The sequence below is a fragment of the Armigeres subalbatus genome, chromosome 1, assembly GCF_024139115.2.
Source record: "Armigeres subalbatus isolate Guangzhou_Male chromosome 1, GZ_Asu_2, whole genome shotgun sequence".
Classification (NCBI taxonomy): domain Eukaryota; kingdom Metazoa; phylum Arthropoda; class Insecta; order Diptera; family Culicidae; genus Armigeres; species Armigeres subalbatus.
The window spans coordinates 171736914-171809002 of record NC_085139.1 but is presented as its reverse complement, the minus strand read 5'-3'; the positions used below and the strand labels follow the sequence as shown (position 1 = coordinate 171809002).

Sequence of the window (72089 nt, the reverse complement as noted above, 5' to 3'; positions counted from 1 at the left end):
TTCTAAGCTATACTAGTTTATTTTTATTTTGAACAATATTTTAACCTTGATTGGTGCACTTGAAATAAGATTGGAACCAGCCATATTGAGTGGTTTTCGTATTACATATCCGGTTTCTCTTTTAGATTTATTTGTGGTTCATTCAATCTACTTGTATCTAAACATAATGAGGAAATAGGAATATGTGTATCATACCTCATCTGAGTACAATGCCTTGCAAAAGTTGTTTGCTTAAAAATTATGCCCAATAATGTGAACCAAACATTACAATAAAAATTAATTGCAATTATATTTCAAGCCATGAATAAAAATTATATTGTATATAATAACATATTTGTACATATTGAGCTGAATTACTATAAACGTGTCTTTCTTACTAAACGTTCTGAAACAGAAAATAGATAATCAAGACACGTGAAATTCTTGCCATAATTTATAAATAAATGTTCATAGCGCCGTCATCGTAGATTTAGCAAATTCCCTTCTCTTTTCAAACAGCCACTGGCATTCGTGTTTCAACACTTGGAAAAGCGCTGCTTTGCTTGCGTTGAATATTTCATGAATCGGGCGGCTCCAACCGACTTTATCAGATAAGGTGCCACAATCTTCTGCTCTCTCGGTGCTATACTTTCATTCCTACGTATAGCTGCCTCACACCAGCCGGCGTTGCAGCATGGCTGAGAAGATGAATTTAAATGCATCGCTCGATTTCCTCACAACCCTGGGTTTCGACGGGGTGGCAATGTCACTTCCAAAATAGTAATATGTTTGTCGGGAGCATTAATTAGTGCTAAAATATTTGTCTTTCGAATTCACTAATTATTTCCCCAAAAAGGTAAGATACAAGAAGTCACGCAGTTCGAGTCTAGTGTTCGAGGCAGGTTGTCGCACAGTTTTGAATGAATGAGTATGCGCGGCACCTGAACGTAACCTGAATGATTGGTAAGACGCGAGTCATTCATTCAGCGTCCCCATGACATGCAACGAATGTGTGCGTTCGACTAGGCACATCAACATGAAATCGTTTCGACATGTTTTAACATTCAAGTGGTCAGGTAAAAAAAAAAAGATTAAACATAATAAATTTGGTTAAACTATATATATTTCATAGCGTTATTTGCCAAACTAACAACTGTAAAAAAAATATTTTCAAATTTAAGAAATTAAGAATGGGGTAAAAATAAACGATTGTGATTGAATATAAAACACTTAACATTGTTAAGATACACATAGCTTAGAAATAGGTGCAGTCGGCTATAGTTTCCCGCACTTTCAAAAGTGCATTACGATCGGCTGAGTGTTAATAGAGCTTGGGTACGGCTTCCCAACGTTCAAAATACAGAGTTGATTCAGCGGTTATATCCAGAGCCGACAAACGGCAAACCAGAACTGCCTAGTAAACTCATTATAAATTAATACACGCTTGTGTTTGGATCGTTCCAGTTGGTTGCGTCAACAATTTGGCCTGTATTGATTGGAGCGAATAGTACCAAATTAGTCGGTGAACTCATGCACCAATATGGGACGAAATTCAACCAGTTGTCGACTTGTGGTTCGTTAGTGGGTCGGTGTGATGGTTGGAATTCTAACGAAAAACGTTTGAACCACCTTTCGCGGAATGGAATTTATATTTGCTTTCAAAATCTAAACGCTTAACCAGGAAAGCCAGCCAATACGATCAGCATTTCATAATTGTCCAGTCCATTGGTGTACCGCGCACTGACACTTGTAATCTGGTGGGGAGACTCAAAGCATGGTTCTAAGTATACTGAATGGTAGATAGTTATGATATGAGCATATTTTAACGTATGAAAATCCGAAGAAAAAGGTTGAATGGCGAAAAAGCACCGGCAGATCGAAATAAGACATCGTGCAATTGACAGATAAACACCCAACTTAATCAACCGCCTTTCTCGCACTTAGCCAGAACACCAACTTTATGTAACACTAGTGAAGTTCGATGTACCATTTTTCCTATTTATTTATTTATCATCAGACTAAGGCCGGAGTGGCCTGTGCTGCACATAAAAGACTTCTCCATTCAGCTCGGTTCATGGCTGCACTTCGCCAACCACGCAGTCTGCGGAGGGTCCGCAAGTCGTCCTCCACCTGATCGATCCACCTTGCCCGCTGTGCACCTCGCCTTCTTGTTCCCGTCGGATCGTTGTCGAGAACCATTTTCACCGGATTACTGTCCGACATTCTGGCTACGTGCCCGGCCCACCGCAGTCTTCCGATTTTCGTGGTGTGAACGATGGATGGTTCTCCCAACAGCTGATGCAACTCGTGGTTCATTCGCCTCCTCCACGTACCGTCCGCCATCTGCACCCCACTATAGATGGTACGCAACACTTTCCTTTCGAAAACTCCCAGTGCGCGTTGGTCCTCCACGAGCATCGTCCAGGTCTCGTGTCCGTAGAGAACTACCGGTCTTATAAGCGTTTTGTAGATAGTCAGTTTGGTACGGCGGCGAACTCTATTCGATCGAAGCGTCTTGCGGAGTCAAAGTACGTACGATTTCCAGCCACTATGCGTCTCCGAATTTCTCTGCTGGTATCGTTATCGGCGGTCACCAGTGAGCCCAAGTACACGAATTCTTCAACCACCTCGATTTCGTCACCACCGATAGAAACTCGTGGTGGGTGGCTCACATTGACCTCTCTTGAGCCTCTTCCTATCATGTACTTCGTCTTCGACGTGTTGATGACTAGTCCAATCCGTTTAGCTTCGCTTTTCAGTCTGATGTAGGCTTCCTCCATCCTCTCAAAGTTACGTGCCATGATATCAATGTCGTCGGCGAAACCAAATAACTGGACGGACTTCGTGAAAATCGTACCACTCGTGTCAATCCCTGCCCTTCGTATTACTCCCTCCAAAGCGATGTTGAATAGCAGACACGAAAGACCATCACCTTGCTGTAACCCTCTACGGGTTTCGAAGGGACTCGAGAATGCCCCTGAAACTCGAACTACGCACATCACCCGATCCATCGTCGCCTTGATCAACCGTATCAGTTTTCGTTTTCGTGCATTAGCTGCCATAGCTGGTCCCGATCGATTGTATCATATGCGGCTTTGAAGTCGATAAATAGATGATGTGTGGGCACGTTGTATTCGCGGCATTTCTGCAATACCTGACGTATGACGAACACCTGGTCTGTGGTAGAGCGTTCACCCATAAATCCCGCCTGGTACTGCCCCACGAACTCTCTTGCAATTGGTGTTAGTCGACGGCATAAAATTTGGGAGAGTACCTTGTAGGCGGCGTTTAGCAATGTGATTGCGCGGTAGTTGCTACAATCCAGCTTATCGCCCTTTTTGTAGATGGGACACACGACACCTTCCATCCACTCCTGCGGCAGAACCTCATCCTCCCAAACCTTGGTAATCACCCAATGCAGCGCTCTAGCCAGTGCTTCACCACCGTGTTTAAACAGCTCTCCTGGTAGTTGGTCAACTCCAGGGGCTTTGTTGTTTTCAGCCGGCCGATCTCCTCCTGGATTTCCTGGAGATTCGGAGCCGGAAGTCGCATGTCCTGCGCGCGTGCTCCTAGGTTCATTACCATACCGCCACCGTTGTCTGCCATATCGCCATTCAGGTGCTCTTCGTAGTGCTGCCGCCACCTTTGGATCACCTCACGCTCGTTCGTAAGAAGGTTTCCGTTTATGTTACGTGAACGGTTCAACTTCTCATAGAACTTTCGTGCGTTATTAGCGCGGTACAGTTCCTCCGTCTCTTCACGGTCTCGATCTTCCTGCTGGCGCTTTTTCCTCCGGAAAATCGAGTTTTGTCTGTTCCGCGCCCGTTTGTATCGTGCCTCGTTCGCCCTCGTGCGGTGTTGCAGCAATCTCGCCCATGCTGCATTCTTCTCCTCAACTAACTGCTCACATTCGCCGTCATACCAGTCGTTTCTCTGATCCGGAGCCACCGTGCCTAGTGCAGCGGTTGCGGTGCTTCCAATGGCGGTTCGAATATTTCTCCAGCCATCTTCAAGAAACGCTGCGCCTAGCTGCTCTTTCTCTGGGAGTGCCACTTCCAGCAGCTGCGCGTAGTCTTGGGCTAGTCTACCGTCTTGTAGCCGCCCAATGTTTAGTCGCGGCGGACGATTCTGACGCGTGGTGTACACCGTCGAGAGTTTTGAGCACAGACATACTGCGACGAGGTAGTGGTCGGATTCAATATTCGCACTGCGGTAAGTGCGTACGTTCGTGATGTCGGAGAAGAATTTACCGTCGATTAGAACGTGGTCGATTTGGTTTTCTGTTACTTGATTAGGTGATTTCCATGTGGCCTTGTGGATATTCTTGCGGGGGAAGATAGTGCTTCGGACTACCATTCCGCGGGAGGCTGCAAAGTTTATGCATCGTTGGCCGTTGTCGTTCGATACGGTATGCAGACTATCCGTTCCGATGACCGGTCTATACATTTCCTCCTTTCCTACCTGAGCGTTCATGTCACCGATGACGATTTTGACGTCCCGCAGTGGGCATCCATCGTATGTCTGCTCCAGCTGCGCATAGAACGCTTCTTTCTCGTCGTCGGTTCTCCCTTCGTGTGGGCAGTGCACGTTGATGATGCTATAGTTGAAGAAACGGCCTTTTATCCTCAGCTTGCACATCCTTGCGTTGATTGGTTGCCACCCAATCACGCTTTGGCGCATCTTTCCCAGCACTATGAAGCCGGTTCCCAGCTCGTTGGTGGTGCCACAGCTTTGGTAGAAGGTAGCCGCTCGATGCCCGCTTTTCCACACTTTCTGTCCTGTCCAGCAGATTTCCTGCAGCGCTACGACATCGAAGTTACGGGGATGTAATTCATCGTAGATTATCCTATCGCAACCTGCGAAGCCTAGCGACTTGCAGTTCCATGTTCCAAGCTTCCAATCGTGATCCTTTATTCGTCGCCTAGGTCGTTGCCGATTGTATCGAGTCGTATTATCTTCTATGTCGTTCGTAATAGTTGTTTTTAAAGGCGGCTTATTGGGCCTGCGCAAACCTCCTGTCTCGTCGGAGGGCCGTCGTGTCAGGGCTGTTTAGCGTCCCACCTAACACCAGGACTTGGGCTTGTGCGCTTTGAGCGGCACACGGTTGCTTTGGCGGAGCCTACTTGCGGATACATGCAGCTTTTTATAGAGTTTTAACAGGGCCCACTGTCAAACCCCACCACATCCTAGGCAGGCGCCACAACTCGCAGATGGCCTGGGGAGGGATCGTCAAGCCCTTGGACATAGTCCCTGCTGCCCCCACCATTTTTCCTAATAACTTCTAAATATAATAAATAACTTTAATAGTGATCAACTAGGTCTTGCCCTCTGTCGAATGCAATTTGTTGCGAGAAAATCGGTTAAGGATTACTATATGAAAAGTTGTCTAATGTTTTTCTCAGCTTTTGTGCACACACATAAACGAACAGACAGGTCCTTGTTACGCTGGGATATGGATACTCTAAAGTAGTGCATAACTGTGTAAATCCGGTCATATCGCCAGACCCTGAGGCTGACAATATGATGTCGCAAAACCCCCAAGATGCAAGGGGACTATCCATACTTTGAGGCATTGCAGTGGAGTGTTAGAGTGATCATCCAAGTGTCCCGGGGGTAAATAAGGGTTGGTGCCCTAAAAGGGTTTGTAACGATTGTTTAGTGCACAAGGCGTATACTCTGAGATTGAGAGGTCGCTAACGCTGATAAAGTCCGGCCAAAGGCTCCTCACTAGGGCAGGTTTGAAAGTGGCTCTATCACTCGAACACACTGACTTCCTCTAAACGTGGAACAACAGGAAAAGCGAACTCGATGCGAACATGGAAAAACAATAACCTGCCAACAGACGGGTTTTTAAAGGAATTGACGCAGTCGGGAGATGCAGAATGTGACCAACAAATAGTACTTCCGATCAACTTAACGCACTCATTGGAGGAAGTCGTAGAAAATTGTAATGGTATTGACGAACTACCAAAAACTTCATCAAACGCACAGGCAACAGAACTACTTGTATACTGTCAGAACTTCAATCGTATGAAAAGTGCTATCAAAATGAACGAAATACATAAACAAATTTTGAGTTCCTCTTTCTCGGTTATTTTAGGAACTGAAACAAGTTGGTCAGAAAGCGTTAAAAGCGAGGAAGTGTTTGGTAGTGAGTATAATGTTTTTAGAGCTGACCGAGATCTCGTCTTGGCGCAAAGAATGTCTGGCGGAGGTGTTCTCATCGCAATCTCCTCAAAACATAATTCGAGCTCATTGGTTCTACCAAATTTAATGAATTTGAGCATGTGTGGGTAAAACGCATATTGATGGTGAAACTCACATTTTTGCAACAGTGTACTTTCCTCCAGATCAAGCAGAAAAATCCACACAAGAAAAGTACTCCCATAATGCCGATGAAATTATTTCCCATTTTCCTCCTGAATTCAAAGTTCACATTTACGGCGATTTCAACCAACGTAATGCAGACTTCATTCCAGATTCTGAGAATGAAAGTATTTTGCTGCCAGTTGTCGGTCAAAATGAGACTTTACAATTTATTTTGAAAAACTGCATGTTTAGGCTTGAATCAAATCAATCATGTGAAAAATCGACAAAATTGCTATTTGGACTTTTTATTCACAAACACTCTCGATGATTTCTGTGTAAATGAGTCTCTATCGCCGTTATGGAAAAATGAAGCATTTCACACAGCAATAGAATACTCTGTATTTGTGCATCGGAACCATGATCCTTATGGCTATGATTTCGAAAATATTCTCGATTATAAAAATGCAAATTTTGACAACATTAAACAAAAATTGAACAGAGCTAATTGGCAACAAATTTTACAAAATCAAACTGACATTGAATGTGCTGTTACAGACTTTTATGCAATTTTATTAGACATTGTTCGGAATGAAGTACCATTCGTGAGGAAACGTCGCAATTATAACTCAAAAACCCAATATGGTTCAACAAACAAATCAAAAATTTGAAAAACCGAAAGCAAATGGCTCATAAACTTTATAAACAATACACAAGTCAAGAAAATTTAGAAAACTATTTGAATATTTGCGATCAACTTAGTTTAGCCATGTCTTCGGCTCTTAAGGAGTATAATGCTAAAACCGAAAATGAAATCAAATCATGTCCAAAAAACTTTTCAAGTATGCCAAAACCAAGCTAAAATCCAGCAATTTTCCATCGAAAATGACTTTAGATGAAAATTAGGAGATAATGCTGATGAAATTTGTACTCTTTTGCAACCTTTTTCAAGAGACATATACCGAATTTTCCGAAAGTGATCGTGATTATGAATATTTTTCACATTTTCCTGACTATTTAAGCAGTGTTGGTGTAAACCAAATTAATGCAACGGAGATTTTGGCAGCTCTACAGAATTTAGATGTCTCAAAAGGATCCGGACCAGATGGAATTCCACCTATGTTTTTGAAAAAGTTGGCAAGCGAATTTACGACACCTTTATTTTGGTTATTCAAGTTATCTTTAGAAACCAGTAGCTTTCCAAAAGAATGGAAGAAGTCTTTTCTAATACCAATTTTTAAATCAGGGAAAAAATCTGATATTAGAAATTATCGTGGAGTGGCCATTATTTCATGTATTCCTAAACTTTTTGAATCAATCATCAATAGAAGGATGTTCAACCAAATAAAACATATAATAACAGATGCACAACACGGGTTCTTTAAAGGACGTTCGACTACAACCAATCTTTTAGAATTTGTAAATTACTCATTGAATGCTATGGACAAAGGTAGTCATGTTGAGGCGCTTTACACAGACTTTAGCAAAGCATTTGATAGACTCGATATTCCTATGATGATTTTCAAGCTTGAGAAATTGGGAATTGAGATGAGACTCCTTAAATGGATTAAATCGTATTTAACTGACCGCCAACAAATAGTACGATTTGAAGGGAAACAGTCGCTTCCAGTCAATGTAACATCTGGAGTTCCCCAAGGCTCGCATATAGGACCTCTTCTATTCATATTGTTTTGTAAACGATATATCACTCATTCTTAAGCATCTTAAAATCCTTATTTATGCGGACGATATGAAACTATTTATGGAAATCAAAAATACTGTTGACAATGACATCTACTTGAACGAAATACGCATATTTGATAACTGGTGTAACAAAAGCTTACTACAACTTAATGTCAAGAAATGTAATTTGATCACTTTCAGTAGAAAACGGAGCACACCATCGATAACTGTAACTCTAGGAAATCAACCAGTACAAAAATGTGAAAGGGTTAGAGATTTGGGTGTAATCTTAGATGCTAAGCTAACCTTTACTGACCACTACAACACTATTATCCATAGAGCAACAAATATGCTCAGTTTTATTAAAAGATTTAGTTATAACTTTCAAGATCCTTATACAATTAAAACTTTGTACGTTGCGTATGTCAGATCAATTATAGAATATTGTAGCATTGTATGGTCTCCGTATATGAAATCACATGATGATCGAATAGAATCAATTCAAAAGCAATTCCTTTTATATGCCTTACGCAAATTAGGGTGGACAACATTCCCACTTCCGTCGTACGAGGCGCGATGTATGCTTATAGATATCCAATCATTAAAAAGCGTCGTGAATTTGCCATGATCTCATTTGTGAATGATATTGTTTCGCACCGCATTGATTCCACCAAACTATTGTCTTGTTTAAATTTTTACACTCCTACTCGGCAATTGAGAAATCGAAACTTGTTTGCCACCTGTCATCATCGAACAAATTATGCAAAATTTAGTCCAATGAATCAAATGATGTCTGTTTACAATCAGTATTGTGAAGCAATTGATTTAGCCATGCCTCGTATGAGCCTAAGAAAATATTTTAGGAACATTAGTTACAATAGAACATAGTTATAAGTTTTTTAATGTAGTCTACATTATGTTTGACGAAATAAATAAAAGTTTGAAGGTCCAAAACGAACTGCTAAAGGTTTTACAGGATACAATTATTAGATAAAAATAATTGTTATTATTAGATACAAGTAATTGCAGGGCAGGGTAACTTAGATATTAGATACAAGTAATTGAAGGGGAGGGTAACTTAGAAACATAAATAATTTAACAGCTAGTTTTTAAATTTTACAATGTATCCATCTCAAGGCATGTTCTACGCAGAGCATTAGTGATTAATCATAGATTTAATCATGATTAATGAATAATGGGTTATTTAATCATTATTCATAAATCATAATCATACAAAAAATACGATTCAATCATTAATCACTAATCGTTAATCATATTTTTTTACATTTAATCATTAACCACTAATCATATTCTTGATTGTTTTTAGTTTGTTCATTAATCATCATTTTCAATCATTACATACATCGCTTTTATTCATTAATCTTTAATCATAATCATACAATTTTTATACCTTTTAATGACACAATTTGGTAAATAGGTTACTTGATCATTGATCACTTTGCATATCATTTAATTTGATTATTCATAATCATTATTCATTAATCATATCGATCGTTAATCATTAATCATACACCTATTGTGTCAACATTTAATCACGATCGGTATTTGTTAATCATATTCCAAACGTTTTAGGGAAGATCCATAAAGTACGTCACGCAAAAATTGACGATTTTCAACCCCCCCCCCCTCCCCCCTTCGTCACACTTTTTGTATTGAGACTCTAAAATGTTTGTATGAGTCGTCACGCTGCTCGGACCCCCCCCCCTTTGAACGTGACGTACTTTGTGGATGGCCCCTTATTCATCAATCATAATCGTTAATCATTGTCAAAAATTAATTTAATCGTTAATCATAATCATTAATCATTGTCAAAAATGAATTAATCATTAATCATAATCTTTAATCATAGAAATGACTGATTTAATCATAACAAATTTAATTATTCACTGGAAGCTTTATTCATTAACGCTCTGGTTCTACGTAACATTTACACTTGAAACTAATTTTGAGATCAAAATAACTTTCTATCTTTAACTAAATACTTGTGGTAACGTTGGGAGCCGTTGAGGATCGATGCCTGGTTCATGCAAAGCATGCAGGTTTTTACTCGCGGATCGGAAGGACCTGTATTAAAACCCTGGGCACCGGCTAGTCAGAGCTTGTGCTCTTCTGCCCACAGGGTCGGCACTATAGGAACAGTTCAAGAGCTCTTTCGTACTAACAATAATTGCTTAACACGATATTTACCATTAGACCATTTATTGTGTGACTTACAGAGGTGTGTTCGTGTAGGTAGTGTATTGGTTGGCCGGCCGGCTGATGAGGGCGATGCTCGGGTGATCGGGGTTGCCACATGTGCCTTGAGCTTGGCTTACTCGACGACGTATACGTGTCCGGTCGGTGGTATGACACTCGGACAATCGACTGCGGGTTTAGTGGAACTACGGATGTCGCCGGTCGCGCTAGTGAACTACTCGTAATCAAGCTCTGGGAGTTTTCACGTGGCCACTGGGGAAACTGCTGGGCGGGGGAACGTCGACCTAACCTCTCCGGGTTACTCGATACGAGGTCGCGTGGTCGAAAGGAACAGGTCCTCAGAAATTCCGGAAACCGGGAAACTTACGTTTCGCAGTGCGCTTTGGGATGGCACCAGTCAAAAGCACTTCAGCGTTGCACTTTGGGTCCTAACCGTCGAGTGGATAGCAGATAACGAGATTTTAGGGAACGACTGGCGTCGCAGAGGGAATGTTTTACCATACCTGATTCGAGATCGTAGGCGAATACAAAGGATTGCCGTTATCTGGATCTACTTCGATTACAATCAATTCGAATCACTGCACACTTTATAATTTTGATCTTGCGTAGCTTGTATCACTCTCGAAGTGTGGAGATGGAAGAAGTGTTTGGCTATTCAATCATCCATATTCTTCCCAAACTTCTCTTCCATCTAGCTGTCCCACTTTCACTGGTCATTTCTGCTTTATGTGGCAACCCGTTTTGCGGTTCACCGTGATCGAGGGGTATCGTGTGGTGTTGAATTGTTTTTACAAATTCTGTTTTAAATGTATCTAACTTTTTTTTATCGTTTATTTAAATTCAAGAGTGTGCACTGTGCATGCTTTAAGTTAATTTATTATTTTATTATTTTTTATTTAGTTAGGCTTTCCAGTTTTATTTATATTACCGAACTTAAGAATAACGCTAAGCTACTAGTTAATTGCATTTTTTTTACAAACAAAGTATTTTATGCTACAACGGTAACACTATCTACTACTCCCCCTTAAAAATTAATCAAAACATAGTTTTGATTTAATTTTTTCAGTTGTTCAGTTCATTGGTAATCATTCCAGGATTGAGTTGCACCTTTCGTGCTTTCGAATACAGACAAAAATCAACATATTTTGCGTGTTGCCAACAAATAGATCTCTCAAGTTAAATTGAGAACAAATGTTCACGCAATTACTTTCGCGACTTGGTTATATAGCCTTCTACTCTTCCAATATCCGAAACCATAATTTGTTTCGAGGAAGATTCGATTCTAATTCTGCAAAATAAGCATAAGTTCATTCTGATGATCTGAATTTTAAACATGGTTCTTGCTGAATCTGTTATTTGGATATTTTGTGATTAGGGCAATTGATTTAAGTAAACTTTTTTTTATGTATATATAGAACGGATTTGAAATTATCTAACAAAGTAGGGTAGGAAACGGGTACCGTCGTTACCTTGCCGTGCGAGTTGAAATTATTCATTTGCGGTCATATTTCCTTGATCGGTTGAATTTCTAGTTCGCAGCTACTTATACAGACATTAAACTATTGTAAACAAAAGGACCCTCCTCCTCCCCTCCTTAGCCGTGCGGTAAGACGCGCAGGCTACAAAGCAAGACCATGCTGATGGTGGCTGGGTTCGATTCCCGGTGCCGGTCTAGGCAATTTTCGAATTGGAAATTGTCTCGGCTTCCCTGGGCATAAAAGTATCATCGTGTTAGCCTCATGATATACGAATGCAAAAATGGTAACCTGGCTTAGAAACCTTGCAGTTAATAACTGTGGAAGTGCTTAATGAACACTAAGCTGCGAGGCGGCTCTGTCCCAGTGTGGGGATGTAATGCCAATAAGAAGAAGAAGAAGAAGAAGAAGAAGAAGAAGAACAAAAGGACATCCATTGTTGACAGAATGAGACGGAAACAGAATATCTTTGAATCATCAAACTCATCATCTCGCCTTAGCTAATTTGCTCTACCATAAAACAGCGATGATATCATCATTCTTACAAGAGACGCGTACGTAACAACATCTAAACTTCACGAAGCTCTGCAATCTAATTCTAATATTCTGCTCACGACTACAGACGAATTGAACGGAGAAGCTGTGATAGGATCAATGATCATCAGGAACCCCAGGTTTGAGATCAGCGGAGGAAAATATTCCTAGGTTTTTACCGTGTTCATCGAGAAGCTCGTACGAGCTCGTTCCTCGACGAGAAACAATTGGCGCACAACTGAAAACATATATAACTTTCAAGAGTTCTGGAGTTCTCTTTTTCGATAAGAGTGTGCAAATTAGGCTACGGCAAATTAAAGGGTTGAGTGTTGCATCGGTAATACGGGTGAATTAGCGGGGAAAAGTTCAAAAGTTCATGGAATCATTCTACTAGTGCGCGTACCCTTACAAAAGTGATCATTTTTGCGTGGTCTCACCAAATAGCGGTTCATTTCTTACGTTGCATAGTTTAACTTGATTGGTTATTGGGTCTTGATTCGACCAATCATTCCAACCAGTATGTTGTCCATTCGTGATACCACATTCGATTCAGGAAAACAATCCGGGACCACCAGTCGTCAGCATGAACTACTGCCACCAGCGGAGGCTAGCCATACCCGGTCGATGATGCAAATAGCGTAAGCCCACGAAGTGGTATCGATGGTACACCGTGGTCTTCGGTTGACCACTCCCGTAGTGAACGACGAAGCAGTCCTCGACGTGGATTGCGGAGGCTCGTACTCTTGCAGCTAGATCGGAAATTTTTACGGGCTTTGACGCTGGCGAAGCGCAGCTTGTTTCCACCTGCAAGACGGGGGGACGTTATCGGGCCGTCTTCGCGGACACTGAAGGGCAGTGTTGATATGACTCCCGGGCAGAAGCCATGAACAGAATAACAAAACATGATATGGACTTGATTGATATAAGAGAGAAGAGATAAAGAACAGGCAACAATATCAAAAATTTGCACTGAAATATCATTACACGTACTGTGTAATGGTTGTCATTGGAGAATATACAACTAACAAGCAGGTAAGGAAATACATGTAATTGTTCTGGGAATCCTGTTATTTTTATATAATGGTTTAATGATGTTTCATGATGCTTCTACAACTTATAAACAAGCTTCAGAACCTATAAATCACTCTATTGCTCTTTTAGACCTCCAATACCTGAACTCATGTATGGTACCGTAGATATTCTGGGAATGTTATGATATGTATATACTGGTGTAATGCTGTTCCATGGGGCTTCACCAACTGACACACAAGCACGGAAACCTATAAATCACTCTGTTGCCCTTGAAGACCTCCAATATCTGAACTCGTTTTGACGAAAGGGTTATTAGGCCGAATAGTACATTTGGCCGAATAAGACATTTAGCCGAATAGGTGATTTGAAAAGTGAGAAATGAGACGTCTCAATTCTCATTCCTCATTTCTCACTTCTTACTGTGAAAAGTGAGTGCCAAATGGGTAGTGAGACGTCTCACTACTCACTTCACGCTTCTCATTTTTGCAGTGAGAAGTGAGAAATGAGGAATGAGAGTTAAGACGTCTCTCTTCTCACTCCTAATTTCCCACTTTTCAAATGATCTATTCGGCCAAATGACCTATTCGGCCAAGTGTCTTATTCGGCCAAATTACCCTTTTGGCCAAACGATCCTTTCGGCCAAATGATCCTTTCGGTCAAATGACCCTTTTCGGTCAAATGACCCTTTCGACCAATTGACTCTTTCGGCCAAATGACCCTCTCGGCCAAATTACCTTTTCGGCCAATTGACCCTTTCAGTCAAATGACCCTTTCAGTCAAATGACCCTTCGGCCAAACGACCCTTTCCGGCAAACGACCCTTTCGGCCAAACGATACTTTCGGCCAAACGTCCCTTTCGACCAAATGACCTTTCGACCTAACGACCCTTTCGGCCAACGACCCTTTTGGCCAAACGACCTTTTCGGTCAAACAACCCTTTCGGCCAAACGACCCTTCGGCCAAATGACTTTCGGCCAAATGGCATTCGGCCCATGGGGTTGCTTCAACTAACACACAAGCTCAGGACCCTGTGAATCACTCTGTTGGTGTTGTAGACCTTTAATATTTGAACTCGAGAATAGTTTGCAGTACCGTAGCCATTCCTCGAATGTTGATTTTTTTTTATATACTGATGTATTGATGTTCCATGGATGAATAGTTTGGAGTACCATTGATGTTCTGGTAACACTGCGGTTTGATGAAAATAGTTTAATTATGTCTCAAGTACCATTGGCATTGTCAACTTCAAATCAAATTAGAATTGAGTCCCCGTAAAACGCTATGTTGTCGTCAAGATCTGAACTCAAGGAAAGTTTGGAAGCCCTAGAAGATCTTAAAAAAATATTTTTCTTCATATTTCTACTTTTTTATGGTTTGCATCCGTTTTTGAAGCACTATGTCGAAAATTTATGTTGCATTACGACGAAAAAAAGTCCGTATTGAATCGGTCAAATGCACTAAATTGAAGAATTTCAACGATATCACGTTCTTGGACAATTAAAATATCACTGTTCTGCACGCCTGCCGAGAAAATTCGTTTATTCATGCAATAAAAACGTTTTAGATAAGTCTCCAAGTAACGAGTGTTCGGAACAATAAATTCAAATAAAAATATTGTTGTCGCATATGTTTTTTGTATGATGATTTACATATTTCCATATACGAACTTATACGCTTGAATTGGTACTTAAAGTGAATATCTGTAGTGTCTGATTCACAGTATCAAAAACAGCTCAATAACTGAACAAAAAAATTATCATGCAGTTCCACCACGGCATATTTAGAAATGAAACTGCAAATGAACAACAAACTTTTAATGAGCAGCTAGAATAAAGCATCTACACTCGGCTAACTTCCTCACCCATCCAATTCCTATAGCAACTGGACGATGCATGCGCTTAACAACAGTCAGAAGCAATATGTTATGAAAGCATTTATCTACTAGGGGATGTCGGACAAGACGTATACAGTGCACAAAGATTATAAAACTATAAGCTGTTCGATCAAACACTGGTTTTTCCTATTCGTACTTATGCAGTCTTCTTTTTAAGTACAGTGGAAGCTGTTACAAAATAAATAAGTCGTGAATTATAGTTTTATCGCTTATGAAGCTAGAAACTGACATTGTTGAACACTGACGTTTTTCCTTCTTGTACACATAAAGGGTATTGGTTTCAGGGGGTCGGGTATAGTACATTGCATATGAGTCCCTTGCTGGATTTCGTGGGACAAATATGCGATTATGGGCGGAGTCATCTATAAAAAAATCAGTTCAGTGTTTGGAATTGTGGCGAGTGTGGAATTTGGATCAGTGCCTATATGCATGTAAATATGTGTGTCAAACAACTAACTAATTTATATGGCACTTGTTATTAACTTAACTAACTTAATTATTAACTTAACTATTAACAACAAAGCCCCTGGGGTTGACCAACTACCAGGAGAGCTATTTAAACACGGTGGTGAGGCACTGGCTAGAGCGCTGCACTGGGTCATTACCGAGATTTGGGAGGAGGAAGTTTTGCCGCAGGAGTGGATAGAAGGTGTCGTGTGTCCCATCTACAAAAAGGGCGATAAGCTGGATTGTAGCAACTACCGCGCAATCACATTGCTGAACGCCGCCTACAAGGTACTCTTCCAAATTGAATGCCGTCGACTAGCACCAATTGCAAGGGAGTTTGTGGGGCAGTACCAGGCGGGTTTTATGGGCGAACGCTCCACCACGGACCAGGTGTTCGCCATTCGACAAGTACTGCAGATATGCCGCGAATACAACGTGCCCACACATCATCTATTCATCGACTTCAAAGCCGCATATGATTCAATCGATCGGGACCAGCTATGGCAGCTAATGCACGAACACGGATTTCCGGATAAACTGACACGGTTGATCAAAGCGACGATGGATCGGGTGATGTGCGTAGTTTGAGTTTCAGGGGCATTCTCGAGTCCCTTCGAAACGCGCAGAGGGTTACGGCAAGGTGATGGTCTTTCGTGTTTGCTATTCAACATCGCTTTGGAAGGGGTAATACGAAGAGCAGGGATTAACACGAGTGGTACAATTTTCAATAAGTCCGTCCATCTATTTGTCTTCGCCGACGAAATAGATATTATGGCACGTAACTTTGAGAAGATGGAGGAAGCCTACATCAGACTGAAGAGGGAAGCTAAGAGGATCGGACTAGTCATAAACATGTCGAAGACGAAGTACATAATAGGAAGGGGTTCAAGAGAAGACAATGTGAGCCACCCACTTCGAGTTTTGTGGTGATGAAATCGAGGTGGTAGAAGAATTTGTGTACTTGGGTTCACTGGTGACTGCCAAAAATGATACCAGCAGAGAAATTCGGAGACGCATAGTGGCTGGAAATCGTACGTATTTTGGACTCCGCAAGACGCTCCGATCGAATAGAATTCGCCGCCGTACCAAACTGACAATCTACAAACACCCAGTAGACCAGTGGAGAATTTTTCGTTTCATGAAAAGTTCTCTCCTTACTTACATGTAATGAAGAAAAAATATGTGATCTAACCACCAGTATTATTGTTCACTTTTATTAAACATGATTTTTGTCTTGTCCAATGCTCAATTTTTCTTTTTATTTGTCGGATTTACTAAGAAAATTGAGTTAGATTTTTCTAGAACTCATGGTTTATTGCTGAATTGTTTCAAAATAAAGATTTTATCTCATTTGATCTCACAGAAGAAACTCACATAAATGAAGGTTAAGCTGATATTAGCTGATATCAAAATGATCCGCTTCAATAAACAGGGCGAAAGTTGCATTTTGCATCATCCTCACCAGCATATGATGCCATCCCTCGTGGTAGCTGTACTTAAAGCGAACCCAAACTGTGGGTGCACACCATGAATGAGCTGAAAAGTTATGAATGTTCATTAATATTTAATTTTCGTTTTTCGTTGAAGCGTTGCACTCTGCATTCGGTCGTTGCGTTTTGTTGCCAATTTACCGATTCGCTTTGCACTTTGTTTGGGCTTTTTTTCCTCTTATCGTTCACCCAGTTGTCTGCAGTGCCGGAATAGCGTAGCGGATTTGATTATGCGAAGCATGCTTCCTAATGAATAAACGATCGCGATACTAATCTGTCCATATTTTATGGCTTTTATAGCTGGTCATATTGAAATGCAACGTGTTGATTGACGAATTGGAATTCAGCGTTTGTATATGTAGACGGGCTGGAATATGTAGGTCAAAGCATATCGACAAACAATAAGTTAAATCAATTTACTAACTAAAGTAGGAGGGAAATACATGAATTAGTTTAATTGTTCTTACTTGTAGTTTAATCTTCCAATGCAAGTAAGTGAAGTAAAAAAAATTGCAAACCAGCAAAGATCGACCAAACGACAAATTCAGTTCCGTGATTTTTTTTTTCGTCGACATCAGATTTTTTTTTATTATTATTATTATTATCTTTTTAGTGTGGTTTTCGGCCCTGGGCCGGTTCACCTCGTACAGTTTTTTTTCTTTTATTCTGGTGATTGACATTTCGTTTCATTTTGTATTGGCATCCAAATGTTTTATATCGCATACCCTTATGTTAATGTCTTTCCAAAAATCCTGTAGTTTACGTCCAAATATTTTAAATTTGGTTATGCCTAGATCATATTTTTTGAACTATGTCAGCGATGATCTAATGCACAAGTTTTGGAGTTTCTTCTTCTATGGATTTCTTGGTGCAAAGTGTCAAAAATGCAATCCTATACCATTTTAAATACTAATATGTTTGTGCGTGAAGCGAATTCATCTGCGGTTATGTTAAGAACTTGATTATCAAATTTTATAAATTGCTCATTTTGTTAAAAGTAAAATTGATTACATCAGAATATATGAAGGTGTTCACATCACTTATCAGATGCGTTTGGTCCAAGTGCAAATGATATTACAATCATTGACTATTTCCCAAATGCGCTGCTACGTTACGTTCTTGCTCGTAAAGTATGTCGATTTGTTCGAAAACCAACCATGATTTTAACCACAAGCAGCCATCACGCTGGAAAATAGAGAACGAATGGAAAGCAAATCCCGTATGCGAATTGGAGAACTTTAACATAGGAATACAGCCAACCCATGTACGTAATGCTGCTGGATTGTGATGTTTGGCGGTAGATTGCGGGTCGTTTGAGCCACATCATGGAAATCACGGCAACCCCATGATTGGCTCTTTGTTTTTATTGGCCCGATAGTGCGAGTATTATTGTTATAGTCAGAGTTCGGAAAACAGTCGAATGAGCACGTTCAAAGGAATTTATTGCATTCAATAGAAGATGTTACAACTTAGTTTGTATACCGTATTGTGTCTCATTTTGTACAATTTGTTTTCTCAATAACACATTTCTTGAAGGTGCCATCTCAGCAAATAACATTCCTCAATAAAAAAACTGGAAAACCTTTGCTTTCGAAATCGGCTCCATATGGAAGATTTTTTAATCGTTTTAATTTTAAAATACATGTTTATTCTGACTGAAAGTCGAACAAATTCTTAAAATTGTTGAAATAAATCAATTTTATCAAGAATCCATTAGACGGTATTCAGTATGCCAAATAACAGATCCCGAAATCAAAGCATTTTTCGCGCTGAGCTCGAGTACTCAACACATATCATGTTCTGTACCATAACACTTGAAAACAAACATTGTCAATTGTTGTTGCCCCACATGCAGATATTCCATTGATTGTGAAAGTTCAACAGGAATGGTTTTCCCTGGTTCAACGTAGCTGGCTACTGATGTTGTTGACCACTGTGGTCATGACATCGCGTTGTACTTTGCGGTTGCGAAAGCTGATCCAAATGCGCCAAGCCACCTTCTCGTGTGTTGCCGCTCTTCTTGCGCTTGCCCGCACCAATCGATGGCGGAAAAATTGAACAACATACTTGCACCTGTCCGGTCCTTTCCACAAACTTCGGCAAACGATTTTCCTCCTGCTCTCTCGACCGCTCTAGGGGGTTATTCAATAATTATGTAGATGAAAAAATTACCCATTTTATTTATACATCGCGAGCATTACTGAACCTTTTTTTTTTTATTTAACAAAATTCTTCTTCATTCAACTCGGTTCATGGCTGCACGTCACCAGTCACGCAGTCTGCGGAGGGTCCGCCAATCTTTTTTCACATGTTCACTTACCATAGAACTTTCGTATGATATTTACACGGTACAGTTGCTCCGTTTCTTCATGGTATCGATCGTCCTGCTGATGCTGGTGCTTTTTCCTCCGGAGTGTGAATCCTCTAGAGCGCGAGATGGAACATGTTCAAATTCATCATCAAAACGATAAGTTAAAACCCATCTGAATGGCGCGGAGAGTACAGGCAGTGAAAGTCAAGGCAGCGGAGGAGATGACTACGTCAGTTCAGCGGACTGTGGAAGCCAACCAGCCCCCACCTTGAGGGAAGTTAAGGATGCCATTCAACAGCTAAAGACCAATAAAGCAGCTGGTAAGGACGGTATCGGAGCTGATCTCATCAAGCTCCTCGAACAGCTACCGGAGGAGTGGAAGGAAGCGGTTATATGCCCCTTCTACAAGAAAGGCGACAAGCTGGAGTGTGAGAACTTTCGAGCGATCACCATCCTTAATGCCGCCTACAAAGTGATATCCCAGATCATCTTCCGTTATCAAGCCGGCTTTGTTGACGGCCACTCGACAACGGACCAGATCTTTACTGTACGGCAAATCCTTCAAAAAATGCCGTGAATACCAGGTCCCAACTGTTCGTTGATTTCAAGGCGGCATACGACAGTATAGACCGCGTAGAGCTATGGAAAATTATGGACGAGAACAGCTTCCCTGGGAAGCTTACCAGACTGATCAAAGCAACGGTGGATGGTGTGCAAAACTGTGTGAAGATTTCGGGCGAACACTCCAGTTCGTTCGAATCGCGCCGGGGACTAAGACAAGGTGATGGACTTTCGTGCCTGTTGTTCAACATTGCGCTAGAAGGTGTCATGTGGAGAGCCGGGTGTAACAGCCGGGGTACGATTTTCAACAGATCCAGTCAATTTATTTGCTTCGCGGATGACATGGACATTGTCGGCCGAACATTTGCAAAGGTGGCAGAACTGTACACCCGCCTGAAACGTGAAGCAACAAAAGTTGGACTGGTGGTGAATACGTCAAAGACAAGGTACATGCTTGTGGGCGGAACAGAACGCGACAGGGCCCGCCTGGGAAGCAGTGTTACGATAGACGGGGATACCTTCGAGGTGGTCGAGGAATTCGTCTACCTCGGATCCTTGCTAACGGCTGACAACAACGTTAGTCGTGAAATACGAAGGCGCATTATCTGTGGAAGTCGGGCCTACTACGGGCTCCAGAAGAAACTGCGGTCGAAAAAGATTCGCCACCGCACCAAATGTGTCATGTACAAGACGCTAATAAGACCGGTTGTCCTCTACGGACATGAAACATGGACAATGCTCGAGGAGGACTTGCAAGCACTCGGAGTATTCGAGAGACGGGTGCTTAGGACCATCTTTGGCGGTGTGCAAGAAGACGGTGTGTGGCGGCGAAGAATGAACCATGAGCTCGCCCAACTCTACGGCGAACCCAGTATCCAGAAGGTAGCTAAAGCCGGAAGGGTACGATGGGCAGGACATGTTGCAAGAATGCCGGACAGCAACCCTGCGAAGATGGTGTTCGCTTCCGATCCGGCAGGTACGAGACGGCGTGGAGCGCAGCGACGAGATGGGCAGACCAGGTGCAGAACGACTTGGCGAGCGTGGGGCGTATCCGAGGATGGAGAGATGCGGCCTCGAACCGTGCATTGTGGCGTCAAATTGTTGATTCAGTGTTATCTGTTTAGATGTTAACTAAATAAATGAAATGAAGTTAAAACCCTAATCCTCATATACTTCAATTTTTGCATTGCTCCTCACTTACAAAACAACTTAACTCTCCAAGCATTTGTGGATGATTCAAATGTGTATGTATTGGCTTTGGGATAGTTCGTCGAATGACTGCCATTTGGTCGAATGAACGTTTAGTCTGAAGAACATTTAGTCAAATTGAAATTCAGTTGAGTTTTGAACAATTTGCGAGGTTTCAGCTTTTCAATCTGGATATTTTTAGAACAACCATTTAAGATCTGTCCCAACGTTTCGGCAAGATTTTGTTGCCTTCATCAGTTCTGTGTTGACAAATTAGTTGAATGTTGAAAGTAAATGTCAGCAAAATATGCCAGAGGGGAATGCCGTGAGTCAGGACGCTGCCAATCGAAAAATTGTAATTATTTTTATGTTGAAAAAAAAAAAACAAAAAGGTGTTCAAAATGATTATATTTCAACTATTTCTCAAACGATCTTGAACCGGTATTACATGAATGTGTTCAACAATTACACAATACAACCAATATTCCTACAGAAATTTCAGGTGCTCCAAATCGTTCTAAAGTTGTGATCAATTGATCTTCCAGGTCAACTACGCTCTGTATCACATCGACGTCAACCCATCAAGCCCATACATTCCTCTACCAGGTGATCTAAGTTCTTCAAACTGTTCCGGAGTTCAGATCAATTGGTCTACCAGATCAACTACACCGATGTCAAACCCTTTATATTTTCCTTGTGTCATACAGTATCAGTCCCCAACGGCGGATCTATCCTATTCTAATGGGGAGTCCCCCGGTGGGGGAAGCTCCCTCGATACCGACGACTCGTATCCGTGGAAGGCTATTACATTACCAATACTATGCTTTCACCTGGTCAGCATATTCATAGATCAGGAACAGTCCTTTCACACTTCAACGGGTTAACGGACGAGTGCCGAAGTCAGACCAAAGATTCCGGGTGAAGATAGCTTCCGGTTCAATGGTATTCCGACGACCTGAAGCCGATGCATTCGCGCGGCTGCTATAAATATATTTGACAGTAACTGCTTCCGACGCTCTCCGACGCTAAGCTAATTTCGGCGCTGTTCTTAACTTAGCAACCATTTTCACATTGTTTGTTTATTGCTATGAAAAAAGAAATGCCTCGAAAGAAATGTAGAAAATTATTTGTAACAAGCTTAAAAGCTTAAAACTTATTCTTCTTAACCTAAATGTAATACGCATGTTTATATTTCAGGTTCAAGCAATTATTCCAGGAAATACAAATTCCTGTCAGTGCTTTGTGGCCCCTGCGTCCGGTTAAGGGGAAGTTTAACTACATAACTATTCTCATCCAAGGTCCTAATGTAGCACAGAACAATTCATATTCAAATTTAAACGCGTTCAAGCACTCAGTTTGGAGTTCACTTCACAGCTCTTTTTTCTGTTTCTTTCGAAGTTGTGTTTTCTTATAGTTCATTCACCATTAATGCGTTTGTACCGCTGAAGGGTGGAATATCTGAAATATCACTAACCAACCCAACTCAGCGTTTTCGCCATGCCTGCGATTGATTGGACAATGAACATTACTAGCGCCTGAATCGATGTCCTTGAGCAAACACGAATTTTGTGGTAGATCGATATCTTTGCGGAAGGTGGGAGCGGTATTACAAATAAACACAAAACGTTCTGTCTAGATAAATTTTTCCTTGAGTTGATTAGTTTGCGCAAGCTTAAACGAGGTTGACAATGGCCCATTGATTTTTTGGGCATTTATACATATAGAAATGGAGAGTTTTGACTGACATCATCATCTGAATGCATTGTTAAAATGCGGCAAGCCGACGTGGAGCAGCATGGCTTTGCATTCGATCAGTTGACTATATTAAAGACTACTTGCTGCAATTCCCGATACGCAAATCAATGAACTTGGAAACCTGATTGATTAGGCTGGCGACTTTGAGTCCAGAATACGATAAATTCTAATGTTAACAATATGCACTATTGAAACAAACACAGGTTTTGTCACTCGGGTCATGACACTAAGGTTTTCCGATTTTATTACCTTACATAATTTACAATATATTCAGCTGTACATCGTGATTCTCCCAAATGGATTCCAAAGGTGACATTTTCAAAAATTATTTTCGAAGAAACCAGAACACAGAAATAAGTGGAGATGCTCGTCATATTTTAATGTAAATTCCTCGGAACTATGCGGATTTCAGTGCTTAAATGTGTTGAAATCTCAATTTCAGTTCTCCCCTGCATTTGTACATGCCTATTTTGAAAATCATCAGTAGGGTCCCAACGCGCGTACTAGAAATATTGTTGCCTATAATATAACGAAAAAAATGCACATTATTTGTTATATAAACCATAGTATTATTGAAGATTAAAAGCTTTTTACAACAAACGTTCTCCATTTTCCTCGAGTCGTTAAATTTTCCACAACAATAACAAACAATGCAAAATGGTTACTAAGCTACGACCAGCGTCGAGATTAGTTCAGCGTCGGAAACAGTTACTGTCAGATTTTATTATAGCAGCCGCCATTATGGCTAGCGTGGAAAGCTGGATTCAACTGTTTCCTGGCGGTGGACCTAGCCTACTCCGACTAGCCGAATTCTCATGCAGTGAGCCATTCGACTTCTTGCTAAACCGTTGAGCCATTCAGCTCCCGCCCTGGCCGCGAGCTACTCGAATATTTCTCGGCGGTGCATCAATACTACTCAGTGGAGTTCCCCGACGTAACTGACACCCCGTCTGAAAGGGTAACCGGACGACTACTGAGGTCGATCCAAAGATTCCGAGTAGAGATGGCTTCCGGTTCAATGGTGCCCTGATAACCCGAAGCCAATGCATTCGCACGCTACGGTCTGCTCAGCTGGTTCTCGGCGGTGGGCCTAGCCTGCTCCGATAACCGATTTTGGATGCCCTTGAACTATTCAGCTCCCACCTTATTCGTTGAAACATTTACATAGTTCTCACCTCGGTCACGATCGCGAACAACTCGGATAGTCCCTGACGGTGGATCTTCTCTACTCAGGCGAGAAGTTCACCGAAATCGGGAGCTCCTCCGAAACCGCCCGTGGTGTCACGTATTGTTGCTACGCGCTCACCACAAGCTAGCTACAGTTGCGTCGTTGGCGCTGGCATTCCCGTTTATTATCGAAATATATCTTCCGCAACGGTGTACTCATAGTCCGCTATCCACAATGGCGGCTTGCTGCTGCTCCGTGTGCTAACTTAGTTTTAGGATGTCGGCTATTCTGGTCGTCATTCTTGCGACCGCACTCCATTCGACGGTATTATCGGTGATAGTGTCCATTTTGCATGCCTCCAACATCGCACTGTACTTCGTTTCGAACAGGGGACATGTAAACAGGACGGTCTCAGTCGTTTCTGTCATGTCTGGGTTTTGCGGATAGGCGGGGGAAGCCGCATGTTCGAACATGTACAGCATGTACCACCTGAAGCATCGAATTCAACTAATAACGGAGTTATAGCGCTAGTTGCAGTAACTCAAACTAAATGATTGGGGTTTTGTTATCATTTAGTCTAAGTTACTAAAACTATAGCTATAGCCGTTACAAGTGAAATTCTAACAACGTACGATTAGGCAGAGTTGTAGAAAAAACCTTCACACTAGAAGTCCACCATGCAACACATTTTGAAATTCTGCTTTTGGAATGAGTTATTGACAAACTACTAAATGATTGAACGCAAATTACTAAATGATCGATAACATCCTTGCTTCCTTCACCACCAGTTTGATAGGCATCGTGCACGTACGCTGCCTCGAGAGGTACGGTGCGATACGCACTGATGACTTTCAGGCACATAAGCCTATGAGTACTCTCCAGCTTACGGGCGTTGTAGTTTGCACTCAACGCCGACACCCAGACTGGACCTCCGAACCATGCATATGCTGGACCATACCCTAGAGCTGTTTGCCATCATCCTCGATAGGGCCGCTATCGTCGTCTCCGCGCACTTGCAGGCAAAGTCGTCAAAGCTTTTGAAGCTCAACTTATCGTTGAGCATCACCCCCAATTTTTTTAGAGATCTCTTGGCGGGGATGTCGCTGCCGATGACTTTAATTGCCGCCTTCTGCACCGATCTCCGATTGTTGACGACTATGATCTCCGTTTTATGATGCGCCAACTGCGAACCATTCCTCAACAAGACTGATCGAATAGGCTGCAGTCAATTCGACCTTCTCGATGGGCTCTTCGTACACGATCGTGGTAATGTAATCGGCGAATCCCTCTAACTTGACTCCTGGCGAAATTTCGAAACTAAAAACACCATGGCACGCTCTTGGCGCATGTTCTGTTCAGAATGCATCTCTGCTGGTGGACCAACTTAGGTGGACGACTTAGTACACCTGGTTTAGGCATGATTGAATTGCAAATTACGCCCAAAGTCTTTATGGACATGTGTGGACTTGATTGGTTAACGTCTGTGTAATACAGATCGTAGTTGACCTGGTACTTCAATTGATCTGAACTCCGCAACATTTTGGAGAACTTAGAACAACTGGTTCAGGCATGATTGAATTGCAAGTTACACCAAAAAGCTCTATGGACATGTATGGGCTTCATGGGTTGACGTTGGTGAGTTAGAGAGCATATTTCACCTGGTAGATCATTTGATCTCATCTCCAGATCGATTTGAAGAACCTCATGAAATATTTTTGAACACATTTATGAAAAAGCCGGTTCAAGATCGTTGGAGAAATAGTTGATATATAATAATTTTGACCGCTGTTTTATTTTGTTTTCCAACATCGTGGACCCTTTCAAAGTCATCAAGGGATGTCAAAAATGTTTATGTGGTCTTTCCTTATGGAATGGTAGTGAACTATGCTAAGTTATATCTACACTGACAAAATTCCAATCATATCCATTAGGTGTGGCACACATAAATTTTGACTATAGCATTTTCTACATAATGGCTATGTGAATTCACATAGCATATATGTGGAAACACACATAACCCTCATTAACTAAAAACCTTTATGTGGATTCTCCTATAGCGGGTGGTTATTAACGCACGCATAAACATTATTTGTATATTTCTTTAGATTTTTGCCAATAAAAATGTGTGGATCTTTATTAGTGTAGTAAACGGAATTTAACAATTTTTCGATTGACAGCGTCCTGACTCACGGTATTCCAGGGAGAAACTGAGCACCCCTAGGAACGCAAAACACCAATATTACAAAACTACAGCGAACTCTCCCTTACTCGATATTGAAGGGGCCATCGAGTTAGGGAGGTATTGAGATAGGGAGCACATTTATATTTGGCAGAATGCCGTTTGATCGAATAGGCGAAATTTGTTTTCTTATTTTTGTTTCTTATTTGAGAACCGAGTAGTGAGAAATGAGATGCTCGAAATGAGTACAGAGTAGTGAGAAGTGAGTACTGGGAAACGAAAGTGAGTATTGAGTAGTGAGATGAGTGCAGTAACATGTGAGTTGTGGAAAATGAGAAGTGAGTTGTGACAAATGAATAGTGAGAAATGAGATGTATAGTTGTGAAGTGAGAAGTACGATGTGAGAAGGGAGACAAATAGAAGCATGTGTTGAGAAGTGAGAGTCGATAATTGCGTAGTGAGAAGGGAGTTGTTGAATAGTGAGAAGCAGTGTTGTAAAATGTCATTTGCATTCGTTTGTATAATTTTCCCAGAACTTTTTCCAGAAGGTAGCTATTAATTCATGATTTATGACAAACTTATAGCGCTTAAATGTGCCTACAACTTTGTCCAACAAGACATTGCTGTAAATATGTAATCTGAGGCGTGGGAGGCAAAATGTCATTCAAATGACATTATGTCAAATGACACGTGACATTTTGGGGAGTTTTCACTCTCCAGCCTCAGATGTTATGTTTAGGGCAATGTACCCTTGAAAAAAATATAGCCCTACTCAAGCGTTATGAGTACATCTAAAATTATGGAATAAATTTGGCTTCTAAGTAAAGTTACGAACAAATTAGTCAAATGACATGCAGATGACATTTTACAAGCCTGGTGAGAAGTGAGTGGAGAGATATAGGATAGAAGAATGAATATCGTTTATTACCTCTCGTATCTCGGTCCTTACTACTCTTACTACTCCCGTATCACAAATCACTTCTCACTCCTCATTTCTCAATACTCTCTACTTACTTCTTACTACTCTTTTCGCCAATCTCGCTTCTCACCACCATCTTCTCGTTCCTCACTTGGCACATCTCACTTCACATTTCTCATTAATAACTTCTTATATCTAACTTCTGACTTCTCATTTCGCACTTATCACTTTTTACTTTTTACTTCTAACTTTTTACTTTTCATTTATCACTACTACTTCGCATTTTGAATTTCTCAATTCTAACTTCCCAAGCAGCACGCGCAACATCTTTCAAATAGGTGTTTGTTCCTAATAAATTGCATTGAAGACACTGGCAATACATCGAGTCACATTAAAGCCACTTCCCAGTTTCAGAAAATCACAATGTTTTGATTTCTGATTTCTGACTTCTTGGGTGGTTTAAAATTCGATGTGTTTCATATCAGAAACAAAACCGATAAGTTGCAGAATTAATAACACTTCGGTTCATTGCTGTTACGACAATGTTTCTGATATGTTGCAAAACATTTCGAGCTCAGCTGAGCAGTATTTTATGTTTGTCAGTCCTCTGCATGTTCCGTATAAGGTACAATGAAGTTACAAATGACTTTGTTGTTTATGTAGTGCACTTGTAGCAGAATCTCCAAATAGAATTGTTGGTGTGATGGTTATAGTAGAAGGTTGCAGATCTCAAGGTCCATGGTTCGATTCCCGGTTGGTTTTTGTGTTTTTATTTTCATTGTAGCCGCAAGATGTTGCAAATAAACTCCACCTCTTGCGCTTTTTGTGTCACAAAGCCAAAGGAGCTCCAAATACGACGCGTTGTGCATAAGTCAGACCTTTAGTAAGTCACACCACAGTTGTTGTTACTCACTGAGAAACAAGAGGTGTTACTTGGGTTCTCACTTCTTACTTCGCACTATTCATTTCTCACTTCTCACTTCACACCTCTCACTTTCCATTTTTCAATTTTTCACTTCTCACTTATAACTTCTTATATCTCACTGCTTACTTCTCATTTCTCTTTCATCACTTTTCACTTCTCACTTCTTACTTTTCACTTCTCACTTCTTACTTAGAACTGTGTATTTCTTACTTCTCATTTCTCACGTCTCACTTCTCACTACTCACTTTTCACTTATTATTTCGCACTCCTCGCTAATCATTTCTTACTTCTCACATTACACTTTTTTATTCTTACTTAGAATTTTTTACTGCTCACTTCTAACTTTTCACTTCTTACTTTCTTATTTCACTTCTTACTATTTATTTCTCTGATTGTTTCTCACTTCTCAATTCTCATTTCTTACTTTTCACTTCTAACTTCTAACTATATCGTGCATGTGAACTGATTCTGCCAAGATCGAGTTAGCGAGGTAAAAATGCAATGAGAGATTACTTCGACTTAGAGATATCGACTTACGGAGGGAGCGCAGTATGCTTGATTCAAGGAACTTTTAATTTCATCAAGTAAGGGAAAATATCGAGTTAAAGAACATCGAGTTAGGGAGGGTTCACTGTATATGAGATGGTGAAACATCAATTAAAGAATTATGAAAATCGTTCAACGGCTTGATGAGATAAAGCGATTTAAATTTTAAGTTTCCATCAAATATGATCTCGGTATTTGGCATGTTAATAGCAAAATAAAAGGTCTTCTTCTGATTATTAATGGCAGTACATCCCCCACTGGGACATTTCCGCCTCAAAGCTTAGTGTTCATTAAGCACTTCCACAGCCAAGTTACCATTTTTGCATTTGTATATCGTATTATTATTACATGTCCACGGAGATAATTTTTATACGATTTGATCCCGGAAGAAGTTGCTCGGTTCCAGAAGGGGACTCGCCTAAGCCCCAAGCAGCTGATCTTGAGCCAACGGCCGCTTCCTGGGTGGGTACCAAAGACCTTCTTTTTTCCCGGATCCCAGGGAGGTATAATTTCGGATGTGGAGTCCTAGAACAAAAAAATATTAAATTTGGTCTTACTGTATTATTTATCGGTTTTCGTTGTTGTTGTTGTTTGTTTATTTGAGACATTTTACACCTTGCAGTGTATTCATGTCTTAAAAAATTCATATTTCACAATTCAAATATGCTATTACAATTAATTATTGATCTTATTTTTTCTTGATCTCGTATTGTAAACCTTCCAGTGATCATCAATCATACGATCAACATCTTCTTGCTCTTGAAAGTTCAAACAGGCCCGTCGTTTGTTTGGCTCGTACCAGTTGACAACCGCCTCTTCGCTGTGTTACCAGTTTCATCATCGCCTTCTTCGTTATTGTCGCTGTAGTCGTCGCTTTCGTTATCATCGTGTTTGTTTGCGTCTGCCTTCGAATGAACCCTTGCCGTCGGTCGCGATGGACCAGCAGCGTCAGCAGTATTCCCCCAAACACACGCGATGCGACAGTCACGACGCGATTCTATCGCTTGGCGACAGCGATTCTGTCGCCGTTGGTATGGAAGCATAAAATTTTTAATAGAAAATTGCTTGCAACGACCCAACGACAGAATCGCGGCGACTATTTGTCGCTGTCATGGCGATGAAATCACTTAGGTCTGGGGGAGCCTTTACTTTGATCGGCTTTCGTCTGAGCATTGGCTGGGTTTGGTGGTGTTGTTGCTTCGGCTTGTACTTCCACTGCCTTAGAGCAACTTCATTGCTTTGCGTTGTGTTACGAGCGTGGTCTCGTTGTCGATCACAACGTGAGATGGTACCGTTTTGTTTAAAAGTATTCTTACTATCCTGACTCCATTCGGAACGCCGGGAAAAATGTTTCCAAGCTTCGTTTCGTATATTTAGTACTTGGCCGTACTCCTGTACTGCCGTTCTACGCATAATTGTCCCATGTTACCTTTGATGAAAAATCTCAAGCTCGAGTCAATTTGTCCCACTGAAAAAATGAAGTTGTGGTTTGATGATAATAGAGACTGAAAACCGTTTGAATAAGTGGTGATTCATTTTATGTCCTGGAAAAGTTCTGCCTACGCTCATAACATCCCAAGAATATCTGTTAAAATTTAAGATCTAATCGATCCTGAAATTTAGTGGGACAAATTGACTCGAGTTTGGATTTTTTCATCAAAGGTAACATGGGACAATTATGTGTAGAACGGCAGTGTAGATGATCACGGATTACGGCATTCGACATCTGTGGGGGAAGATCGTGGATCCTGAGAGTGGACGCGGGTCGATCGATGTAAATCGGGATCTTGAAAGAAGCACTATCACATTCAAATGTGTGACGGAGGTTGTTTTCTTTGGAGAGACGCGACGCAATACCAGCGTCAATCATTTCAATAAAGACACAACTATTGAGATTGTGTAGCTGGATGTTTTTATTTTTTTTATTGTCTTTATTAATGAGGTTTTAAAGCTGGATGTTTCTGACGTCAGCCATGTTGATCTTAACGTTGATTTCAAGAAATTCTTTCACTTTCAGCGGTGTCGGTCTTTTTGGCAAGACGCTGAAATCCACTACGAGTGTGTTCTTCCTGTACGAAGACATGTTGGTCATTCGCAACAGAAATAACAGCAAAAATAGGATAAACTGTATCACGAACCGGAGCTATGCGAAAAAGCTTGTATCGCGCACGAGAAGCGGCTGCCAACTGATCGGTTTTCGGGCGGCAGGGAGTAGAATGGGTCCCTGGACGGATAGTTGCTGCAGTTGATCCGTTGCGAGGTTCCGGAAAAGGCGCTGGATGGGTTTTTTTGTGGACGGCCACCTACAATATTGGCCGTTAGGTTAGCCGGATGCTCTGGCGGGATGAATAACGATATTCGTTGAGCTGAAGGGGCGACCACGAATGTGTTTCTGATCGCTGGACGCTCCGGACGAGAAGATGACTGTTCACCGGGACGTCGAAGCTTTTTCTTTTGAAGACCGTGAGCCGCAGGGGCGACCACAATTGAGTTTCGGGTGACCGGACGCTCCGGACGAGAAGATGACTGTTCTCCGCGACGTCGATGCTTTTGCTTTTCACGAAGGAGGGTGATAATTTCCGATGATTCGCTGAAGTCGCCGATGTGGACAGCCCAGAAAGGGTTTCTGGCTTCACGGACGAGAAGATGGTGGTTCACGACGACACTGATCGGTCCTCTTAAAGCGGCACCACTGACGGGGTGAGCCGCCAGGTGGACTTAACGCCGCGGTGGAAAGGGTGGCGGTATTGGTGGAGGATTTGGCGATTTCACCGTCGATGGCGGCCTGGAACGGGTTTTTGGTGGCGTGGGCACCCCGGACAAGATGGCGGTTCCCCACGACGATTGTAATTCGGGAAGGCCGTTTTACTGGCAGAATGGACTGCTCACTGAGTGATGTAGCAGGAAATATGGCGATAGTCGTCACAATATCGATGGGTTTACCGGCGAAAGCGGCACAGAAACGTTTTCCGGCGGCACGGACAACCCGGACGGAAAGATGAAAGCTTTCGATTGCAGTAAGGTACCCCGGGGCAAGTGGGACCTACAAAAACGCTAGTTCAGCAAATTCGTTAACGCATACTTAGAAAACAGGGTATTTCAGGACATTTACCACGGATATATCATTATATGCTTCCCTTGTTGAAGTGCAGACGTGTTGTAAGCCATTTATTCAGTTACAAAAATATTGGTATTGACATAAATAAATTCACCTGTGGGACCCACTTACCCCTTCAAACGGAGCAAGTGGGACCTATTCTGCTTTATACTGTCGAACGAAACTAATTTGAAGAATGTAGATATAATGTTCATGTAATTTCTGAGTCGTAGTATTTCAGATCATGGATGGAGGTTTATTGCTTGTCAGACTTTTGTTTTTGCAAAAAGAAAGGGATTACAATGTAAAATATAATAACAAGCAAATATAAAAACAAGACAATAGCCGGTTTACTGTTTAATTGGCTATTGTCTTGCTTTCCTTTAGCTAACTTTCTTACCAAATGTGTTATATGGAAGAGATGCGCAAATCTTTGTTTACTTTTCGAATGAATGTTTCTCTGATTTGTGTTCTAAAATTATTACATAAATTAGAACTTCAAAAGGAACGTTTCTATTCAGGCGATGCGCAGTGTTGTAAATTTGTAAACGAAATGGCCAATTTATGTCTTAAGCACTTTATTTATCTGAAAATCTGTTAATCTGATGGGAAGTTTGAAAATCACAACACACAAGACAAAACCAGTTGATCTATTGTAGAATAAATAGATTGTTTGCACTGTGAACGAAAAATTTCGCATAGTTATAACTATTGTTTTTTCCATTAGGGAGATAATTTTCAGAAAGTAAAATACACACTTGCTAAACCAACTGTACACTATTTCTTATCAACGAAACCAACGATATCAATTGCACTTGATTCAGATCCATATGATATATGAGTGTCGAAGTTATTTTTCACTAGACAACAATCCAAAAACAGGTAAAATGGCTCTATAGAAAATGTTGTTCAAATATGTTCCACTTGCCCCATGTAGGTTAAAACTTTTGTTGGAAATCCATTGAATTAAAATAAAAGTAATAGATTTTGCCGGTAGTTTAGAGTCATGATTAAACAATACCATTAGTATGGTGCCGCAAATGGTTTCGATTCCATTTTTTTGTCAGGCGAATTCGTTGATAATTCTGCTTCATCTTTCTAGAACATTGTTACCATTAAAAACGTTCACCGATTAATCGGCAGCCATAGTACCCACTTACCCCGTATTTTCACTTGCCCCGGGGTACCTTACTCAAATTAATTCATGAAACAAATGTTACTCAGGTCCTTTTGAAAAGTTAAGCGAGAAATGTCGTTCGACGGAATGGTATGGATTCTTCGGGAATATAACACGCTTTCCTATTATTTTTTTATGAACCCATCACTCTTTGGTCAATATTGCAGCATTAACTATGTTACTTTTTTAAACATCGGAATAATTCATTTAAATTTTAATTATTTTTGAATAAAGTTCATTTCTTCCAAATATGCATTCGACGAAATGTCATTCGAACAAATGTACCAAGATTTTTCATTCTAAAATCTGATTTCGACTAAATGTCCATTCGACCAAATGTTCATTCGACATAGTGTCCTTCCGACCACACGTCATTTGACTAAATTTCCCACTTCTCTAGTAGACTAAAATATTATTTTCAACTAAATGTCCATTCTACCAAATGTCTATTATACGTAATGTCCTTTCGACCAAATGTCATTCGACAAAATGGTATAGATTCGTATCTATCATAGCTCTCCAATGGTAATACAGGAATCACAAACGGTAAGGACTTGTTCAATTTTCGGAATACACTTAGTGTCCATCGAAATGGAGCAATACTCATCAGGATCAGAGGTAGTTACGTTTGTTACTCATTCAGCACCGGTAATCAAATCATGAGATATTACCGAGAGAAAGTTCTACATTCCATCGAAGGGATCAAGTCACGGAGAAGTGTCCTTACGTAATAAATGAACGAGCCCTTCGGCTCGTATCCTCGTTTGAAGCCAAATGTGTGCAAATAGCTATATAAGCTGGCGATGGCGCAAAAATTTGAGCTCATTTCACCCAGCAAAACCTGCCGCCAGTACAGTGAAAAAGTGCTCCAAATCGCACGCCACAACGAGTCAGCCAAGCCAATAGTTGCACCGCAGTTTAGTGCAAGATATACGGAAAAAAGTCAAATCAACCGGCCAACAGTGCTTTACCGGTTCGACCGTACCGACCGGCCAACGTATTCGTTCTTCTGCGGTGAGAGCTGGTGCTTCGAGTGCTCCGGCGTGCGGGCGGACGACGGACGGCGCGTAACGATTGGATTATTCTAGCTAGGGTATAGTTATCTACCGCCATGCACATGTGCTTCAAAAACCTACGCGAAAAAAGTGGATTGAATTGGGAATCAGTTTGGTGCGGTGTGTCTTGCCTAAAAACTTGCCGCAGTTTCATCGAAAAGTTTATCGGTTTTCGATCGGTTGGCCTGGCGCGGCGTACGTGCCTTCTCATTCACACACTTGACTGATTCAACTAATTTAAATACATTATAATTGCTATGCTATTAGTGCTGTTACTCTATGATCGAACAAAGTAAAAGAATGTGAAGGAAGCAGTAAAAAACTGGATTTGGTTTAAGTTTGCAATGCAGTGATTTCACAATGGAACGATTTGTGCAGAATAACTTGAATGTGTCGTGCGCATTGCGATTATGGATGGTGCGAGGCTACTTCGCATTGCGAGTGTAACTCCGGTGCGAAATGTGATCAACTGTAACTGAAGAGGAAGTTTGCTGAAAATAATTACGTTCGGTTCGTTGAGGATGGACATCATTTGATTAACGGTTTCGAAGGCTAAAAAGAGATTTATGCAATCGCTAGGCACAGATCGTGTCTGGATAAATTAATGATTTGTGTTACTTTTGAGATTGGCCAGGAAAAACTCTGAATGCTCAGCGTTAGCTAATTTTCTTTTTAAAAATTTGGTAATTCCACCAATATTGATTTAGATGTAGAATACATCCGATGCGGTAATATCTGTGAGCACTTAGAGGAAGTGAATAAGTCCATCATGCAGAGTATCAGTTAATGTTACGTTTGCTTAGCGTGTCAAAAGTTTTCCAGAATAAAACACACATGCTTCATGAGTGCTGAAGTCAAACATTCAACAGATCTTGTCATATCTATATATGATAAATTCATGATCTTAGTCATTGCCCAGACAGGTCTACCCATATTAAGAGCAATCAAAACTAGTCAATCGTCATTCTATTTTTTTCATTTTTGACTGCTTGATGAATGACATCTACCTTTATACTTCTGTTAAAGCGACAATAGATGATATATTTTCAAGATCAATCCAGCTTTCAATGATCTGATGAAGTTTTAGTTTCTTTACAACACTGTCAAAAACAGAAACAATATGTTTTAATCAAACATACTATTCAACTCATTGGCTTCCGGATAAATCACCGATAACGTAAAATGACATAAGAATTTTTTTATTCGAGCTACTGCAATAAAAATTCAAATGAAACATTTTCAAGCTTATATTTAATTCAATCTAGAAAAGAAATCGAAAATTGAAACGCAACCACTTAAATGAAGGAACTGGCGTGTTTGCAGTTTATAAATTTAAATTTCAATTAGGTAATAACCTCCAGGATACCTTTATTGGTCCCCTTTTTGATTTATTGTGTGCGTTTCGACATAGATTAGAACTTAAAGACATTGCCCCATAACCTTTCGGGACATTGTATTGTAAACTAATAAAACAATATTTAAACCAGTTATTTGAATCTTACAATCACAGTTCCTTGTTCGGCATTCCAATCTGTACAGTGGCTGCATTGGCGGACCACGCCGAGCTGTGGAGCACCTGTTGATCGCTGTTGATCGTTGACGCGCGCTTTTCAATTGCTCGCTATGACCCAAGACACCGACCGAGACAGAAGTGCGATCACACAGAGATACTCGGGGGAGCAACGTATGAAACGCACTGGCTGAGCAGAATAATAAAAAAGCAAAATGGTGTCTAAAGTGTTTTTCAGATAAATTCTGATTACTTCAACATTTTGAAACCAATAATCACAATACTAGGGGAGGAGGTTCGGATGTGGGCACCGTTCGGTTATGGGCACCCCTATGTATCTTTTGACAGATAAGAGATGCTGTCATTCTGACAACCGTCATTTGTTTGCTATAATAGCATGATGTTTTGTGCTCAATATCAAACCGGATGGGCATCTCTACTTTGAACTAGAAACAAATAAATTTTTCGTACAAGATAAACAACACGAAAGTTTTTTTTGGCCTTTTTCAAAGTGTAATATTACACTTTGTAATATTAAAATTATATACACTTGTATATTACACTTTGTAATATTAAAGGATTTAATTGAAAAAGTGAGTTCAAATGCGTATTTACACAGTAAATTTAATCTATTTTGAGGCCCAATGTCGATTGCCATCAAATTTTTAGCGCGAATTTTTTTTTCTTCTCGTTCCAAAAAGGCTGCGAAATTCGGTTGTGGGCACCTTTATTGGTTCGGTTATGGGCACCCTCATTTTATTGATAAATGAATTAGTTACTGTTTTACTTTTACTACAAGTCAGCCAAAAAGGCATTCAGTGTGGTTTCGCAGAACCCCGACTATGTAGCAAAGAAAATTTTCAACCCTAAAGATACCTTCAACCGGAGTTGAAATCGATCTCGGCCTGGAAATGTCGTGCTTTCCTGATCAGGCTATATGAGGTCTGCATTGAAAATTAAAGGAAATAAAAATTATCCCAGACATGTTCCGTGAAAATATCAATAGGTATAATTATTTTTCAGGAAAGAGTTTTCGCAGAATGACATTATTCCAAAAAAGACATTTCCAAATATTGGATCTGTGCATCAGATTATAGTTATGCTCATTGGCGTAACTACAGGGGGGCTAGGGGGGGCTATAGCCCCACCTAGGATCTGGCTAGCCCCCCTAGAAAATTTGTTACTTTGTATAAGTATTGCACATATCTAGTCCACTGATTATATACGGGGGTAAATGCAGAGAAAGGATTGTCTTCATTATCCAATCCTTCTCTTCGAAACATTACAACAAGTTGAATCTATTCGCTTAAGTTTTTGAACTTCGAGCAATTGTTATAAGCTCACGACAAAATCTGGACTCCTCAAAACACGTTATAACTTATGGAATACCAAAGGAAATACCTCATCAACAAGTGCTACAAGTCTTCTTCTTCTTCTTATTGGCATTACATCCCCATACTGAGACAGGACCGCCTCGCAGTTTAGTGTTCATTAAGCACTTTCACAGTTATTAACCGCGAGTTTCTAAGCCAGGTTACCATTTTTGCATTCGTATATCATGGTGCTAGCACGATGATACTTTTATGCCCTGGGAAGTCGAGACAATTTCCAATCCGAAAATTGCGTAGACCGGCACCGGGAATCGAACCCAGCCACCCTCAACATGGCCTTGCTTTGGAGCCGCGCGTCTTACCGCACGGCTAAGGAGGGCCTGTATTAAAAGTACTTAATGGATAATGGACAATTCCTTGAGTTTTTCCACGGTTTTGTGATTAATTGTTATCTAAATCGAGCGAATGATCTTAACCTTCCTAGCTAATACCAATCCTAAAAGCTGCAGCGCATTATAATTATCACTGTAGGCTTCTTGAGAAAGATTTGGTAAAACTCTTAGATTTCAGGTAGAGGTAACTAAAAGTTGAATAAGAAAGAACTTTGTAATCTTTCGGATGGATTTTAGAAACTCCGCAAACTTTTTTATTCTCTAAACTCCTTTATTGTCGCTGTAGCAATGGAACCAGTGGAAATGTCTCAGTAGGCGTGAAACAGACCTACTGAAAAAAAATATGTGTTAAATGTTCCTATTTGTTAACAAATGCTCCTATAAGTGTTGCAATTTTTTTAACTAAAATAAAAATTAACGACCAATAAGTTGTATTGGGATGTAAAACTGTTTTTTTAAGAAGTTATTCTAACAGGTTAGTTTGTTGTGGCCAGATTGTCGTTTGAAAGCTCGTAGGAATTGTCAGGCCACTGAATTGAAAGCTGACGAAAAAAGATTAACTAACTAACTTTTCGCAGCTAAAAAAAATCCTTTAAAAATCAGGATCGTGCTTCACATTCTACACATTTACGGGGAGCGCAACACCTATGGTTTTCTGAACCTATCAAGAATTTTGGGAATCCTACGAGATTTCTGGATTTTTTTAACAGGGCTGAGCGTCGATGAACATCATTTGAAATATTTAAGTCGTCGATTGATATCTGGTAGACTAACTTGCGAACAATATTGTCGGTGTAGCACCAAGTTAGAATTCGGAAGTAGGGACTTCCGAACCAAACTTTCTTCCGAAGTTTTATTTGTCAAAGTAATTGATGCGTTGTTTAGCGCATCTTTAGGCGAAACCAGCACACTACTTCCGAAGTTGGGTATGTTGCCTGTATCTGGAGAAAAATCCAACTTCGGCATAAAAAGCGGTATAAATTTATTCCGGATAGACAATATACATACATACAATATACATACAATATACAATATACAATATACAATATACATAGAATCGAGCGAAAATGGTAAACTTTCTGTGTTATGAGTGTTAAAATAGAAAAGTTTAAAAAAAGTTAGCCCCCCCTAGAATTTTTCATTAGTTACGCCAATGGTTATGCTTCAACAAGTTGAGGATCATTAAACATACAGATTATTTGGCAAAACAAATCATTTAGCTGACCATTCGTATAACACAAGATTAGCTTGTTGAAACTTTTGTGCCCAAAAAAGTCGAGAAAACTTCTAATCGAAGAATTTTCTAGGCTGAGGAAGGCCCCCCAGAATATTTTTTTCATTCGTATATTTATTTAGTAGGCACTCTGTGTTCTCACCCGCTACTGTGCCGTGATCTACTGTGGTACTCTGCTCTACAGAATCCACACAGAATCTATTTTTAGATATCCATAATTAGGTTCTGCAGCGTCTGAACGTAACCTCAATCCGGTGACAAGTCAGTAGTACTTCTTGTTGGACTCAGGGGCAGCCAACCAATCACGAACTCGACCCTTGTCGGAGTCAGTGGAAAGTACTACTGAACTGTCGAAAAAGTTCATTCGACGAGGACCGAATTCATTCGTGACGTCATGCTGCAGAATCTTAATCGTCATTGTTGTCGTTTCCAGTCCGTATCATCGTGTGTCCATTGTGTTCATTTGTCCATGTGGTGAATCCAGTGATCGTTGCCATTAAGTACGTTGGAGGAGTGCATCCGAGAAGAACAATTTTGTCAGTCGTCATCAGGCAGCCGTATCGATGAGGCGCATTCCCCAAAACGCCACCGTACGGACTGCGCTTCTGGCGACTGACTAAGGTTTGGTGGAGGTGCTGGGAATCGAACCCATGATTATTCGCTTATAAGACAAACCTGTAGCCAACTACGCTACAGGACCCCCCATATCTCAGAATATGTAGAAGAAGTTTTCGAAATTGCAATTGTCCCTTACAAATCTTTTATTATAGCTTGCAGACGGGCCGGATCTCCTATCTTTACTTGGTTAGGAAAAACGTTTTTATGAATAATCCTTTATTTCCTCTTTTTGCCTTATACCGAGAAAACATATTCATTTAAAAAAGGCATTATATCCTCCCTTCGCGACCAGATATTTGATGTAATGAAGGCATTACCGCTTCCTTCGCATTATACCGGGCAGACAAATTCATTTATAGATAGCATTACTCCTCCCTTCGCATTATACCAGACAGACGCGTTCTTTTAAAGAAGACCTTATCAACTCTTTTAGCCTTATACAGGACAGATACATCCATTTAAAAATGGCTTAACCCTCCCTTCGCCTTATACCAGGCAGACTCGCGCTTTGAAAGAAGGCATTATCAACACCTTTTGCCTTATACCGGTCAGACGCATCCATTTAAAAACGGTATTATCAACACCTTTCACCTAATACCGGGTCGACTTATCCATTCAAAAAGGCGTTATCTTTCCCCTTAGCTTTATACAGGGTAGATGCGTTAGTTCATAGAAGGGACTAGCTCCTTTCTTGTCTTTATTCCGACCAAGTGTGTCCATTTCAAGAAGGCATTCTTTCCACCCTTTGCCTTATACCGTCCGGATGCGGTCATTCAAAGAAGCATTACCTTCTTTCATTGCTTTAAGTCTCAATCCAAAAGAATTTAGACCGGATTGCATGTAATTAAGCAGAATTCAGTAAATAATTCAATGATGAACATTTTAACTGAATTCTGCCAAATGGCACCGCACGGAATGACTTTTGGTTGAAAGGTACATTCTGCGAAGTGTATTTCGGAAAAACTTGAGTTCCGTGAAACGTATTTCGGAGATTTGGTACATTTCACGGGATGTCTTCGGCGAAATAGTATACAACCCTTTAGAAAATGGGGAAGGGTCATTTGGACGAATGCCACTAGGCTGAAACCCATCTGGCTGAAACCCATCTGGCCGAAACCTATACGGACAAAACCCATCTGGCCGAACTAGTCATCGCCGGCTGAATAGGTCATTTGGTCGAATAGGTCATATAGGTCATGACCTCGGCCGAATAACTTGTTTGGCTTAATAACTTATTCGAACAAATGACATTTTCGACCAAATGACTTTTCCGGTCAAATGAGCTTCTCGACCAAATGACCTTTTCGGCCAAATGACCTTTGCGGACAAATGGCTATTTGGCCAAAAAACCTTTTCGACCAAACGACCTTTTCGGCCAAATGACCATTCCGGCCAAATGACCTTTTCGGCCAAAGGGCCTATCCAGCCAAATGACCTTTGCGGCCAAATAACCTTTTCGACCAAATGACCTTTTCGACCAAATCACCTTTTCGGCCAAATGGCCTAATTAGCCAAATGACCTTTTCGGTTAAATGGCTATTCGGCCAAATGACTTTTTCGGCATAATGGCTATTCGGCCAAATAACCTTTTTGGCAGAATGATCTTTTCGGAAAAATGGCCTATTCGGCCAAATAACTTATTCGGCCTAAAAACTTTATTCGGTCAAATGACATATTCGGCTATATGACCCTTTCGGCCAAATGACTTTCGACCTAGTGGCCTTCGGAAAAGTGACATTCGGCCGAGCAGTATTAGGCCGAACGGCCCTTCCCCTTATAAAATAGTAAGAGCTGGTCCATACTTACTTGATACTTGATGAGCTACACAGAAAAAAATAATGAAAAGTAAACGGCGCGTAAAACTTGATATGCGGAAATTTACACTATTCTACGCGGAAATGGACCTCTTCCTAACAAGTTGCTTACAACTTGCTAACAATATTGACGATTCACGTCAAATATTATATACATTTAGGCTATATCACGCGTGGAATTAAGCTAATAATGGCGTTCCATTTATGTGCATGATCTTTAGCGTAAATTTCATTGGATTTTTCTATCTGTGTACAGCTCTTCGATGAACCTACGCCGAACGGAGCATCCTTCTCCACTGGACACGATTCTGGGCCAATCGCTTCCAGTCACCCTGAACATTGATCGCCCTCAGATCCTCCTCAACTGCAAAAATCCATCGTGTACGCGGCCTTCCACGAAGCCTGCTGCCTCTTCCGGGTTCTCTACTAAATATTATCTTCGCTTAACGTTCTTCCGACATTCGAACAACGTGACCAGCCCACCGTAGTCTGCCGTGTTGTATAAGCTTAATAATATCCAGCCCTTTATACACCTGGTACAATTCGTGATTCATGCGACGCCGCCAGATACCGTTCTCCTGTTTACCACCGAGTATTGTCCACAGCACCTTACGCTCAAATACTCCGAAAGCTCTCCGATCAGCCTCCTTTAACGTCCATGTTTCATGGCTGTATAGGGCCACCGGAAGAATCAGAGTAGTATACAGCGCGAGTTTTGTTCTCGTTTGCAGACTACCGGACTTAAGCTGGTTACGAAGTCCGTAATAAGCCCTATTGGCAGCTGCAATACGCCTTTCCACCTCGCGGATAACATATAATAATCTTCCAAGATACATAAATTCTTCTACCACTTCAAATTCTTCACCATCCAGCATAATTTCGCTACCACCACCATGTACTTTGTTTTGCTGGTATTGAACGTGAGTCCAATCCTCGCTGTCTTCCTCTTAAAAAGCACAAAAGCCTCTTCCACGGCACGGGGATCAATCCCGATAATATCGATATCGTCCGCAAATCTCAGGAGCATATGCGATCTTGTGATAATGGTACCGGTTCTTTGCAGATCAGCTCTCCTAATCGCTCCCTCGAGCGCTATATTGAACAGTAGATTCGAGAGTCCATCTAAGGTAACAAACGACGTCGATATTTCATCCGCAACCCTTAAACTTGATTTCGATCCGTCCAATGTTATACGAATCAGCCGTATCAGTTTCGCCGGAAAACCAAGCTCAAGCATTTATTTGTTTATTTATTTATTTATCTATTTATTTATTTATCATCAGACTAAGGCCAGGGTGGCCTGTGCTGCACATAAAAAACTTCTCCATTCAGCTCGGTCCATGGCTGCACTTCGCCAACCACGCAGTCTGCGAAGGGCCCGCAAGTCGTCCTGCACCTGATCGATCCACCTTGCCCGCTGTGCACCTCGCCTTCTCTTTCCCGTCGGATCGTTGTCGAGAACCATTTTCACCGGATTTTGTCCGACATTCTAGCTACGTTCCTGGCCCACCGCAGTCTTCCGATTTTCGCGGTGTGAACGATGGATGGTTCTCCCAACAGCTGATGCAACTCGTGGTCCATTCGCCTCCTCCACGTACCGTCCGCCATCTGCACCCCACCATAGATGGTACGCAGCACTTTCCTTTCAAAAACTCCAAGTGCGCGTTGGTCCTCCATGAGCATCGTCCTGGTCTAGTGTCCGTAGAGAACTTCCTATCATGTACTTCGTCTTCGACGTGTTGATGACTAGCCCAATCAATTTAGCTTCGCTTTTCAGTCTGATGTAGGCTTCCTCCATCCTCTCAAAGTTACGTGCCATGATATCAATGTCGTCGGCGAAACCAAATAACTGGACGGACTTCGTGAAAATCGTACCACTCGTGTCAATCCCTGCCCTTCGTATTACTCCCTCCAAAGCGATGTTGAATAGCAGACACGAAAGACCATCACCTTGCCGTAACCCTCTGCGCGTTTTGAAGGGACTCGAGAATGCCCCTGAAACTCGAACTACGCACATCACCCGACCCATCGCATCATCGCTTTGATCAATCGTGTCAGTTTATCCGGAAATCCGTTTTCGTGCATTAGCTGCCATAGCTGGTCCCGATCGATTGTATCATATGCGGCTTTGCAGTCGATAAAAAGATGATGTGTGGGCACGTTGTATTCGCGGCATTTCTGCAATACCTGACGTATGGCGAACACCTGGTCTGTGGTAGAGCGTTCACCCATAAATCCCGCCTGGTACTGCTCCACGAACTCTCTTGCAATTGGTGTTAGTCGACGGCATAACATTTGGGAGAGTACCTTGTAGGCGGCGTTCAGCAATGTGATTGCGCGGTAGTTGCTTCAATTCAGCTTATCGCCCTTTTTGTAGATGGGACACACGACACCTTTTATCTACTCCTGCGGCAGAACCTCATCCTCCCAAACCTTGGTAATCATCTCCTGGTAGTTGGTCAACTCCAGGAGCTTTGTTATTCTTCAGCCGGCCAATCTCCTCCTGGATTTTCTGGAGATTCGGAGCCGGAAGTCGCATGTCATGCGCACGTGCTCCGTTGTCTGCCATATCGCCATTCAAATACTCTTCGTAGTGCTGCCGCCACCTTTGGATCACCTCACGCTCGTTTGTAAGAAGGTTCCCGTTTATGTCCTTACACATATCGGGCTGTGACACGTGGGCCTAACGTGAACGGTTTAGCTTCTCATAGAACTTTTGTGCGTTATTAGCGCGGTACAGTTCCTCCGTCTCTTCACGGTCACGATCTTCCTGCTGGCGCTTTTTCCTCCGGAAAATCGAGTTTTGTCTGTTCCGCGCCCGTTTGTATCGTGCCTCGTTAGCCCTCGTGCGGTGTTGTAGCAATCTCGCCCATGCTGCATTCTTCTCCTCAGCTCACATTCGCCGTCATACCAGTCGTTTCTCTGATCCGGAGCCACCGTGCCTAGTGCAGCGGTTGTGGTGCTTCCAATGACGGATCGGATATCTCTCCAGCCGTCTTCAAGAGATGCTGCGCCTAGCTGCTCTTCCGTTGGGAGTGCCACTTCCAGCTGCTGCGCGTAGTCTTGGGCTAGTCTACCGTCTTGTAGCCGCCCAATGTTTAGCCGCGGCGGACGACTCCGACGCGTGTTGATCACCGTCGAGAGTTTTGAGCGCAGACATACTGCAACGAGGTAGTGGTCGGATTCAATATTCGCACTGCGGTAAGTGCGTACGTTCGTGATGTCGGAGAAGAATTTACCGTCGATTAGAACGTGGTCGATTTGGTTTTCCGTTACTTGGTTAGGTGATTTCCATGTGGTCTTGTGGATATTCTTGCGGGGGAAGAAAGTGCTTCGGACTACCGTTCCGCGGGAGGCTGCAAAGTTTATGCATCGTTGGCCGTTGTCGTTCGATACGGTATGCAGACTATCCGGTCCGATGACCGGTCTATACATTTCCTCCCTTCCTACCTGAGCGTTCATGTCACCGATGACGATTTTGACGTCCCGCAGTGGGCATCCATCGTATGTCTGCTCCAGCTGAGCATAGAACGCTTCTTTCTCGTCGGATCTCCCTTCGTGTGGGCAGTGCACGTTGATGATGCTATAGTTGAAGAAATGGCCTTTTATCCTCAGCTTGCACATCCTTGCGTTGATTGGCTGCCACCCAATCACACGCTGGCGCATCTTTCCCTGCACTATGAAGCCGGTTCCCAGCTCGTTGGTGGTTCCACAGCTTTGGTAGAAGGTAGCCGCCCGCTTTTCCACACTTTCTGTCCTGTCCAGCAGATTTCCTGCAGCGCTACGACATCGAAGTTGCGGGGATGTAATTCATCGTAGATTATCCTATCGCAACCTGCGAAGTCTAGCGACTTGCAGTTCCATGTTCCAAGCTTCCAATCGTGATCCTTTATTCGTCGCCTAGGTCGTTGCCGATTGTATCGAGTCGTATTATCTTCTATGTCGTTCGTAATAGTTGTTTTAAAGGCGGCTTATTGGGCCTGCGCAAACCTCCTGTCTCGTCGGAGGGCCGTCGTGTCAGGGCTGTTTAGCGTCCCACCTAACACCAGGACTTGGGCTTGTGCGCTTTGAGCGGCACACGGTCGCTTTGGCGGAGCCTACTTGCGGATACATGCAGATTTTATAGAGGTTTCAGGGCCCACTGTCAAACCCCACCACATCCTAGGCAGGCGCCACAACTCGCAGATGGCCTGGGGACCCAGCCAACAAATTGGTCCACATAATAAACTTTTAGTTCTGTTAAGTGCACTCTTACCCGATATAAAATGATTGTATAAAATGCATAGATTCCCTCTATGTGAACAAAAGTGGAGGCCATATACGTACAAATTAGTGTCATGGTACAATGACATATACGACGTATTCTGACTTCAATTGAATATATAAACAATCATGATGTTTTTCTTCAGAGATCGCATATGCTCAGTCATACAGTTGCATAACAAGACTGTTACAACTTTGAAATCTAGAATAGAGAAAACAGCATGTATGCTGTATGACTGATATATCATATTATCAAAAAAAGAATTTCTTGTTATTTTATATGCAATAAAAAATATTTCTTAGATCAGAACTGAATTAAATCATCATGGAAAATGTTGTGGGCTTTAATGCATATATCTGTATTCTAAACTTAACCTCCAGCTCCCAGTTTCGATGCTCGGACCTTCTCATTTATATTATAGGACGCTATCCGTTCCTCCACGTTCACGCAGCTGTAAATCCATAATTTATACTTGATGGTAATATAGGATCTACGAATATAATCTGTAACAGACAACGCATTGCACTTTATATAACTTTATTTTGATGGTTGCATCAAGCAACATATGCGATTTGACTGAACACAAATACAATTTCATGTTACCGTTTGAACGATTCCTGAGTTATGAACTGCAATGTTTCCAATCTATGAGAATTGTCCCAAAAAATCATTTTCAAAAACACTGCACCATAAATATTTTATTTTTTAATATTGCTTTGTATACTCCATGATGTTCTGAATTAAAACCTATAAAAAGCTCAGGGTATAAGAACTGATAGTGAACATTGGGCTGAATTTCATTTTTCTGTTATTAGAAAATGCCTTACATTGTGTACGAGCTTGCATATAACTCACAGAAGTACTCGAATTCTAAACTTGTTTATCTTGGTGAGGTATCGCGAAGTTTATTCTGGAGTGGTAAAATAGGTTTTTTTTTCTGATTTAAAATTTTGTTCTAATTTTACAAATATGAAGCAGTGTATGGATTAATTCTGCATTTGAACGGTTCTTGTTTTTATTTGCCATTCAGACTTTCAACAGTTTGGCTGAAATATTGGAATGATTTATAATAAAGAACAGACGATAACAATAATGTTGTGGAAAGGTTTATTTCCAAGTGTAAAAATCTGGCCATAAAGAGTGAAAAAATGGGAATGGGTATGGGATGTCAGCTAATAAAAATGAAAGTGGATAAAATCGGAGACAGATAAAATCAGGATGTTATAAATCGGGTCTGTACTGTATATCTTTTTCCGTATCGGGTTGGGAGTCCTAGTTGGGAGCTATTAATCCTAGTTAGCAACAACGGAGTTCTATATGGACTATTATATCGTACATCAGTTTTTTTAGTGAATATCAGGCTTCTTCTTAGTGCTAACCAGTGGAATTCTGGAAACTTTGTTTGTTCCTGCCTATTCACTGAATGCTCAAAAATAAACAATCAATACGCTCTTTAATACACTAAGGGCCGTTTTCTTCACCTCCGCTTAACTCTTAAGCGGTGCTTACGTTTAAACCGGGTTTAAGCACTAAGCGGAGGTGAAGAAATCGGCCCTAAGCGACAAATAAAAGTAAGTATTGTATTGAAAATCGTGCTAAAAATCAAAACTCCAAATAGCAGAGTTGAAATATACAATATACATGAAATTATTATTACAAAGGACTTTATAATCAAGTCTCAAATGCATTATAACTTCAGGTGGAATTAAATACAATTGTAGAATTATTCGCGATATGTGATTCCATTTTGAGTTTAAATTGCAATTTATACAACTAACGATATAGATTATAATTTGATCGTTAGTTTGCATTATATGTGACCTTTGTACAATTTCCCATGACTTTCGTTTGATTCATATATGATTGCGATTTGATCGGCGAACATATATGATTTTTTTTGTACATTCATATACGATTGCTGGTTTGCTGGGGAGGGATCGTCAAGCCCTTGGACACAGTCCCTGCTGCCCCGAGCTCAAGCTCAAGCTCAAGCATAATTTGCCATAATTCATTCCGTTTCACTGAATCGTACGCTGCCTTGAAGTCAATAAACAGATTATGTGTCTGCAAGTTGTACTCCGGGAATTTATCCTTAAAACCGCGTAAAAACCAACGCCATCGAGAATCGATTTTTCGCGGTTTTCACGGGCCTCCCGATCATTAAAAAAAAGCGAAAAAATGCTTTTCATAAAATCGACCCAAGTGTCCCTATTTCTATTTTTTTGCGTAACAGACCCAAGAAGTCAATAGCTTTTTGACCCTATAAATGCGGACCTGTGGCTTACTTAGAAAATAATAAGAAAATAATGGCTGCTGGTTTGTTGGTGATACTGACATAATTGCGTTTAGCATTTGTTCTATACAATGCTTATTATTTATTCTCATGACATTTTAAAAAAGCATCAAAGGTACGTATAACGTACTAAGCCACGAGATTACATCTCTATCTTTATTGAAATGCTCATTTGTAAAACAAGAGTCAGGATAATATTTTTTATATATTTTAATACATTCTTAAATTATGACTTAATTAAGAAAATCCAATCGTCAAAGTCATCACATAATTCCAACCCATCATGGTAGCTAGTATTGCCCCGATGGGTCGTATTGCACCTATCTACCCTACTCCTTCGCCCGGGACAAGAATTAGAGAGACCATACGGCGTGAGAGTGCAACTACAGTTGGTCGCAGTGTCCCTGTATTAGTTCCTCGTATAAAAGCAACTGTCCATTCTCTGCGTGCGAGCTGTTAGTAAACAAACCTTTATCGCTGTCGACCAGCATTCGCAGTTGGTGAACTCGATCCGGATCCACTTGTTGGATAGCGAAAGAACCCGCCACTCGTCCAAAGTATCGAGCGCGCGCACGGCACCATTCGAGGCGTGTTAGAAGTTTTGAACTGGGTAGTGATCGTTCCGGTGATAGATTTTTTTTGCGTTTCAATCCAGGAAAGGAAAATAGAAGAAAAGTGCCCTCAATAGCATCGAAATAAACGTTCAGTGAAGCAATCGGTGCAGGAAAACCTCGTGCATACAGCAAGGACTCATCGTCATTCATCTTTTGCGGCTTTTGTGGCTCATACTTTATTGATTTAATTAAATCAACGGATTGGAAAATGAACACTTTGGTAAGTACTTTTGGCTGTGAAAAAGCATACTGTGAAAAGAGTGATAAAACATTAGGACGGCTTGCGGTATGGTATCTATTCTGAAAATCCTTGTGAATGGAATATTCTCAAGCAGGAATGGGTTGGGTTCGTGCGGTGGAGTGTCGTTAAAAATTACTCTCTGCTTGAGTTTGTGCATGACGTTTCATTCTGTGGCTCATCACAAATCCAAAGCGTGGTGGTCTTCCGAATGAGATAGAGCGGGGAAGTTCACTTGAATATAAACGGGATTTGTTGAAGAAGTGGTTCTCCTGATGCGGTTGAATGCTATCTTGAATGCGAAGAAAAGCGCAAAGTAATGAGAATATATGATGGTGAATATTAATTTTCGTTACACATTGTGGGTGTTACCGCGTAGGTATTTCAACGGTTTTGTTAACTGAAATTAAATCACAATGTGAATCGTTCATTAAATAATGTGACTCGTTATATGGAACATTCAAATGCAATGATGAAGAGTTATACGTTTTATGTGATGGCCATGCACATGTTTCTTAAGTATAAATAAATGTGGGTATTTGGTGCTGATGAACTGTTCGGAAGCATGAGATGATTCCTACAAACATTTGTTATCATATTCACGAATGCAAAAAATAAAGCTAAATGTGACATTATATTGCAATAGATAGGTATTTAAATAACTACGAAGAAAATTTTAAATTTCGTTTCATTTCGTTGAACCGAAATATTCTTTACAAACAAAAGATGTAGTGCACATGTTTAGCGTGGAAGAATCTAGATCCATGATTCCGGGTTGGGGTTTTCGGACTCAATAGCAGCCGCTAAATTTTAGAGGCCGAGGGAGGTAATAAATCCTTCACATACTGTGCATATGTGCATTCGGTTTTCAAATATTGTATGTAATTAATGCGCGTTTAACGTTGAGTAGCACCTGAAAATAAGCAATTAACTTTGTTCAACCAATAAATAATCAAGTAAGCATTTAAGTACTCATAATTATTCGAAAATATAATGTATCTAAAACTACAAATATTATTTTACAAAAAAAATGTGATGTGTCGACCGAAAACTGACAAGAACGATTTTCATTTTTCTTACATCATTGATGCCATTCTAGACCAACATTTGAGAAGGGCGTAACAGCCAACATTTATTCCTTCTGATTCTTCGTCTACATATAAAGCTATATATGGGGACAAAGAATCAGAAAGAATAAGTTTTGGCTGTTACGCCCTTTGCAAATGTTGGTCTAGCATTCTCAGTTTGTTTTAACATCATGATAGAAACATGTATAGGTAATACCTATGTAACTTTTACTGCAATCACCATTCCATTTTTTGTTTCCGACTACAACAGCCTGCTGTAGTAGCGATTTGCCTATTTCGGAGGTCGACCTGGAAGCTACTTCAATCGACGACGAAGGCTGGGTTGTCATGGTTCCGGGCTTTTCTCGCATCCCGGCAGAGCAGTCAGACAATAGCGGGGAAATTCAAAGCAGAAAATAATATTTTCACGGGCATAATTGTGGCCTTTGTCTGCGATCTCGCATACACTGTTTTCTTTCTCTAATGAGCGGCAGGATTTACCATTCGGGCAAGACGGAGGTGATGATTTTAATCAAGGAAACGAGCGCAGGTGCTAGCAGCAGAATTTTCACCTTGCTTTAATTTGTGCGCGTTATGTTCTACTGAGGAGCAGCTGCTTCGAATTTGCAAATTAATTTACCGAACATCGTTTCGCGCGAATATGGACCAACCATTTATTTGTCTCTCGAGAATGAATGTATTTAATAGAGTAAATTAACTTACGGAAACACATATTGTCACTTTACCAGGTTTTATAGCTATATACTGCGTGCATCAGTCACATCTGTATATGGATGCCATATACATATGGGACTGACTTGCGATTCACGGCAATATACCGATGGAAAAATCTTATTGCATGTTTTTGCATATGTTTGGTTTATATTTTTTTCTCCATGATTCATATATTGAGTAACATTGTGAATAAAATACAAATGTTGAAATTGAATTTATTCTACATTGGGTAATGTTATCGTTTTTTTCTTTATTTAAAATAAAAAAAAACAAATTTAAAAAAAGAAGTCATCAAGACTGAATCGTAGAAAAACTAAAAATTCGTAACACTATTTACTTGATTTCACGCAACATAAGGATCATCAAGCGTTCCTCGAGAATGCATCTATAGGAAAAAAAATCCATATTCGTACATGCGTACCAAAGCTGATCTCGATCGATTGCATCATATATGCGACATTGAAGTCGATGCATAGATGATGTGTGGGCACGCTGTATTCGCGACATTTTTGCAATATTTGGCTTACGATGCTATATTTGTCTTTATGCTGGAACCGCTGCTAACGGCGTCATTTTGTGAGAGCTGCTGTGCGGCCTTGTGTCTTTTTTTTTTTTTTTTTTCAGCTAATTTTATTTGCTAATTATCTAATACATACATTCATCTCTTAGACTAGGTGTTCCGTGTTTTCTTAACACTATCATCCTTATTTGCTATGTTACGCTTTTAGTTATTATTAATACATTTCAATTGCCTCTGGCAGTTAGAATTTTTTCCTCTGGTTGAATTGAACCATGTAGGAATTACAATGATTTCAACTTAAACTAAACTTAACCTATTTTATACTAAGGGTACAAGGAGTTAATCGTTGCAATAGAAGATTTTTGTCTAAAATTGGAAATTATTTTGTTGGACATTTGTTGCAATGTCTCAATATTAGAAATTCTATGAAGTTCATTGGTACTATACCACGGAGGCAACTTCAGAATTATTTTCAAAATTTTATTTTGAATCCTCTGGAGTGCCTTCTTTCTGGTATTGCAGCAACTAGCCCATATTGGCACAGCATACAACATGGCAGGTCTAAAAATTTGTTTGTAAATCAAAAGTTTGTTCTTAAGACAAAGTTTTGATTTTCTGTTTATAAGTGGATATAGACACTTAATATATTTGTTACATTTGGCTTGAAGGCCTTCAATGTGATTTTTAAAAGTTAATTTTTGATCTAGCAGAAGTCCTAAATATTTAGCTTCGCTAGACCAATTAATTGGAACCCCATTCATAGTGACAATATGTCTGCTAGAAGGTTTCAAATAAGAAGCTCTCGGCTTATGTGGGAAAATTATAAGCTGAGTTTTGGAAGCATTCGGGGAAATTTTCCATTTTTGCAAGTAAGTGGAGAAAATATCCAAACTTGTTTGCAATCTACTACAAATGACACGAAGGCTTCGCCCTTTGGCTGAAAGGCCCGTGTCATCTGCAAACAAAGATTTTTGACACCCTGGTGGTAAATCAGGTAAGTCAGAAGTAAAAATGTTATACAATATGGGCCCCAGTATGCTGCCTTGGGGGACACCAGCCCTTACTGGTAATCTATCAGATTTAGTATTCTGGTAGTCTACCTGCAGTGAGCGATCTGATAAATAATTTTGGATCAGTTTAATGATGTACAGAGGAAAATTAAAATTCATCAATTTTACAATCAAACCTTCATGCCAAACACTGTCAAATGCTTTCTCTATATCAAAAAGTGCAACTCCAGTCGAATATCCTTCAGATTTGTTGAGCCGAATTAAGTTCGTAACTCTTAATAACTGATGAGTGGTTGAATGCCCATGGCGAAAACCAAATTGCTCATCAGCAAAAATAGAATTGTCATTAATATGAACCATCATTCTATTTAAAATAATCTTTTCAAACAGTTTGCTTATTGAAGAAAGCAAACTGATTGGGCGATAACTAGAAGCCTCAGCTGGATTTTTGTCCGGCTTCAAAATTGGAACAACTTTGGCGTTTTTCCATTTATCTGGAAAGTATGCCAATTGAAAACATTTGTTAAATAAATTAACCAAAAAGGATAAAGAGCTCTCAGGAAGATTTTTGATAAGCATGTAGAAGATACCATCATCACCCGGGGCTTTCATATTCTTAAATTTTCTAGTAATAGATCTCACTTCATCCAAATTAGTTCCCGACGAAGGTCAAAAACATTCTCTTGATTGATAATGTCTTCGTAACTCCGTGTAACCTGATCCTCAATTGGACTAGTGAGACCTAGACTAAAATTATGGGCACTCTCGAACTGCTGAGCAAGTTTTTTTAGCCTTTTCACCATTTATTAATAAAATTTTATTTCCCTCTTTAAGCGCTGGAATTGGCTTTTGAGGTTTTTTAAGAATTTTCGTTAATTTCCAAAAGGGTTTCGAACTGGGATCCAACTTCGAGACATTATTCTCAAAGTTGGTATTTCTCAGAATAGCGAAACGTTTTTTAACTTCATTTTGCAAATCTCGCCAAATAACTTTCAACGCGGGATCGCGAGTTCTTTGGTATTGCCTTCTTCTCACATTTTTAAGACGGATCAGTAGCTGAAGATCGTCGTCAATAATAATGGAGTTGAATTTAATTTCACATTTCGGAATTGCAATGCCTCTGGCTTCGACAATTAAATTTGTCAAAGATACGAGCGCATTGTCAATATCACTTTTGGTATCCAAAGGAATATTAACATCAAAATTCCTATCGATATATGTTTTATATAAATCCCAATCAGCTCTATGATAATTAAAAATAGGGCTGATTGGATTATAAATGGCTTCTTGTGAGATTTCAAATGTCACAGGAAGGTGATCAGAGTCAAAGTCAGCATGAGTAACCAATTGGCCACACAGCTGACTTGAATCCGTTAAAACTAAATCAATTGTAGAAGGATTTCGGCTGGAAGAAAAACAAGTTGGTCCATTGGGATATTGAATAGTATAATATCCCGCAGAACAATCTTCAAATAAAATTTTACCATTGGAATTGCTTTGAGCATTATTCCATGAACGGTGTTTGGCATTGAAGTCACCAATTACGAAGAATTTTTGTTTGTTGCGAGTTAGAATATGAAGATCAGCTTTCAACAAACTCTTTTGCTGCCCATTGCATTGAAAAAGCAAGTAGGCAGCAATGAAGGAGAATTGTCCAAAATTTGTTTCAACAGAAACTCCCAAGGTTTCGAAAACTTTGGTTTCAAACGAAGAAAATAATTTATGTTTGATACGTCTATTAATGACAATGGCGACCCCACCACAGGCGCTGTCAAGACGATCATTCCGGTAAATAAAATAATTTGGATCTCTTTTGATGAAAAGACCAGGTTTATATGTGTTTCAGTTATAATGGCAATTGGCACATTATGAACTGATAGGAAGTTGAATAATTCATCTTCCTTACCCTTTAAAGAGCGGGCATTCCAATTTAAAATTTTCAAAGAAATATTTGGATCCATTAAAACGAAGTCCAATAACAATTCTTTGAGTAAATTTGATACCAACCTGAACTGCTTCAGTTTTGGTATTTGCTTTGAACATTGCATCAATCATGTGATGCAATTGTTCATTAAGAAAATCAAAATCGGAAGCAGACATGCTACCTGAGTCGTCAAAACGAACATTATTTCCCGTTGAAGAATGGGTATGAAAGTCATTCATCGTCGGTAAATTTTCGGAAATAAAATTTTGCCTGCCTGCAGCGATGCTAGCATAGGAGGACGTGTTTGAAAAATTAGAATTCGACGAACTGCTCGTTACCCGTTGAGAGATAGGAGCAAAATTTGTTCATTGATTGTGGTGGGTATGAATTACTCGACCGGAAAATAATTGCGGATTTTGAGTGTTTGAAATATGTTTACCCGGCGAATCTGGGATCCTATTGGAATTTCCCGTCATCAATTTTGCACGTGAAGTCAAAACTTTTTTGCGTGAAGGGCATTCCCAGAAATTGGATTTATGATTGCCCCCACAATTAGCACATTTAAATTTATTGGAATCTTCTCTCACAGGACAGGCGTCCTTGGCGTGAGAGGTTCACCACAAATCATACATTTAGCATCCATGTGGCAATGTTTAGTTACGTGTCCCCACTTTTGGCACTTACGGTACTGGGTGGGGTTTTGAAAATTTCACCCGGGCCTGCGGAAATGTTCCCATGTAACATGGACATGGGACATAATACAGGCCTTTTCCAAACTTTTCATATTATTTAGTTCATTTTTGTTAAAGTGAACTAAATAAAATTCTTGAGAAATACCCTTCTGGGAAGTACCAGAGCGAGATTTCTTTTTCATCTTAATTACTTGGACTGGTGAAAATCCAAGTAATTCAGAAATTTCAATTTTATTCTCATCCAGTGATTTGTCGTCACTAGGGAGACCTTTCAAAACGACTTTGAACAATCGCTCAGTTTTGTCGTCGTATGTGAAGAATTTATGGCGCTTCTCAGTTAAATACTGAAGAAGACGTTTGCGATCGTCAAAGGATCCCGGCAAAACGCGGCAGTCACCCTTCCTAGCAATCTGAAATGAAACCTTGATCCCCTGAAGGTTACTCAAAATCTCATTCCTAAAGCCAGAAAACTCGGCAACAGATACCACAATTGGCGGAATCCTTTGCTTTTTCGCATGAATCGAATCACCTGGGCTAGAGGTAGATTCGATTTGCTCAATTTCATCATTAATTAAATCAAACTGATTGCTCAGTTCGATTGGAGAAGAATTATTTCCGATATTAGAGTTAGAAGGAATATCTGAATTCTCCAGCTTCCTTCTATTTTTTCCGCGGTTTGGCAGGACGGTCTTGAAACCTTGTTTCTTAGAAGGAAGTGGAGAATTCAAAGACTCCCCCTTACTCTTGTTTTTATTAATACTCATTGCTGAGCGTGGAGACGTGACCTTCTAAGAGGTTTTTTTCCCAGAACGGTGTCCCTGCAGGATAACCACCGCTTGTCGGAATTTTACTTCCGCAAACGGGTCCAACGTAAAACGAAGGCACGGGTCCTTGCAAAGATCGTAACGGGATCAGTGGGTACAAATAGCGCTGAGAAGCACTGTTGAAATTAAAATAGCTTCGGGTAGTATTAAAAACTTCCTTCCGCAAAAAGAGAAAATAGAACCGCACAGCACGAAAGCACGATGCGGTCTGAACACTATTTACTTGATTTCACGCAACGTGAGGATCATCAAGCGTTTTTCGAGAATGCATCTATAGGAAAAATCCATATTCGTACATGCGTACCAAAGCTGATCTCGATCGATTGCATCATATATGCGACATTGAAGTCGATGCATAGATGATGTGTGGGCACGCTGTATTCGCGACATTTCTGCAATATTTGGCTTACGATGCTATATTTGTCTTTTCGATAGAACCGCTGCTACCGGAGTCATTTTGTAAGAGCTGCTGTGCGGCCTTGAGTCTGATTTTCGCGAAGTCTTGATTGAACTGAGCACAAGAGACCAGCCCGTAAGTTGCAACGATTTTGATGTCTGTGCTTGCGATGCACGTACGGGATTGATTAGTTTATCGATTTTTAAAAGTGCCTGGCGAATTTAAATTTTTCAAAAGTGCAATTCCTTTAATGCATTGCTTTTAATTAGAGTCTCCATTTCCCGGCCGTTTTCGCTGTCCCGGGATTCGGGATGAAAATTCTTGGATATCCCGGGAAATCCCGGGATCCCGGGAATTTTCGATTTTTTAAAAACATTGTTTTTTTGTTTTATTTTTTTTTCAAAGTTTAATCATGAATCGGTTGAATCCATGAATCCATGAGATCCATGAATCGGTTGTATAAGTCGCGTGGCGCCGTGGGATCATGATTTGACTGCGTTAATCATGGGTAGCGTCGTACCGAAGTCCTGAAGGAACTCGGACCAAAACATAAACGTTGAGGACAAATAGCTCAGGATGACTAGCTCGGTGTTAATAGGGCCGAGAAGATTAACGAGGCGTGCACAAATGATAATTAAATTACGCGTAAAATAGAATCGCAAAATAAAATAAAATTGAAAGGCAAATATAAGCTTTATTTGATTTATTAAAACTATTTTCACATTAATCAATTAATTAAATCAATTTAGATTTAAAATTAAAACTTTAATTTTTGCGTCTTTTTTTGTGCTCTAAATATGTGCATCAAAACGAATGTGAATTTACAGAGAAATGCTGAAATATGCATCGGATAGTGTGCGACTCATCATTGTAGATGGAAGATAAGCAGGAACTCCAGTTAGATGTATCTGCTCTTTTGTAATATTAAGGAATATTGTTAGCTAGCGATATATTGTAGATACTTGTTGTTTAAATATCAGATAGCTGCAATTGCTGGGAGAAGTATCAGTCAGTAGACCGCCGTCGGGTAAAGTAAACTCTAGTCTTGTGTTTTCTTTGTGAAGGAGTTCCCCTTGGCGTTGGGCGTTCAATGCAAATAAAAATTGTAAGCATACACACTATTAGTAAGCCTGAAGTAAAAAAAGATTTTTTGTCCCGGGATTTTCGGGATTTCAAAAATAATATCCCGGGAATCGGAAAATCCCGAATTTTTTTAAATTCCGGGATTTTTCGTCCCGGGATGTCCCAGGATGGAAACTCTACTTTTAATAGCTGGTCAAAATCTTGAGGGGTTCGTTTACCCATTGATACCAAAATCTCGCCCTCGTGCGGTGTTGCAGCAATCTCACCCTGCATGCTACATGCTTCTTCTCCACTAACTCCTCACATTCGCCGTCTTACCAATCGTTTCTCTGATCTGGGGACATTTTGGTTAATGTAGCAGTTGTGGTGCTTCCAATGGCGGACTGTATATATCATCAGCTTTCTTCAAGAGAAGCTACGTTTTGATGCTTCCCCGTTGGGAGTGCCACCTCCACCTGCTGTGCGTAGTTTTGGACTAGTCTACCGTCTTGTAACTGTTCAATGTTTAGTTCGTTCGTTGTGCGTTATGAACTTGTCGAGAGTTTTGAGCGCAGGCATACTGCAACGAAGTGGTGGTTTAATTCCATATTCGTACTGCGGTAAGTACGTACACTCGTGATGTCCGAGGACCGTTCATTGGAACGTGGTCGAACTGATTTTCCATTTCTTGATTAGGTAATCTCCATGTGGCCATATGGATATTTTTGCGAGAAACAAAAGTGCTATTGGCTACCATTCAGCGGAAGGCTGTATAGTTTATACGCCTTTGGCTGTTGAAATTCAACATGGTATGCAGACTGTCCGGTTCGATCACCAGTCTGTACATTTCCCCCTTCTTATTTGACAGTTCATGTCGCCTCGTGTTGGTGCCATAGATTTAGTAGGAGGTAGCCGCTCGATGCCTACTTTTTCACACCTTCTGTCTTGTCCAGCAACTTTCCGACAGCTTCAGGAAGTTGCGGGATGTAAATCATCGTAGATTATCTTATCGCAACCTGCGAAACCTAGCGACTATCCGTTCCATGTTCCTAGCTTCGAATCGTGATCCTTTATTCGTCGTATGGGTCTTTGCCAATTGTGTCGAGTCGTATTAGTATTAGTAATCTTCCAGACATCTAACAGTGTTAACTAACAAATCATTGAAAGGCTATTCAAAATGTTTTTATGGAAAGTTCAATTGATCAATTTCAATTTTTTTGCGTGGAACTTCACCGCAAAGCTCTCTGCCACATATTCAGATAATAATTTGGTATAGCCATGTTTCCATACGACTAGGCCGGTGTAATCTAAATTGGTTTACGCAATGAAAAAAAAAACACGAAAATGAACTTTGCTGCAAAAACATCAACCGACGATAAAACGAAACCGGCAAAAGGCGATTAACCCAACCAAGTGTTCTGCAATTTTTTAAGCCATTATAAGCCGCCTACTGAAGCGTCCGGCAACCATTCGACATCAATCATATTTCCGGAACGTTTTCAACTAAAGGCGAATTGGGTTTCATCAGTTCTACTTCAAGAACGGAAGTACATTTCAATCACTGCCGATAAGTACAATCAAAAGCAAACAATCGGTGTCTATTGAATAAACGTAAATTATCAGTGGAAGGTTTTCAGAAATTTGCTCAATTAATTTTTATTCTACTGTGGCTACTCAGTGAACGATAAAATTATGCTGAGGGTGCAAAGCCGGATGATTTTTTTTATCAAGCAGGGTCATGCGATTCCTGCGAAGCTCATCACGACGCACACATTTACCGGTGCACTGAATTTTCCTACAGAGTACGCTGGTTATTAATAAACAATTGTTTTTCCCCCCATTCTCACTATCTGCCTTTCGGGGAGGAGTAAGAATTATCCTTGTTTTGTTCTGAGTGAAGTTTAAATTCAACAACATTGAAAGCCTGTTGACTATTATAACAAAATGGTTCATATTTGAGTTGGACATTCTATTTTAAATGGAATGACAGATTAGTTTTAAATAATTCAACAACATGCACTTTCGAACCAATATACAATGGATATTATTTGGAAATATCATGTTTGTTCTTGTGGCACTTATTAGTATTAGTATTAGGTAGTAAAATTAGGGACTCGTGTTGGATATTTTCTAAAATTTTCCAGAAGGAATATTATTATGGTTTTCAACTAATTTATGATTTGGTATTGTCGCATTCAATAATAAATTTGATAATGCATCTAGAGCAGCGGTTCTCAACCTTGGGTACATGTACCACTGGGGGTTGCTTCGCTAGTCGCAAGGGGTATGAAGTTTTTATACATGTTGACAAGATGTTTTTACTTCAACTATCTATCCTGTCTTGATAAGATAGTTCACACGCTATCAGCCAAGCCGTTCCTGGGTGGACGTTAGGTAAAATAACAGCGATTTCAATTTCGTGTTGTTCTTCAATGGCCCTCTGCTTACGTTTCAACTTCTATTCAATTTTCATACTTGTCGCTCGCTTGCGATAACTTTCAATTCTGTGCTTCATCGTGCTTTACAAACATGCTCCCTTCCACTTTGAGCTTAGGTAGTTCGATCTCACCGATAAAAGCCAATGAAAATCAATCAATAAATACCTAGAGGTGTATTCATCTTGATCAAAAGCGCGAAAATCTGATGAAATTTATTGAAGAATCCATGCAAAAACATTTGAGGATCCTTTGACTAAATCTTTGGAAAAATCCCTCCTAGATCATATTTTCAAATACAAATTGAAACTTCTTATTCCTGCAGATTCTTTGGTGTTTTCAATTTTAAACAATCTTCTCGAAAAACTTCAGAAAAAAAACTTTTGGAAGAGCTCTCGTTAGAGATATTCTGTCTCATTTTAGAAAATAAAACCTCCAGGATCTTCAGAAAATCAGGCAATATTATCGATTTACCACCTTTGACCACGATTTGAAATCGTCACAAAACAAATCTTTGCCAGCAAAAATGGCCATAAGATCAGTCAGATTGTCTGTGAACAAAATTGTTTGATTTCAATAATCACATTATTTTCCGAAATTGAGTACTATTATTCATGCATATTTTCATGATTTGGCTTTGAATTAACACAAATTTAAATTAAAGATAATGGCGACGATTTTTAAGGCGATTAAAAAGTAATCGGCGCGTTTTGTAATTAGCAAATCTGACAATATATAAAGCAAATATTCAATAGCTTCAAAACCATCGTAGTAGGCCTAATGCGAACTACAACTGACAGCCACATTATTAGAAATCAAAGCAATCGGGAAATGTATCGTCAGTCACATGTAGTGAACCATCTTTGGCATAAGGTGTTTCAAGAGGCTCCCGTATGCCTACAGTTAGAATAAAATCCACAAATTTCTCTGTTATTGCGAGGATCTGCTTTGGAGAAGTTTTAAAAGAAACATATCGAGAAGCACATAAAGAATTTGTTTTAATTTCAAATCGATTAAATAAACGAAAATCATATCTGGTGAGTATTTCATGAATAAATTGTAATATCAATGCACAGGAGAAACTCTGAAGAAACCGATTGCAGAAGAAGTTTTGATAAATTTTATGACATGAATATTTTTGCGGAGGAACAATTCAGAATCCCAGAACAAGCAGAAAATTTATAAACCAAAGGCTTTTTCAAATTAATTGAAATTCTATGTATTCTGCTCGGATCTATTAATGTTTATTGAAAATCAAGATTCAAAGGTGTCTGGAGGATCGCTCACTCGCGTTCAGCACATTAAGGATCTTGGCGTTATTCTGGATAGCGGACTGACATACAGACCTCACAACGAAGACATTGTAGCCCGAGCTAATCGTCGATTGGGTTTTATTTTCAAAATTGCCGGCGAATTCCGTGATCCGTTATGCTTTAGATCACTGTACTTTTCCTTTGTGCGATCAATACTGGAATCATCCGCTGTTGTTTGGTGCCCTTTCCAGACCACATGGATCGCTAGAATCAAAGCCATTCAACGGAAGTTTCTAAAATACGCTCTTCGTACCCTAAGGTGGCGTGATGCGACGAACTTGCCACCGTACGAGGAGTGGTGCCGGTTGATTAACATCGAACCACTAGAGTTTAGACGGATCGCCGCTCAAGCTACGTTTGCTGGGAAGCTGCTCACGGGTCACATCGATTGTCCAATACTACTGTCGCAGTTAAATCTATATGTACCTGAAAGACCTCTTCGTCAACGTCTATTTTTGCTTCTAGAACCACAGACTAGCAATTATGCACTCCACGAACCAATTTGATCCATCAGTCGCCGCTTCAACGAAGTCTTCGATATTTTTGACTTTAATTTACCAGTTGACGTGTTCCGTCATCGGTTACTAGTCTTTTTCCGTATTGCTGATCGTAACCAATCAGTTTAACTAATATTCATTTAGACATTCATTGTCAGTTGAATCATTTGAATTAAATAAACAAATAAATATCAGCTCAGCTCAGTGAAAATTTAAAAAATAGTCTCGTTGGAAGCCCCCAAAACTATTTGATAAACAATAGAGGTTTTTATTCAGGACAACTAACCGTTTAAATATCTTTATGGATAGAAGCCAAATGAAAATCTAATAGCTATTCTTACCTGTTAGATTTCAAGTACATAAAGGATTTAAATAAAAGCGTATTTCGAAAAGAGTATGAATCCCTAGCGAAAATTTCCGGAGGAATTTCTGGAGGAACATCCGGATGAATTTTTGGAGGAACTTCCGGAGGAATTCATGGAGGAACTCCCGGAGGAATACCTGGAGGAACTTCTGGAGGAATATCATGAGGAGGAACTTTTGGAGCAGCTTTCGGATAGCTTTCGGACCTTTGAAGTTGAAATTTACGGAGGAATTTGTTGAAGAATTTAGGAGAACTCCTTATGCATGAAATTAAATCACGCCGCCGCGCCGTCGCCGTCGATTACCAACGGCGTGAAGCCGTCGCTGGCTGAAAATTATTTAGGTCGCTGCCCCCGATAAATTTTCAATCGGCGCACAGATCTATTGAACAGATCTCATAAAATAGTTAAATTTTCTAGTCGTCTCCGTTAAGTGATAGACACGCCCAAGCCTGTCAAACAAACGCAACAAAAAATAGCAGGAAACTTTCAAACTCTCTATGGAGAATTTCTAATCTTTTAGGTTTTCAGCCATTTAGTTAAACTTACTGTTATTCTTCTTCTTCTATGGCTCTACATTCCAACTGAAAATTGCACTGCTTTTCAATTTAGTATATTGTTAGCATTTTTTCAGTTATCAATTGAAAGCTTTTCTATGTCCGTCATTGCATGAGTATGTATCTTGTATGGCAAGTGCAATGGATGAACTATTCCAAAGGTGTTGAGAAAATTTCTAACCCGAAAACATCCTAGACCGGATCGAGAATTGAACTCGCCATCTTCGGATTGGCAATCCTACACCTTTGCTCGCAAGGCAAACTGAAGACCCCAGTTACCCATTACTAATTACTTTCCACTTATAATACATACATATCCTTACCCCAGAAAATGACACCTGTATGTGTATAGATTTGGCATCTACTTACCCAATGGTTTCAAAATCGACCAACAGCGGGTAATACGGATGGATTGAAAATATGCAAATCATCTTCCTTCATTAAAATGCAAATTCAAGGGAAGCCAGCACTTGAAATTTTGCGTATATTCATGTCACACAGCAATCCGCGTTTATGTTTTGCTTCAAACTTACCAGCGATTTTTCGTCTCTCTATCAGGATGCAAACGTGACCATTCTCATACATTTTTATGGAGAAGCACATGGCGCAAATACTTCGTAAGAGCAACGTTAATCGGAGTTCAAAAATAGTACATGTATTTTGCGGTCTGGAATCACTTTAAATTCCTTTCCATTTACATTTTGTCATGTACCGGAAAAAGCAAATTGAAAGAAAACATCTACCTCGCTTTTTCCTCACAGCATGGAACTTCACAACATTCGACCAAAATAGTTGTCGCCTTAATTGAAAGCTTTCCTAATCCTGGTTGTTTTTTCTCGTTCTCCACCTCCAACAGCTCATATTGTCCGCACTTGTGACAGTCATCGCAGCACAGAGGGATTACACCACGCCGGTGCCCATCCTGAAGCAGATTAACCGACACAACGAGGACGGAAGCTACAGCTACGGCTATGAGGCAGCGGATGGCTCTTTCAAAATCGAAACCAAATATCCAACTGGTGAGGTGCAGGGCAAATACGGCTACGTTGACGACGGCGGAAAGCTTCGTGAGATAGAATATGGAGCCAGTAAACGAGGATTCGAACCGGCAGGTGCGATATCGACCTAAAATATATATTCTTTCAATTCAATTTGACTGATGTTATCTTCCCTTTTTAGGAACGGATATTAATGTCCCCCCACCGACTTTGACCAACAACAACTATCCCCCACTAGGACCAAACGAGGAGGATGATGGTCAGTACCGCGAGGACCCAAGCGTTTACTACAAGGACTCACGATACAACTCCCGGCCAGCTACGGCTCCTGCTTACCAGCCTCGCCCAGCGCCAGTCCAGTACAACTCGGCACCACAGCAGTACTACCAGAACAACGTAACCCCAGCTCCAGCTCCGGCTGCTCCAGTCTACCAGCAACCTCAACACCGGTTCCAACCTCAGCAGCAGTATTACCAACAGCCAGCCCCACAGCAGCAACGGTCGGAATACTGGCATCCGAATGCTCGGGTGGACATCAATACCGGATCGTATTCACTCAGCTACACCGGCTAACTTAGCTGAGCCAAAACTGGTGCGTGAGGGTGTGTGAGTGTGTCCCTAAGTCAATTTACCGTGTATGCCAAGCGCTTTACTTTTATTGTTAATGAACTTATCGTAGAAGTGACGTTTATGTACTTTTCTCAATTCTGCGCTACACAGCTGATTCTGCTTCAGTTGAGATGAGTTTTCAGGGTACATCTTTATCATAATAGAATTAAACGCCTTTTACATTTTTAACGTGTTTTAGTTAATTGGATAAAAAATCACCTAATTCCTGTTCAATTATGGAAATTATAATTCCACAGACGTATCTCATGAGCACCGAAAGACTTTTTCTTCCGATGCAATGTGATAATTCTAGACCAACATTTGAAAAGGGTGTAACAGCCAAAATAACTCTTTTTTCGCAATGTATGTACACAGAAAAAAACTTGAATAATCCACCTAGCGGTGTTAGTACCTTTTTCGTGCAAAAAAAATATTTTAAAAACATTAATGAGTATTTTTTAGCGGGTTTTGAGCGTAACAAATAGTATGTTGGCCAAAAAGTGTGCTTACAAAATTTGTACACATTCACACATACAGACATCACCTCAGTTTGTCGAGCTGAGTCGATTGGTATGACTATCAAAAAATAATTTTTGGAGTGATCGTATACCCTTTTAGCACAACTTTGTTGTACGAGGAAGGCAAAAATGAAAACTACTCAGCGTGTTGGGTCTTTTCCAACAAGTTTGCCCCAAATGTATGTAATTTCTATAGCATTATGTCACTAAATCGTCTAAATAGTGACACAAGGCAATTGAGATTGCTAACATTCAGGTGAAAGTATTGTTCAAATCTACGCTCTTTTTGGCATTCCCTTTATGTACATTACTTTCCGTTAAAATTCCAACAAATTTTTCTATATGCGTGGACAAGGAATCAGAAAGCATAAATTCTGGCTATTAAGTCCTTTTTACATGTTGGTTCAGAGTTGGTTAAATACAGCTTCAAAGTGCCTCATCTGCGTCAGCAAAAAATCAAGCCTGTAACTACGTTATGAGTGGACCTTCTCATCGAGTCCCATCGGAGAGGCATATAAGAAGAAGCCGTGCAAGTAACACAGCTGAATCTTAACTACTGTGCAACTGTCCAGCAGTTTGCTGTGCTAGTCAGTCTCGGAGTCGAGGACCGATATCGCTCTCCTGACCGATCCGTACAATGTTTCTGTCGATAACGGCAATTGAGTGGCGGACGGGTCCAAGATTTAGGCTATTTGCACAACGCGATGATACCCGATCCAAGAGGTGGTGAACTCCTCTGATGAGGGTGTTTTTTTTCTTCCTAAACAATGGAGGGGGAATCTGCTCAACAGACATTCTGGGTTGTCCAGGAAGTGCGGGGTTAGGGATCACCTCCAGCAGCAAACGAGGGAGGCAGGACTACATCCCCGACCCGCTAAACCGTTTCCATTGCCGCCAAGCCCATAGTCCCTTCGGTACAACCAGAAAGTAATGCTTCAAAGGGGGACCAGTGCACAACGCACGCAGGTTAGCTGCGTGCCCTTGCAGCATCGAACATCGTAACTCGCTTTTTTATAAGAACACCATGGTATCGTGCCAGCGCGTTGCCGGCTTTCCAGGTGGCCTTACCACGCCCTATGTCCTCGGAAGATGGAAAGGGTCGACTTCGCGCCTGCTTCCCTCTGCACGACTGGTATCAAGAATGATGATGCCGCGTGCACCCCAAATTGACCTTTCTGCGATAGGGCCTATTCGCCAGCACACAGAGAGACTTGCCGACGCGGTGCCTACGCCTGCCCCAGCCTTGACGAGGACCCCTTTTCGTTCTCGGACTCGGAACCCGCCCGGTTGACCGACGCCGCGAAAACGACGATACCATGTTGTTCTTCGCGCGGCCACTTGTTCGATAAAAGGATCGAGTTCGACCACAGGGCATGACCACAGGTATGACCCATGAAGCCGACTCCGATCCCTTGGACCACCTCTTATTTGCACCTGAACTAGCCATCCTTGAGTCCACGCGCCACCTTCTGTGTAGCTTCGAGACGATTTATGCGATAGCCGATAAAACTACGTTCCAGCCAACTTCATCTTTACACATCCTCCGAACTAGGTTGTCCGGGGTAGTGTCCAGACCACATGTGGCAAGCATGTGGTCACGCATTGCGCGAAAACGTGAGCACCCGAACAACAGGTGTTCCGCCGTTTCCTCTAAACCTGCGCACACCAAACACTCCGGCGAGGCCGAACAAGCTAGCTGCGTTACCTGCACTGTGATTTTGCAGCACGCTTAAACGCCGGGCACATCGAACCCCTCATGGGGTGCTAGCTGTTCACAACTTTGCTAGAACAAATCAAACAATTGGGAGGGTTCGTGCAGCATTGTGCCTTATGTCCCTCCAATCCGCATCATCAGCAGAGATTGCTTCTGTCAGGGCCTTTGCAGTCCCATTGCTTGTGCCCCGGTTCCAGGCACTTGAAGCAAACTTCGGGGTGCTCGTATATGCCCACAGGGCACACCGACCATCCCACCTTGACGCTCCCTAACTTGACTGCCTTGGAGGCGTCCGCTGCAGGTAGCCGAACCAATGCCACCTGCGTCCCTGCCGGACCTTTCCGTAGCCGAACGGCTGCGGTGGACGACCACTGCACACTGTCGCCGCATTGCCGTAACGAGCTCTTCGACTTCGGTGATCTCGTCCAGGTCTTTAACCCTTAGATTCACCTCCGTCGTGAGTGCCCTCACCTTGACAGTCACGCCTAGGACTTCCTCCGCCAACTTCTTGTAGGCGGCGCTCTTTTGCGAGACGCCCCGCTTCAGCTCGAGGATCATCTCGCCCATCCGGGTACGTCTTATTCGACGTACGTCGGCGCCGAGTTCACCGAGCTTGACGTCACTCCTCATCGCCTTCAAGACGTCCAAGTACTTAGCCTCGTCCGCCGTGATGACTAGGGCATCGCCCCTGGAGCGATTGGCGCCTACCCTAGACTTCTTGCTACCCTCATTCACCTGGGCCTTCTTTTCGGCCCTTGACGTCTTCGGTTTCCTCTTGTTCTTGACTAGGGTCCAGGAGCAGTGACGGGAAATGTCATATCGATGTCATGGGCAGTGTTGTAAAATGTCATTTGCATTCGTTTGTATAATTTTCCCAGAACTTTTTTCAGAAGGTAGCTATCAATTCATGTTGTATGACGAACTTATAGCGGTTAAATGGGCCTACAACTTTGTCTAACGAGACTTTGCTGTAAATATGTAATCTGGGGCGTGGGAGGCAAAATGTCATTCAAATGACATTATGTCAAATGACACGTGACATTTTGGAGAGTTTTCACTCTCCAGCCTTTGATGTTATACTTAGAGCAATGTACCCTTGGACAAAAATATAACCCTACTCAAGCGTTATGAGTACATTCAAAATTATGGAAGAAATTTTGCTTCTAAAGAAAGTTATGAACAAATTAGTCAAATGACATGCAGATGACATTTTACAAGCCTGGTCATGGGACTAATTTGTTAATAACTTTTTTCACAAGTAATTTACAATCGTATGTTTTATATAAACATAAAGCACTCAAAGGATACTAAAACTTTTTTTAATAGGTCATTGCTCTAAAACTGAAATTGGCGGCGTGAGAGCCGAATTAGTGTCAAATGACATTAATGTCATGACATTCCGTGACATTTTTTTAAAATCGTTATCATGCCTCACACTGTATATTTAGAACAATGACCTGTTTGGCAAAGTTGTAGGATCCTTTAAGCATTACATGTTAATAAAAAAATCCGAGTTGTAAAAGACTTTTGAAAAAAGTTATTAGCAAATTAGTAATAGCAACCCCATGACATTTTTTTGACATTTCCCATCACTGTCCAGGAGGCGTCATCCCCCTCTATTTCCCTGGTCTGGTGCGACTGAGAACTCTCAGCCTGCCGTAACCCCTTACCACCGTCTTTCCTGGGTGGACGGACCTTTCCAGGTCCTTCCTCCCCCGGTTTTGGAGGTATCTGGCCGGGGTTCAGCCTCCCAGCCCCATTACCCTTGTTCGGGGTAGTAACCCTCCGCGTTTTGGAGCGGCCCCCAGGGAGCTCATCCCCTGGAGACTGTCTCCTCCGTTTTTGTGTCTGCTCCGTTGGAGCAGTCACCCCCGACGTACCCGCAAATACTTGAGCCTCAGTCTGGCTCACAGGCTCCGTTAAAGGCCTAGCTTATTATTTCACCCCCCTGGCCATGCATCCCCTCGGCACGGGTCGCTTGACGCCTTGGGATTAGGGGTTAGGGACGATGGTCCCGGTGTAACTCGCAGTGGCCATGGGGAGGGTTCGTCAAGCCCTTGGACAAGGTCCCTGCTTTCCCCCTGATGAGGGTGTCGCGATAGCCAAGATCAATGGTGAGTTCTATTGTAGCTGCTATTCCCCACCAAGGTGTCCATTAGAACAGTTCAACCAGATGATCGATAAGGTATTGTCCGACCTAGTGGGTCGTAAGCTGGTTGTCATAGCAGATTTTAACGCTTGGGCAGTGCAGTGGGGAAGCTGCTGCACCATTTGAAGAGGTCAAACGTTCCACTAGCGCTAGCGAACCTGCATGCAGTGATAGTCAATGAGGGTTCCACTAGCACGTTCAGAAGGAACGAGGTCGCGCCATGGATTGACGTAACGTTCGTCAGTCCTGGTATGGCACCAGACTTGGACTGGAGGGTGGATGAGGGTTACACCCATAGTGATCATCTAACAATTCGCTTTATGATCAACTATGGGGTGCAACATCCGAGATCCATAGATTCCTGTCAGGTCCGTGTGTAGAGGACCAATCACAATTTGTTTTCAAATATGAAACATCATGGTTGCATGATCTGTCAGCAAACTTTATACATATGTTGTCATCAAAACCAATATCAAAATTAGCTTTCGAATTGCTCTTATCGATAGCAGGAATAGTTTTCGATTTGATGTCACAGTAAGATTTTTCTGCTATAGATTTTCACAACAACAAAATTAGTTATTGATTTGCTCTCAAGCTTTGCTCGGGTGGGGTGACGCTTAATTGTTGTGATTGCCAAGACCAACCCGAGTAGCACACTTGTCATATGCCAGTCACCGTTACTCAAATGCGACCAAATCCAGTCACATTGGAGTTGCTGCAACAAAATCGACCTGAATTGTGTTACTAGGGAAAGGTGACTCTTCACTCCCCGAACGGTCCTCGATTATCGAGGTACTCTTCCCGTCCCGAGCCACTAGGCAATATAGGTGCGGCCGTAATGGTGGCTCTGGTGACAAACGAAGAGTTACTCGCGGTGGCCAAATCCCTGGTAACGAACAAAGCTCCAGGACCTGATGGAGTTACGAACAGCGCTTTCAAGGCAGCAATCATAGCGAACCCGAACATGTTCAGACTAGCTAAGCAGAGATGCATTGATGAGTGTAGATTTCCCGAAAGATGGCAAAGGCAGAAATAGGTGCTGTTGCAAAAGACTGGGAATCAACCAGGTGACCCATCGGGGTATAGACCAATCTGTCTTACAGACACGACGGGCAAGTTGCTAGAGAGGATCATCCTCAACAGGCTGACCCCGTACTAAAAGGAAATGGATGGCCTGTCAACCAATCAGTTCGGTTTTCGCAAGGGTAAGTCTACGTTGGACACTATTAACTCGGTGGTAAAGATCGCCAAGATAGCGATAGCGATGGTATCGCTAAATCTCGAGGCATGACAGAGGAGAGTAGAGTGAGCAACCATGTCAGCCAAGTAAGTCGCACTTAGTGTGTCAGAGTTAAGCATATGCGGTATTTCGAAAAATTTCGTTTCAGGTGGTTCGAAACGAAATTCCGCGAAATTTGAGCATGGCGAAATCTGATTTCTTGATTTCGTTTCGTAAAATTACAAAAATTTCGCTAGAAAAAACTAGCTTCTAACGAAATTTAACGGAATTCAGCGGAATTCCGAAACCAAAACCAAAACTTTAATCATACTGCCTCGTACGGTTGTGTATTATCAAAAATTTTGGCTGCACGCACTGTTGACTCAATGACAAAAATTAAATTTTGAAAAATCTTATTCAAGCATATTCTGCACATAAAAGTGTTTGTATATAGTCCTGTAATGTGACCGAGTGTTTGAAGCATAGAAAACAGTCACATTTATCACGAAATATTAAAAAACGTATATGAATGTTTAGGCATAAATCAATCAGAAATTTCTCTCAAATGACAAGGTCCATTAAAACGTTCCTACGGATTTTATACCACAACTCGTAAATTAAATATCTAATATAAAGCAAAAATTATTGTATGGTGAACAAAAAATCAGTCAAATTAGACCTTGTATGCAAGAAACAGAGATGTTACATTCGTTGAAATATTAATCGATAAACATTCTTAAGCTTGAAGTAATTTGGAGCTCAGAAAAAAGCTCCAACGAGTTCCACCCTGAAACATCAACAGAATCGTTGTTTTCGGTGTACCCTATGAAATCATGTGCATTACAGCTGCAACTATCCGAAACTTTGTGAGTTTCAAGCAGTTGAAGTTGCATTAAATTTCCTTCCAGCTAATTTTCCAGCTAATCAACGATTCCTTTTCCGCGACGCACGGAGATGCAGAGCATTCCTCGGTCTCTTATAACAATGAGTGTCAAACTTTTTTTTTTTTTTTTTTTTTTTAACTAATTTTATTTGCTAATTATCTAATACATGCATTCATCTCTTAGACTAGGTGTTCCGTGTTTTCTTAATACTATCATCCTTATTTGCTATGTTACGCTTTTAGTTATTATTAATACATTTCAATTGCCTCTGGCAGTTAGAATTTTTTCCTCTGGTTGAATTGAACCATGTAGGAATTACAATGTTTTCAACTTAAACTAAACTTAACCTATTTTATACTAAGGGTACAAGGAGTTAATCGTTGCAACAGAAGATTGCAACGATTTTTGTCTAAAATTGGAAATTATTTTGTTGGACATTTGTTGCAATGTCTCAATATTAGAAATTCTTAAAGTTCATTGGTACTTTTGATTTTCTGTTTATAAGTGGATATAGGCACTTAATATATTTGTTACATTTGGCTTGAAGGCCTTCAATGTGATTTTTAAAAGTTAATTTTTGATCTAGCAGAAGTCCTAAATATTTAGCTTCGCTAGACCAATTAATTGGAACCCCATTCATAGTGACAATATGTCTGCTAGAAGGTTTCAAATAAGAAGCTCTCGGCTTATGTGGGAAAATTATAAGCTGAGTTTTGGAAGCATTCGGGGAAATTTTCCATTTTTGCAAGTAAGTGGAGAAAATATCCAAACTTTTTTGCAATCTACTACAAATGACACGAAGGCTTCGCCCTTTGGCTGAAAGGCCCGTGTCATCTGCAAACAAAGATTTTTGACACCCTGGTGGTAAATCAGGTAAGTCAGAAGTAATGAGTGTCAAACTAAATTTCCTCTCCTAATAGCAGTTCGTCGAGATGATTGTGTGGGTCTCCGGACCTCCTTTAAAAAGGTCGAATTTGGAAGGAAATAATAGCCTTTTGGTGCAATTTTTTATATGAGAAAGGAAAAATTATTTCTTTATACCCATCAAACAGCTGCCGTAAAGACTTTCACATTTCTGAAACACAATCTGAAATAGGGAGAATCTCATCATTTATCTCATCGCGGAACAAAGAAATACGGCAGTAATTTCGTCGCTACTTTTTGTAAACATGCGTCACATGCGTCACAAAAATAAGAAACAAATCAAGTTCCTTTTAATTGCTTTGTTTTTGATGAGATAAATATCGGAGCCATGAGATGAAATCCAGGAACAGTTCCTCTATATATCTTTGTGCATTTTAGAAAGATGCAGAGGATTCTTCTAGTGAGCAAATGTATGCTATGTATTAACAGCCCTATCCCACTAGATACAAAATAAAATCTATGCATTCATTTTCTGGTTTCGAGTTAGCTCAATACCATAAAACCACGCTGATAAGACAATATGAAGTGTGCTTCAGCATTATTACATAATTCTTAAATAAAATAAGGTTTTTAACAGAATTTGAATCCGAAGACAAAAAAATCTTACAATTTCATTTTTATTACTGATATAGAATCTGAACTGATATAAATTCAAGAGACACACACTCGACGATGAATTCATTTGAAAGCGGCACAAATGCTGGGTTATTACATTTTCGACAAAGGTATATACACAGGAATGCGGCAATTTATCACATACTGCTTCATCGGTTACTATAACTTTATTGGTCGCAAAACAGCTATTTGACTTCGAAAAAATTCAACCAGAACTACATACATAATGTAAAACCAATTCAATAAAAATTCCGCGGAAAAAATAAAATATCGTTTCGTTTCGTAAAATTTCGAATTAAATGGACCTTGATTTCGTATCGTTTCGAAGTCTCGAAAGTAAATCTTTATTTCGTTTCGTCTCGTTCCGAATCGACATAGACATTTTAAATTTCGTTTCGTTTCGTTTCGTTAGGAAAAGTGTGTTATCGCATACCCTTAGTCAGAGTGTGTGTCAGGAGGAGTAGCAGGGTGTGCTAAAGTGAGCACCCAAATAAGTCTCAAATTAGTGTGCTACAGTGTGACTCAGGTGGCAGGGTGAGCATTAGAGTGATTCAAATTTTGACTTTTTTGCCCCCCGATGCTTAAACGATTGCATTTGCCATTTTATTGGTTGGGGACCTCCGTAGCCGTGCGGTAAGACGCGCGGCTACAAAGCAAGACCATGCTGAGGGTGGCTGGGTTCTATTCCCGGTGCCGGTCTAGGCAATTTTCGGATTGGAAATTGTCTCGACTTCCCTGGGCATAAAAGTATCATCGTGTTAGCCTCATGATATACCAATGCAAAAATGGTAACTTGGCTTAGAAACCTGGCTCGCAGT

At 40.8% G+C, this 72089-nt stretch overlaps 1 protein-coding gene across 2 annotated transcripts; it reads left to right on the top strand.

Annotated features, from left to right (window-relative positions):
- The first annotated feature begins 33731 nt into the window (after nucleotides 1–33731).
- Nucleotides 33732–63437, top strand: LOC134205527 (activating signal cointegrator 1 complex subunit 2 homolog). Of its 2 annotated transcripts, XM_062680815.1 has the most exons (4): nucleotides 33732–33976; nucleotides 48050–48228; nucleotides 62498–62753; nucleotides 62821–63437. In XM_062680815.1, exons 2-4 carry the CDS (start codon nucleotides 48217–48219, stop codon nucleotides 63210–63212), a joined length of 660 nt encoding a protein of 219 aa, XP_062536799.1. In that variant the 5' UTR covers nucleotides 33732–33976; nucleotides 48050–48216; the 3' UTR covers nucleotides 63213–63437. The 2 variants fall into 2 exon arrangements, with proteins under 2 accessions (XP_062536799.1, XP_062536798.1); XM_062680814.1 differs by lacking the exon at nucleotides 33732–33976 and having other exon boundaries at nucleotides 47837–48228.
- The last annotated feature ends 8652 nt before the right edge of the window (nucleotides 63438–72089 follow it).

Bases quoted from the DNA above. Each gene is read 5' to 3' on its own strand.
- LOC134205527 (XM_062680815.1), top strand. The intron at 62,754-62,820 runs GTGCGATATCGA...TTCCCTTTTTAG, and splicing joins ACGAGGATTCGAACCGGCAG to GAACGGATATTAATGTCCCC.